Below are 72,089 nucleotides of genomic sequence, written 5' to 3'. Positions count from 1 at the left end.
GATACAATGGTCATCTGAGTTAAATTCACCCATTCTAGTCCATTTGAGTTCGCTGATTCCTAGAATGTCGACATTCACTCTTGCCATCTCTTGTTTGACCACTTCCAATTTGCCTTGATTCATGGACCTGACATTCCAGGTTCCTATGCAATATTTCTCTTTACAGCATTGGACCTTGCTTCTATCACCAGTCACATCCACAGCTGGGTATTGTTTTTGCTTTGGCTCCATCCCTTCATTCTTTCTGGAATTATTTCTCCACTGATCTCCAGTAACATATTGGGCACCTACTGACCTGGGGAGTTCCTCTTTCAGTATCCTATCATTTTGCCTTTTCACACTGTTCATGGGGTTCTCAAGGCAAGAATACTGAAGTGGCTTGCCATTCCCTTCTCCAGTGGACCACATTCTGTCAGATCTCTCCACCATGACATTGTACAGGAGGCACTAATCAAGACCATCCCCAAGAAAAAGAAATTCAAAAAGGCAAAATGATTGTCTGAGGAGGCATTACAGATAGCTGAGATGATTTGGGAGAATGGCATTGAAATATGTATAATATCATATATGAAACGAGTCACCAGTCCAGGTTTGATGCACGATACTGGATGCTTGGGGCTGGTGCACTGGGACGACCCAGAGGGATGGTATGGGGAGGGAGGAGGGAGGAGGGTTCAGGATGGGGAACACATGTATACCTGTGGCAGATTCATTTTGATATATGGCAAAACGAATACAATATTGTAAAGTTAAAATAAAAAAAATAAATGCAAAGGAGAAAAGGAAAGATATAAGCGTCTGAATGCAGAGTTCCAAAGAATAGCAAGGAGAGATAAGAAAGCCTTCCTCAGTGAACAGTGTGGAGAAGGCAATGGCAACCCACTCCAGCACTCTTGCCTGCAGAATCCCATGGACGGAGGGGCCTGGTAGGCTGCAGTCCATGGGGTCGTGAAGAGCTGGACACAACTGCGTGACTTCACTTTCATTTCTCACTTTCATGCATTGGAGAAGGAAATGGCAACCGACTCCAGTGTTCTTCCCTGGAGAATCCCAGGGATGGTGGAGCCTGGTGGGCTGCCATCTATGGGGTCGCACAGAGCTGGACAGGACTGAAGCGACTTAGCAGCAGCAGCAGCAGTGATCAGTGCAAAGAAATAGAGGAAAACAATAGAATGGGAAAGACTAGAGGTTTCTTCAAGAAAATAGAGATACCAAGGAAACATTTCATGCAAAGATGGGCACAATCAAGGACAGAAATAGTATGGACCTAACAGAAGCAGATGATATTAAGAAGAGGTGGCAAGAATACACAGAAGAACTATACAAAAAAGATCTTCATGACCCTGATAACCGCATAGGTATGATCACTCACCTAGAGCCAGACATCCTGGAATGCGAAGTCAACTAGGCCTTATGAAGCATCACTACAGACAAAGCTGGTGGAAGTGATGGAATTCCAGTTGAGCTATTTCAAATGTTAAAAGATGATGCTGTTAAAGTGCTGCACTCAATATGCCAGCAAATTTGGATAACTCAGCAGTGGCCACAGGACTGGAAAAGGTCAGTTTTCATTCCAATCCCAAAGAAAGGCAATACCAAAGAATGTTCAAAGTACCGCACAACTGCATTCATCTCACGCTAGCAAAGTAATGCTTAAAATACTCCAAGCCAGGCTTCAATAGCACATGAACCATGAACTTCCAGATGTTGAAGCTGGGTTTAGAAAAGGCAGAGGAACCAGAGATCAAATTGCGAACATCTGTGGATCATCATAAAAGCAAGAAAGTTCCAGGAAAGCATCTACTTCTGCTTCATGGACTATGCTAGAGTCCATGGTGACTCTGTAGATCACCACAAACTGTGGAAAATTCTGAAAGAGATGGGAATACCAGACCATCTACCTGCCTCCTGAGAAATCTGTATGCAGGTCAAGAAGCAACGGTTAGAACTAGACATGGAACAACAGACTGGTTCCAAATTGGAAAAGCAGTACATCAGGGCTTTGTATTGTCATTGTGCTTATTTCACTTATATGCAGAGTACATCATGGGAGGTTCTGGCAAATAAAGCACTAGCTGGAATCAAGATTCCTGGGAGTAATATCAATAACCTCAAGCTACACAGATGACACCACCCTTATGGCAGAGAGCGAAGAACTAAAGAGCTTCTTGATGAAAGTGAAAGAGGAGACTGATAAATTTGGCTTAAAACTAAACATTCAGAAAACTAAGATCATGGCATCCGGTCCCATCACTTCATGGCAAATAGATGGGGAAACAGTGGAAACAGTGATAGACTTTATTTTCTTGGGCTCCAAAATCACTGCAGGTGGTGACTGCAGCCATGAAATTAAAAGACTCTTGCTCCTTGGAAGAAAAGTTGTGACCAACCTTGATAGCATATTAAAAAGCAGAGACATTACTTTGCCAGCAAAGGTCTGTCTAGTCAAAGCTATGGTTTTTCCAGTAGTCATGTATGGATGTGAGAGCTGGGCTATAAAGAAAGCTGAGTGTCGAAATATTTTAGCTTTTGAACTGTGGTGTTGGAGAAGACTCTTGAGAGTCCCTTGGGCTGCAAGATCCAATCAGTCCATCCTAAAGTAAATAAGTGCTGAATATTCTTTGAAAGGACTGATGCTGAAGCTGAAACTCCAATATGTTGGCCACCTGATGTGAAGAACTGACTCATTGGAAAAGACCCTGATTTTGGAAAGATTGAAGGTGAGAGGAGAAGGGGACAACAGAGGATGAGATGGTTGGATGGCAATATTGACTTGATGGATAGGAGTTTGAGTAAGCTCCAGGGATGGACAGGGAATCTGGCATGCTGGAGTCCATGGGGTCTCAAAGAGTCAGACATGACTGAGCAACTGAACTGAACTGTACTGAACTTTCCCCATAAAGCAACTAGAGAAAGAAGAACAAACAAAACCTAAAGCTAATAGAAGAAAAAAAAATCATGAAGATCAGAGCAGAAGTAAATGAAATAGAGACAAAGAAAACAATAGCAAAGAACAATGAAACTAAAAGCTGTTTCTTTGAGAAGATAAACTGAAGTAAGTCTTTTGCCAAACTCATCAAGAAAAGAAAGAAGACTCAATAAAATTAGGGCTGAAAAAGGAGAAGTTGCAACTGACACCACAGAAATACAAAGGATCATAAGAGATTACTACAAGCAACCATATGGCAATAAAATGGACAACCTGGAAGAAATGGACAAATTCTTATAAAGGTAAAATCTCCCAAGACTAAACCAGGAAGAAATAGAAATATGAACAGACCAATCAGAAGTACTGAAATCAAAACTTGGTTAAAAAACTGCCAACAAACAAAAGTCCAGGACCAGATGGTTTCACAGGTAAATTCTATCAGACATTTAGAGAGGAAATAACACCTATCCTTCTGAAACTGTTCCAAAAGACTTGAGAGTAAGGAAAACTTCCAAATTTCATTGTATGAGGCCACCATCACCCTGATACCAAATCCAAAGGTACCACAAAAAATGAAAATTACAGGCTAAGATCATGGATGAGCATAGACACAAAAATTCTCAACAAAATACTAGCAATCCAAATCCAACAGTACATTAAAAGGATCATGTACCATGACCAAGTGGGATTTGCCCCAAGGATGCAAGGATTTTTTGATATCTGCAAATCAATCAGTGTGATACACCACATCAACAAACTGAAGAATAAATACCATATGATCATCTCAATAGATGCAGAAAAACTTTTGACAAAATTCATTACCAATTTATGGTAAAACTCTCCAGAAAGTGGGCATAGGGGGAACATATCTCAACATAGTAAATGCCATATACTATAAACCTATAGCTAACATCATACTTAATGGTGAAATGCTGAAACCATTTCCTCTAAGATCAGGAACAAACAAAGATGTCTACTCTCACCACTTTTATTCAACATAGTTTTGGAAGTCTTAGCTATAGCAGTCAGAGAAGAAAAAGAAATGAATCCAAATTGGAAAAGAAGAAGTAAAATTGTCACTGTTTGTAAATGATACTATACATAGAAAATCCTAAAGATGCTACCAGAAAACTACTACAGCTCATCAATGACTTTGGTAAAATTGCAGGTTACAAAATTAATACACAGAAATCTGTTGCATTTCTATACACTAACAATGAAAGATCAGAAAGAGAAATTCAAGAAACAATCCCTTTACCATCATATCAAAAGCAATAAAATACCTAGGAATAAACCTATATAAGGAAACAAAAGCCCTGTACTCCAAAAACTGTAAAACACTTATGAAAGAAACCAAAGATGACACAAACAGAAGGAAAAATATACCATGTTCTAGGATTAGAAGAATTAATATTGCCAAAATGACTATACTACTCAAGGCAATCTATAGATTCAGTGCAATCCCTATCAAATTACCAATGGCATTTTTCAGAGAACTAGAACAAAAAAAAAATCTTAAAAATTTATGGTGACAAAAAAGATCCTGAATAGCCAAAGTAATCTTGAGAAAAAAAAAATGGAGCTGGAAGAATCAGACTTTCTGACTTCAAACTACACTACAAAGCTGTTGTCATCAAAACACTGTGATCCTGGCACAAAAATAGAAATATATATACCAATGGAACAGAATAGAAAGCCCAGAAGTGAAGCCACACACCTATGGTCAATTAATCTACAACAAAGGCGGCAAGACTATATAATGGAGGGAAGACCATCTTTTCAAAAAATGGTTCTGAGAAAACTAGACAGATATGCAAAAAAATGAAATTAGAACATTAACACCATACACAAAAATAGTGGAGTAAGGACCTAAATATGAGACCAGACATGTAAAACTCTTAGAGGAAAACCTAGGCAGAACACTCTTTGACATGAATCTCAGCAGTATCTTTTTGATTTGTCTCCCAGAGTAACAGAAATAAAAAACCAAAAACAAATAGAAATTAATTAGACTCAAAACCTTTTGCATAACAAAGAAGACCATAAACAAAATGAAAAAACAACCCTCAGAATGGGAGAAAATACTTCCAAATGATGTGACTGATAAGGGATTAGTCTCCAAAATTTACAAACAGCTCATGTGGCTTAATATCATGAAAACAAGCAAACTTCTCAAAAAATGGGAAGAAGACCTAAATAGAAATTTCTCCAAAGAATACATACATAAGGCCAAGAGGCACATGAAAAGATGTGTTCACCATCACTAATTATTGGAGAAATGCAAATCAAAATTACACTGACACCAGTCAGCATGGCTATCATAAAATAATCCACAAACAATAAGTGCTGGCAAGGGTGTGGAGAGAAGCAGACTTTTCTTAAGTGGGACCTCAAAAATTGAAGACAGTAAGCAAAGTTTGGTTGATTTTCCTATATAATTATTAATATTGACTGAATAAATACATGTTAAATAACTGTGAACTTTTTGGAAAGAGAAATGAGTGGTAAAAAATTGAAACATTTAGAGAAGCCAACTTATTTTTAATGTCTTCCATATAAAGGAGAGCTTACAAATCTATAAGAAAGATATCATCAGGCAATTCATAAATTAAACTCATAAATTCATAAATTAAAAAAAGTTCAACTTTGCATGTAGTCAGAACATTATATGAAAATATGAAAAATGATGTAAGAAAGTGAGAATCCATATTTTTAGGTATCAAATTATAAAAGATTAGAAATTAATTAGGGTCATTTATTGCCAAAGATGTTGAAATGAGGGTAAATTGGATGAAATTTTCTTGAAAGCATTTTAGCAATGGTCGTTTTCTTAAATTAGAGATTTGCACAACTTTCAATCCAGTAATTCTGCCTTCAGGGATTCATCCCAAGGAAAGAACTATGGATATGGACTAAGGTTGTGTTACAAAGATATTGTTCATAAAAAGAGAAAATAAAGAACAACCTGCTTAACAATTTGGGACTGGTTATGTAAATTAATTTTGATATACTATAAAAACAAGTGATCTTGTAGAAGACTGTTCATTGGCATGGAAAAATAATTTTGTCATAAGAAATGAATCACAAAACTTTGTAATTCTTGTTTCCACTTCTGTATTTAAAATGCATATATCGCATAAAACAGTAGAGGGAAAGTTTACAATAAGATGTCTATAGTAAAATTTAGGTGATGACCTTAATGATAATGCCTTTTCCCTTTGCATAGATACATTTTCCAAAAGTTTTTACAATGCACAGTTATTAATTTTGCAACAAAAAAAGAAAACCTATGCAATTATTTTTTAAAAGTTCTCTTGTAAGAAACATCAAATTATGTAAAGAATGATTCAGGGTTAATAAACCTGATGTATCTGTAATAGCATTTCTGAGTCAAATCCAAAAGAAGACTGAAAATGCTTGACAGAAAGACTTGGCAGTTACTGAGAGAAAAGTCATTTGTTTCTGGAGCAAGTTGAAGTTGGGTATGCAGAAGTCAATTTCTCTGATCATCTCAGAGCTGAAACTTTGCTCTAGGCTTGGTACTTGGGAAAAGCTTTCTGTTTGCAGATACTGCTCTGGAAGAACACATCATGGCCTGAGCTTCAGCATAGGTGGAGTTTGTTCTACAATATTTAAAACATTGGACAGAATAACAGTAGCTTTTAAAGAGCTGTCATGTCAGAGTTGCAGACCATTTACCTCTTGCAAGAGGCTCTGGTTTGGATTCATATTTACAGCAGAATGTTCTTTCTTCTGGAAAAGCCAACGTGTGTGTGTACAAATATAATAGAATGTAATGAGAAAATAGAAATGCTTGGAAAATGGCAAAATAAACTGTTCAAAGGATTAAATTACTCTTTCAGTTCAGTTCAGTTCAGTCGCTCAGTTGTGTCTGACTCTTTGCGACCCCATGGACCACAGCACGCCAGGCCTCCCTGTCCATCACCAGCCCCCGGAGTCTAGTCAAACTCATGTCCATTGAGTCGGTGATGCCATCCAACCACCTCATGCTCTGTCGTCCCCTTCTCCTCCTGCCCTCAATCTTCCCCAGCATCAGGGTGTTTTCAAATGAGTCAGCTCTTTGTATCAGGTGGCCAAAGTATTGGAGTTTCAGTTTCAACATCAGTTCTTCCAATGAGTATTCAGGACTAATCTCCTTTAGGATGGACTGGTTGGATCTCTTTGCAGTCCAAGGGATTCTCAAGAGTCTTTTCCAACACCATAGTTCAAAAGCATCAATTCAGTGCTCAGCTTTCTTTAAAGTCCAACTCTCACATCCACACATGACTACTGGAAGAACCGTAGCCTTGACGAGATGGACCTTTGTTGGCAAAGTAATGTCTCTGCTTTTTGATATGCTGTCTAGGTTGGTCATAACTTTCCTTCCAAGGAGTAAGTGTCTTTTAATATGATGGCTGCAGTCACCATCTGCAGTGATTTTGGAGCCCAAGAAAATAAAATCAGCCACTGTTTCCACTGCTTCCCCATCTATTTGCCATGAAGTGATGGGACCAGATGCCATGATCTTAGTTTTCTGAATGATTGAGAATGTTGAGCTCTGAATGTTGAGCTTTAAACCAGCTTTTTCACTCTCCTCTTTCACTTTCATCAAGAGGCTCTTTAGTTCTTCTTCACTTTCTGCCATAAGGGTGGTGTCATTTGCGTATCTGAGGTTATTGATATTTCTCCCAGCAATCTTGATTCCAGCTTGTGAAACATTGTTTTTATATTGCAGGAAGAACTCTTGGTATTTTTTTTTTGAGAGATAATTCTTGTGTAAATGAAAATTCTAATTTGCAATGTGCCTTCACTGTGTGTGAACATGTGGGCAAATGTGGGTGTACATGTGTTTATTTTTATGTATTCATTTGTTTATTTGTATGCTTGATATTTGTACGTTTGATTATGTTTGAGCAGTATTTTAGAAATTTAGGCCAAAACTACTGCAGGGATGAATGCTGGCAGGGAAAGACCGTAAAACAGAACTAAACTAGTTTGTAGATGCTCAATCTGGTGAGACTGCCCATGGGGTCAAGGCTGGGTCCACTGCTATGCGTACCAAGCAGACTTTGTGTTGAAGGAGGTGGATTTTCCTATTACAAATTCTCTGGAATAGGAAATGAGGATGAGGAGGTAGTCTTCTGGATTGGTTACAGAAGGAGCTCCTTTTGTGACTGTTCTCTTGAATCTAGTCTAGATATTCTTGTAGACACTTCCAGTGGTGGTTGGAAATTTTCTTTGCCACAGGGAATCAGCCTAGTAGCTACACCTGGAGGTTCCCTGCAAAAGCCTCATGAGAATGATACAGGATGCCTGGATTCATATAAAGTAGCCAAAGTTAAGGTGATTTTTAAATTTTACATGTTGTAAATTCCCTTTACTTATTCCATAAAGCTCAGATGCAGAAACTGGCTTAGGTTCTGATAAAGATAATTAATCATACCTGTATCCATGTTTAGAAAGGATTTGAGATAGCAATCATTCTACTTGAATCTCTCTTCCAGAAAAAATCTGATTTAATTAGCCTGGAGCACCAGAATTTTTAAGAGTAGCCCAGCTGATTCTAATGTGCCAATTTGAGAACTGGCAAGGGAAGCCTGGTGCCTCAGATGGTAAAGAGTGTGACTGTAATGCAGGAGACCCAGGTTCGATCCCTGGGTCAAGAAGATCCCCTGGAGAAGGGAATCCCACGGACAGAGAGGAGACCGGCAGGCTACAGTCCATGGAGTCACAGAGAGTCAGACATGACTTAGCAACTGACACTTTCACTTCAATTTGAGAACTGCTCTCTTTTAGAGACTAGTGTGGAAGACGGAGCAGCCCCAGTGTTACCAAACCATGTGCGTTTGCCAACATGCAGCAAACCAAACGCTGAGATCCTGAGGCCTAGAAAGAGTTTACTCATATGGCAGCCAGTCAAGGATATGGGAGTACAATTATCAAATCTGCTTTCCTGAAGTTAGGGTGGTTGGGATGGGGTAAGCAAGATGGTCTTAGGCTTGGGGAAAGGTTCTTGGAGGCAGGGAAGAGGTGAAGTAATTGATATTTTGAGAAGGTGCTTCTGGACGACAAGTTTCTGTATATTCACAAAGCAGGTGAACTGAGGGCAGAGTTTTCCAGTCCTCTGATATCAACAGGCCATTCATCAGACATATGTGAGGCCCAGGTTTAGGGTTGGTGGTCCCAACTGGCTGTAGCTGGCTCACACTGGGCAGAAGTGAAAGTGTGAAAGTAGCTCACCAGGCTCCTCTGTCCATGGAATTCCAGGCAAGAATACTGGAGTGTGTTGCCATTTTCTTCTCCAGAGGATCTTCCTGATTTAGGGGTTGAATCTGGGTCTCCTGCATTGCAGGCAGATTCTTTACTGTCTGAGCCATCAGGGAAGCCCCCACACTGGACAGAAGCTGACTCCAAGTTCCTGTAAAACAACTGGTCTGTGTGAAACTGGGAAGGCAATTTACAAGCAAGGGAGTTTTAACAAGCTGTTCCCTTATCTCCTCACCTGTAAGACAAGTTCAAGAATGTCTGTTGCTTACTATCTCTTGTTAATTGTATGGAGTATAGTTTCAGCAGCAACTCAGAGATGATTTGGTTGTTACCTAATTGCTGGCAGCAGAGTCCTGAGTCCAGGGAGGCCATGGTTAGAAGGGTAATTGCAGTACAGAGTTATGCAAGAGCAAAAGTCAGGCATTGACAGGAGTCTGCAAATACTGTGCTTCCTAGTTATAGGGTATTTCAAGGAGAAGGAACCTGAGATCTTGCTACTATGCAAGTAAGGGCTATTATGATCTTAGCATTACAGGCTATGAAATAGAGAGGAACAAATCTGACTCCATATTGGATCTGTTTCTTTTACTTTAAGTTTTGTATTCTAACTGCTTTTACTACAAGTTAATCACTATAAAGAGATGTTGTCTATATAAGGTATACATAATGGTGCATCTCTGGGAACCCTACCTCCCATGCCTGATGTTAAGCTAAGATACCTTTGTTTAGCTCACAGGAACCATTCTGACTAGGTCCATCTGTGAATGGCTACAGGAAATAAGAAATTAACACATCCCTTCAGAAGTCTGGCTGGAACCAGGAAACTTGTACAACAACTTATTTCCTTTTTCACTTTATCTCCTCAGTTCCCTGTCTTTGCTCTATAAAAGAAACTAGCATCCAAAACCTGAGAAAGATGGTTCTTTAGGGCACCATATTCCACCATATTCTTGGTTTGCTGGCTTTCCAAATAAAGGTGCTGTATCCCATCCCAGCAACTCAGTTCTTAACTTATTGGACTGTCATACAGTGAGGTGTACAAGCTTGGACTTGATAAACACTTATATAACAATTCCTATGAAGAACAGTCTTTAGAAGAAAATATTTAAGTTCAAGGAATCTGAAGTCACGTGATGTTACAAACATTTACGCCTGTATTTGATAGGTATAAAAGATATTTCCCATATGTTTAATGTATGAATGAGTAAGAAAGATAAAGCCTGAGAACATTTCCAGATAAAAAGGAGTAAAGAGATGTGACATGAAGCATTTATATGAGATAGTGGGCTGAAAAGCAAAAATTGTGATACAGGCTATCATTGGGACAACTGATGAAATTTTAACACTCAAAGTGGATAAGATAATAGCTTTGTATTCCTGTTAAGTTTCTTGATTTTTGTTAATTACATTCTAGTTCTGAAAGAGAATGTCCTTATTTTTGGTAAAGGCACATAAAAGTATTTAGGAGTAGGGGGCATAATGTCTCCAACTTAAGCTCTTATGGTTGAAATAAATGCCAAGACCGTACAAAAATGTATAGGAAGAATAAAAAAGCAAATGGGGCAATTGAGGAATATGGACAATTAGTATACAAGTATTGATTTTTCTATTCTTGTAACTTTTCCATAAGTTTAAAATTATAAGAATCAACACAAGAAGAATCTAAGGGAATGTGAGGCAAAGAAAACACCCTTGAGATGGGAAGGAACTTAACATGTTGTAGGAACTAAGAGATACCTCCTATGGCTGAAGAGTGTTGGCAAGATCATAGGATGGCAAGTGATGAAGAAACTGATAAGGAAATAGAAGGTAGATCATGAAGTTCTCATAGGCCATGGTAAGGGATATGACTTTAATTATAATGGGAAATCACTATAAATTTCTGAGCAGGGATGGATGTAGCAAGGTGTACTTTACAGTTGATTCCAGGGAATGATTCTGCCTGGGGCTATTTAGGCTACACATCAGCTTCTAAATAACTCAAACAATGTATCTACAGAAAGGAGGGAAATGAATAAGTAGGCTTCCGTGGGCCTCTTGCCAGGTGAAGAAGGATGAGGAAAAATCCACTGGGACCCCATGGGTTAGCCAAAAACAATAGCTGACATTGTTTACACCTTGCCATGCCTGGACTGCCTAGCAAACCATAGGTACTGACTCCTACACCAAGACTTCATTCCACTTTCCCAGTTCTAGAAACATTCCAAATCACATTATAAATTTTCCCACATTTAAGACCAAGAACAATAGCAAAATCCCACACCTAAACCCTCTCTAAAAGGAGATGACCCAACCAATTTCTCTATTCTGTTCCAAGTCCAGCATCTTTGGGTAGTGTTTATTACACCAGGTCAAGTTTGAATGGGCTCTTCTTGACCCTGCAGTTGTGGCTAAATGACAAACTTAATATGTATTGGAAGAGAAATGGGAAGTTGTCCAGCAGCTTAGGTACAGAGGCTCGCTCCTTCTCTTCTGGAAGGAGTGGCTGTGTCTGGACCCACAGTAACAGAGGGCTTTTTCCAGCAGTCACAGCAGTTACTACTTCCAAGTAATAAAGTGATAGCAGCTGGCATTCTTAGACAATTCCCAACTGTGCTGGCATTTCTACTCAGACTCGTTGGTGCCTAAATCCTTTCAATTTATAATGCTTATCCCAACTTTATCATGATTGCATTTTAAGAGAGTCAAAAGTCAGGATCCTGCAATAGGAAAGAGTAAGTCTGACTCCGTATTACAGCTATTTCTTTTACTTTAACCTTTGTATTCTATTGCTTTTGCTTTAAGAATTGCCTGTAGCCTAAAATATACAGGGTAGCCCATTTCAAGCCTCTGATCTTTACGTTGTAACACTTCTCCTTTCAAATAGAAATAAAAAAATGCAAAATAGAGAATAACATTTGTCTTGTTTGAAGTTTACAGGAACATTGTGACATGACCTAGATGGAGAGCTTCAAGAACAAAGGATTCTGGCCCAAGAAGTGTGCACAGCCAAATACACCCCTTCTCTATTAAGTATAAAAGAAGTCTGAATTCTACTTTGATAAGATGATTCTCTAGGACATAGTCCACCATCTTCTCAGACTCCTGGCTTTCTGAATAAAGTTGTTATTCCTTGCCCCAACACCTCATCTCCTGATTGTGCATTGACCAGAATGAGTTGGACACAGTAGCAATCCCTCTCCTGCAGACAAGGACCTTGTGATGTCAAGGAGTATGATGTGCTTATTTTTTCAGACTCCTCTTTGTGATGATGAGAGAAAGCAGACTCTATGCCTCTGAATTCTAATTCTTGATATCTACGTTTTTCCAGTAAATCCAGCTCATTATATTTTTACACATGACACTAGAATTTGTCCTCACCCACCTTTAATTATAATAAAAATTCCTATTTCATAGAAGGAAATGAATGCAGTGAAGTTGCTGTACTGTTACACATATGACATTTGCTAGATAGATATCTAAAGGGTCTCCCTGCTCTGCTAGCAGACTGATTTCCTCCAGGTGACAGACTAATTTTTTTTTACAGGTTCTCCTTGCCAGGAGTATCTCCCTGGTCCACCATCATCAATGACTATCCTTGAGTCTGGTATAGATGAGTATTCCCCTTCTGAAGTGTAAAGACTCCTTCGGGTCTTTTATATTGTATCTTCTGGCATACAGTCCTCTTCTGATCACAGAACCTGACCTCTCTAAAGGAAATGAATGTATTTTGATTATAACTGCACACCTTGCAACCAAGCAGGACTCTATGGGGTTTTCTGGGACAGACATCCCCCACCTCCGTGTCCTCTACCTGCCTCTTGTTTGTAGAAAGCTTTAGTCTCCCAGGCCTCCCCTGAGTCACAAAAGGCTGGCTCAAGAATGAACAATTGAAAGAATGTGAATGTGTAATAACAAAGAAAACAGCAGTTGGGCCAAGATACTCAGTAACCATTTAAACAGTAAATCAGCCACATGGCAGTCACAGAATCTTTAATTCCTCAGTGAAGGATATAGATAATGGTGTTTGATGCACATCCCTGAATTGTTCTGCAGATACTAAAATGTCCACCAGATGGAAGCAGGTAACTTCATGATGACCATGAGCATGTAAACCCTAGACTGGCTAGAGTCTAACAATTGATGATGTTAACCCCTGTGAAAGCAGCCTGTTACCTCACCCTCAACCAATCAGAGAATTGTGCACAAGCTGATCATGCACCTTGCAACTGTCTCTGTCAGCTTGCCTTTAAAAACATTTTCCTGAAATCCATCAAGGAGTTAAGGGTCTTTTAAATATTTGCCACCTGTACTCCTTGCTTGGTTCCTGCAATAAAGCCTGTGGTTTGCTTCACCACAACCTGCGATCAGTAGATTGACTTTATTGTATATGGGAGAGTGTCCCCAAGTTTGGCTTGGTAACAATCTTAGCCTACCATACACCTATTCCTTTCTTCTCCCAGCTATAGAGATGGGCATATGCCCCCAAACCAGGGCTGTCAAGACTCCTTCTCAGAACCTCTTCAGGGGATTTGCAGATGTTCTCATACAATAGGAGCTGTCAGACTGGTACTTTGCCAGTCTTGGGGTGCTGGGGATGCTCATGCCTGCTCCATGAGGAGAGTTTGAGGGACACAGTATTTGTGCACTTCATCTAGCTGTGCCTCGAGGCAGTGTAACTTCTGGACTTTGTAGCTGACGTGGCCCCCAAGTACCTTTTTATTGCTTAAGTGAAATTCCGTCAGGTGTAGTCAATAGTCTGCCTAATTTCATTAGGGCTTTACTGCTTTAGCTGAATACTTTCCTGGCAAGTTTATAAAGACTGGGAATTGCTTTAGGAGTTGAGCCATCACAGGACCTTCTTGGTCAAGTTTGTGTTTTCCCTGGCAATTAAATTCCTTTAACATCCAGCAAGTGCCAGAAATCTTACTGAGTCACGATTCCAGAATCCAGATTCTGCCTCTGATGTTTCAGTCTCTTGGCAACAGCAGTTGCCTGTCCCTGAAGCGCTAGGTCACAGTTGAATACTTTTGTTTTTGCTGCTACCTGTGAAACAACAGGTATGAGGGAACATATAGGCTTTATTTATATGAGTATTATTATAATAATATTTTGTACTAAATATGAAAGGATAGGATTTTGGGGGGTATATTAAATAATATTTTTAGTATATATACATTGTTCTAGTTATTCTATGAAAATCAACATTTTAAAGTTGAAATGTTTTGAATTTTGAAAAGCCTGTATTCTGATTAAAATTCTCAAAATACAAATTAGAATTTCTTTACATTTAAAAACTATGATGTTATATTTTAATATAGCTTTTTTCCTTCGAGTTCTGCAGAGGCTTTAAAAATGTTTAAATATATATATGGATTATATGTAGAAGAGTAGATATTGTTGATAATATGATTTAATAATTACTTTTTAAAGTTTAAGTGGCATAAACTTCATTAGCAAGTAAGAAAAATGGGAGATATTTTGAATAATGAGATCTATCAGAAACTACTGAGGGGTAGACTAATTTATTCACAGATGGTTTCATATTAATTAATTTGTAACATATTTACTGAAATCATTTTTAGAATTGTTTTCTTTGCTAGTTGATTCTGACTAAGTTTCATAATAAAACTTAGCTCTTATGATTCGCACTTAGCAACCACATAGGTAAGACATAGCTTGCTTTAAGAAATGCCAAAATAGGAAATATTAACTTCTGATAGATGATGAAGATGAAGGAAAGTATCCTTGTGAAGAAAGGTTTTTTCCCGATGAATTAATCACATCTTAAATAGTTCTACTAGTGATTTATTTTCTAAAATGTACCTTTAGCAATTGTATTAGTTTTTTATCTCTGTAACAGATTACCATAAGCTCAGCAGAGGAAAGCAATCCCCGTTTAGCAATTCACAGTTCTGTGTGTAGAAAGTCTGGCATGGCATGGAGGTGGCCTGTGCTCTGGGTCTCACTGGTTGAAATCAGAGTTCTGGCCAGACTGGGTTACTTTTGGAGGACCTGGGGATGATCTCAGGTTGTTGGAAGACTTTGGTTCCTTGTGGTTATAGGACTTTTTTCCTGTTTTCTTACTGGCTGTCAGCTGAAGACTGCTCTCAGCTCCTAGAAACCACCTGCATTCCTTGCCATTTGGCTTCCCCCATCTTCAAAATGAGAAACAAAGAATTTCTGTTGCACCAAACCCCCACCCTACCCCATCTTTGAACCTCTTTCACCAGGAGGAGACAAATTCCTTTTACAGCCTCAACTAATTAGGTCAGGCCTACTGAAGGCCCATTGAAGATATTTACCTGTCTTAAGGTCAGCTGATTTGGGACTTTTATTATCCCTGTATACTTCTCAACCAGAGAAGGCAATGGCACCCCACTCCAGTATCCTTGCCTGGAAAGTCCCATGGACGGAGAAGCCTGGTGGGCTGCAGTCCATCAGGTCGCGAAGAGTCAGACAGGACTCAGCGACTTCCCTTTCACTTTTCACTTTCATGCATTGGAGTAGGAAATGGCAACCCACTCCAGTGTTCTTGCCTGGAGAATCCCAAGGACAGTGGAGCCTGGTGGGCTGCCATCAATGGGGTCGCACAGAGTCGGACACGACTGAAGCGACTTAGCAGCAGCAGCAGCAGCAGCAGCAGCATACTTCTCAACAGCAGCACCAGATGAGTGTCTGATTGAGTCACTGGGAGAAAGTTTGCATACAAGGAGAGGGATGGGAATATTTTGGGAACTATCCCGAATTCTACCTATTACAGCAGTGAAGTGCACCATGATTATATTTTAAAAATTGACTTAAAAATATGATTTCTAGTTCAAAATAAGAGGTTACTTGGAAGACTTAAAAGCATTGAGGGCATGAAGAACTCTGGATGTTTATGAAAAGTGAGCTTGGGAATCTATAAGCACATGCCTTAGCTTGGAGCAGGGTAGGGTGCTCACTTGAGTTTTTCTGACCTCACATTTGGATTTGTTCCCTTACAGGAAAATGCCATTCATAGGAGAGCAGCACCCATGTCAGCCTCTTCTCTTTCATCTTTGTTTCCTCCTTCTCAGAAGCAGAAATGCAGTCCCAAAAGCCTAACTGTACTCTGAATCAATTCACTTTATCTCTCCTGAGGCTATGCTGCAAAAACACTGCTCATATTCTTCCAGCCACTTAGTCTCTTTTTCTCATTTCAAACTTCAAAATATTCTTTTAACAAAGAATCATACCCAAACCTTCCCCAAAGCCAGATGGCATAAGCAGTTCTGCTTTCTGGAACCCAGTGCTCTAGTGAAGTTTCATGATGTTGTCCCCAATCATTACAGAAGTGTTAAATCACAATGTATATACTGTTGAAGAAGTAGGATAATATGTAAAACTGCCATATTTCTTGGAGAAGGAAATGGCAACCATTCCAGTACTTTGCCTGGAGAATCCCAGGGATGGAGGAGCCTGGTAGGTGGCGGTCCATGCGGTCTCCAAGAGTCAGACACGACTGAGCAACTTCACTTTCATGCATTGGAGAAGGAAATGCCAATCCACTCCAGTGTTCTTGCCTGGAGAATCCCAGGGACGGAGGAGCCTGGTGGGCTGCTGTCTATGGGGTCGCACAGAGTCGGACACGACTGAAGCGACTTAGCAGCAGCAGCAGCAGCCATATTTCTACTTAGCTGTCATCCCATACAGAATCACCTTGTGCCAAGAGATTCATTCATTTCAGAATCAAGTTCATTAGTTGTCACTGCTTTATTATGGATTTGCTGCCTTGGTGGTGAGTTAGGGACTGCTGCAGTTTAGAGGTTACTGTGATCCACCTTTGGTGCGTCAGCTCCAGGTATTTGTCCCTGAGTCACCAGATCTCAAGTCTATAAGTGTACCTTAACCAGCAAGGCTGTATGAGAAGTGATGTGTGAGGGTTCCAGTTCAAGTTGTTCTGGATTCAAATCCTAGTTCTTCTGCTTACTAACTAAAATCATTTAATGTTTCTGTGCTTTAGTTTTCTATCTTACTAGGTGGACTCTTAGTGTGACTGGTGAGTAATAAGTGCTTACTATGTTAGACTCTATGTTACATACCCCACCTCCTGCATGTGTGCTAGGTCCCTGCAGTCGTGTCTGACTCTTTGAGACCCTATGGACTATAGCCTGCCAGGCTCCTTTGTTCATGGGATTCTCCAGGCAAGAATACTGGAGTGCGTTACTGTGCTCTCTTCCAGGGAATCTTCCCCACCCAGGGATCGAACCCATGTCTCTTAACATCTCTTGCATTTGCAAGTGGGTTCTTTACAAACTAGCACCACCTGGAAAGTCCTGCATTGAGGTCAAAGTCTGTTGACATGCTTCTTGTCCTTTGGCTCAAGAACTGGCAGAGCTGGATCCATGTGATGAGGCATCTCTTTCTTTTAAAATATGCCCAGAATCTAACCACTTCTCCCCCCATCACCACCACCACCACCGTCATCAGCACCATCACCACCATCATCAGCACCATCACGACCATCACCACCATCACCACCACCACCACCACTATCACCATGCCCCCCACAACCCACCTGCCCGACATAATTGCAAAGACCTCCTAACTGGCCTCCTTGCTTTTATTCTTGCTCCCCTAAAATCAGTCCTTTATATAAAAGCCAGGATGATGATTATCCTTTAAAAATATGAGTTTGGTCATGATTGTTGCTCCTTTCAGAATCCTGCAATCATTTTCTGATTTATTCAGTGTAAAAAATGAAAACCCTTACAATGGCCAGAGGCCCTTCATTATCTGGTGCCCCATTAACTCTCTGACTTTTCTCCTGCTCACTGGGCTCCTGCCATGCTGGTCTCTTTGCTCTTCCTCAGTCATTCCTAGACCTGTTTTCACTCAAAGTTTTTACTGTTTGCTGTGTCTGAAATGCTCTTCTTCAGATATGCGCCATCTCCTTATATCTTTGACCATGCCTCCTTCTCAGAGAGGTTTACCATGACCCTCTCCTCTCATGCTCTTGATCTCCCTTACCTTGTGCTGCCCTTTCTTTTTCCATAGGCTGTGTTATAATTTCTACACATTATATATTTTGCTTATTTAGTGTGGCTACTAGTTTCTGTTCCCATATGCTAGCATATTAGCATGATGGCAGGGATACTATCTGTTGTGTTCTCTCATGTATCCCACATGCCTGACAGCTAGTAGGGGCTCAGTAAGTACAGGTGAGACTTGAACAACATGTGGGGGTTTGGGGGTTAGGAGTGCTGGTCCTCCATGCACTCAAAAATTCACATATAACTTACCTGTGTGTGTGCTAAGTCACTTTAGTCAGATCCAATTCTGTGATCCTATGGGCTGTAGCCCACCAGGCTCCTCTGTCCATGGGATTCTCCAGGCAGGAATACTGGAGTGGGTTGCCATACCCTCCCTCCAGGGGATCTTCCTGACCCAGGGACCGAACTCATATCTCTTACATCTCCCACATTGGTAGGCACATTCTTTACCACTGGAGCCACCTGGGAAGGCCACATGTAACTTTCAGTTGGCCCTTTATATCTGTGGTTCCTCAGTATCCATGGTTCTGCAACCCAGATTTAACCAACCCCATTTCATGAAGTACTGTAGTATTCACTGTTGGATAAAGTCCTTGTATAAGTGGACCCGCACAGTTCAAACCTGTATTGTTCAAGCTTCAATCATGTATTTTGAATTAAAGAATAAATGGATGCTGTGCTGGGAAGCCAAAGATAGAGGAAGATGGATGTGATGGCAGTTTAACAGCTGGTATATCATAAAGAGCAATGCAGAATTTTAAATAAGAAGAGCATGAATCAAAGAGGCAGATCGCTGCAAAATTTGATTACAGTAACCAAAGTACCATCTGAATCTGTTGGTTCTAAATTAGTCTTTTCAGCCATGTGTAGATATTTAAGAAGTAATCTAGTGCTCTACCGAGTGCCTGATCTTAGGTATTGAATAGACATTTTGATTGACTTGCTATCATCTCCATAATTATCAAAACTCAGGTGTGTCTATGAGGCAAACTACTGATCACAGTTCAGGCAGGTGGGGAAAGGGAAGACACTGGGACTGAAGCTTGATCAGTGATCTGAATTATAGTTTCTACTTAAGAAGTCATGGTAGACACATTACATTGGGACTTTGAATTCCTACAGATATGGGTTTGAGTTCCAACTCTGTCCTTTTGTAGTGGTATGGCCTTGATTAGGGCTTTTACACCTCAAGCCTTCAACTCCCTCTGCTACAAAGTAGGGAAAAGTAATATTATTCTAAAAATTAGAAATAGGTTTGTGAAAGTAAGCCTTTAATAAGTAGTAGACGCTGTTGCTTTGTTATTGTTGTTGATTGTACTTAGATAACTAGGCTTAATTTAGATTTAGATTAGTGTTTATATCTTCTACAGGCTGAATTATGCCCTGCTGCTCCCAATTCATATACTAAAGTCCTAATCCCCAATGTAACTGGGTTTGGGGAAAAGGCCTATGAGGAGGTAATTAAGGTTACCTTATGACTTACAAGGTCTTCCCTTGTTGCTCAGCTGGTAAAGAATCCGCTTACAATACTGGAGAACTGGGTTCAATCCCTGTGTTGGGAAGATCCTCTGGAGAAGGGAAAGGCTACCCACTCCAGTAATCTGGCCTGGAGAATTCCATGGGCTGTGTAAGTCCATGGGGTCACAAAGAGTCAGACATGACTGAGCAACTGAACTGAACTGATGACTTATACAATGAAGTCATAAGGATGGGGTAATGATCCAGAGGATCAGTGTCTTTGTTAGAGGAAACACCAAAGAGTCCGTTTTCACTCTTTCTCTCTTCCATGGAGGATGCACTGAGAAGGTGGCCGTCGACAAGTCAGGAAGAGAGCTCTTACCGGAAACCTAAAAGGTTATTACCCTCATCTTGAGCTTTCCAGCCTCCACTGTGCGACATACATTTTTGTTGTTCAAGGAATCCAGTCTGTGGCATTCTGCTATAGCAGCCCAAGCTGCCTAAAACAGTATCCAATGATGTTTCATGGAGTGAAGTTTTAGGTGAGCCTTCAGTGTGTAGATAGCATCCAAAAGAACACTCCTGGTGATCAAGTGTTCTCAAGGCCCGTGAATTGTAACGACTCCTGAAAGTGGGCTGGGGTTCCAGGAAAGACTCTTGTTTCTACAGAACATAGGGCTGCTACTCGGGATCTGAGGTGGACGATTGGCAATGGACTGGGCATGTGGCCAGTGAGGACAGAGCCTGATCTCCCACACCTGGACTCATGCCAGATTTCAGATGTTATTTCTTTCTCTGCTCATGTCTTCTTGCTGAATCAGACAGAAGTGAGCCTATGGATGAAGGGCACTAAGGCCCAGAGCTGACTAGGGCCGAGGAAAGTGAAGACAGGTAAGTTATCTGTGGCTATAAAGTATTCACCCTCATTAGACCTTACAGGGCATCCCAGGTGGCACTAGTGGTAAAGAATCCACCTGCCAATGCAGGAGACACAGATGTGGGTTCAATCCCTGGGTCAGGAAGTTGCCCTGGAGTAGGAAATGCCAACCCACTCCAGTATTCTTGCCTGGAAAAATTCCACAGACAGAGGAGCCTGGCAGACTACAGTCAACGGGCTCATGAGGAGTTGGACATTACTGAGCACACACACACGGCACACAAAGAGACTTTACAGAGCTTTTAAAGATAAAACCTAACACCACTAAACCTGAGGATGTGAGTTGTTTCATAATTATAGGTGCATGTTTGTTGTCATTTAAAAATATTTCATATATAATTAATAGGACTGAAAGTGGCTGTCTAGCTATGTCTAATGGACTAAATTCTCTAAGATATTACTGGGAGATTGGTACAAAATCTTTTATGATTACTTCCTGGGCAATCTTATCTAGCAATTGTCCTTTACTCGAGGTCTGGTTTGTGGTTCTCAGTGTGTCTTTATTTTTACTGTCAGTGTATTGATTGCTTAGCCTTGATAATATTTCCTGAAGCTCGAGAGACTTATCCTCCAAATTGGATATTGTCATTTCCCTTGCTTGTGTAGGCTGAATATCTGAATTTTCCCTAATTAGAATTGACTGTTCTGGATTGACAAAGAGCCCTGTCGGCTAAGGCATGATAGGCATAAGGAGTAAACTTCAGTATTCTCAAATCAATACTTTTCCATTTGGTTTATGACAATTCAGAAAGTTCCATAGTATCTTTTAAAGAAATAATTTGGAAAATTTTTCAAAATATAAAGCACACATGCAAAGCATATTTACTACAGTATGAGGATTCACTTAAACCCATTTTGGTCAATATCCTTTTATATAGGTTTAAACTCTCCAACTACATTCAGTAGAAATAGTTTAATAAAAATAAGCATAGTTTGAGATGGCCATGTACACACTGATATGTTTTAAACGGATAACTGACAAGGACCTACTGTATAGCACATGGAACTCTGCTCAATGTTGTGTGGTGGCCTGGATGGGAGGGAGTTAGGGGGAGAATGGATGCATGGATATGGATGGCTGAGTTCCACTGACGTTCACCTGGAACTGTCACAGCGTCGTTAACTGGCTATGCTGCTGCTGCTGCTAAGTCGCTTCAGTCGTGTCCGACTCTGTGCGACCCCTGAGACAGCAGCCCACCAGGCCTCCCCGTCCCTGGGATTCTCCAGGCAAGAACACTGGAGTGGGTTGCCATTTCCTTCTCCAAGGCATGAAAGTGAAAAGTGAAAGTGAAGTCACTCAGTCATGTCCAACTCTAGCAACCCCATGGACTGTAGCCTACCAGGCTTCTCCGTCCATGGGATTTTCCAGGCAAGAGTACTGGAGTGGGGTGCCATATACCCCAATACAAAATAAAAGCTTAAAAAAGTAAGTGTAAGTCATATTGCGAAGCACGGAAGAATATCAGGATGAAGAAAGCATAGTTCTTAGCTCTTAGTAGATGTTAGAGGCAAGCTGAATAGCAAACATAACCCAGTGTGAAATCTGGTAGGGAGTCAGAAACTCATGGGTTACTTTAGGGTCAAAGGGGAGTGCCACTGAACATAACCAGGTGGTGTCATGGCATTTTCTTAAATATGTGCCACTTACATTCATTGTTGAAAGATAAATGGAAACTATCCAGGTGGCTGGGGAAAGAAGAGTAAGACACTGCAGACGGAAGCAAGAGTGTGTTCAAAGGTCTAAAAAAGCAGGTATAGTTGAAAGAACTTTATGTATATTATAAAAGTATTGTAGGTGATGAAGCTGAGGCCAGACAATAAAAATCATATTTTAGGACATTTGGATGAAGAAATATGTGTTCATAGAAAGTGAAGTGTTATGATTATTTTTGTACTTCAGAGATTTCATTGGTGATTAGTGATATCTACTGATCTTTTTGCATTTATTCCTCATCACAATCTTGTGTCCAGATGAGTATTTGGAATATATTGGACTTTTTTAAAAAGTTAGTACTTTTGTGCTCTCCCCTTATTTATACTTCTTAATTTTATCTGTATTTAATTTTTAATTATTCACTGTGGCTAACAATGGCAGGATAGATGTTGTATTAACTTGAATAATGGTCCTTCTAATCCATTTTTAGCCTGGGAATTTTACTTGTTAAATGGGAACATGTTTAAAAGAAATTATGTGACTACTAAGAACTGCAATCAAATTTTTCTTGTCTCTGTACTGTATAATACTGGGATTAGATGTTGTTTCTTGTTCTTATGTTAATCAGTGCTGGGACCAGGTAAAAATAACTTGGTTATCTGCTTTAAGAAATGCCTGCTCATGAAAAAAAGAAAAGTCAAAAAGAAAAGTTAATCATCGAAACAGCTTAACAGGACTAATAGCTTGCCCATCAAGACACCCTACCTCAATGCGTCTTGGTAGAGGCATTTGGATGATAATAACAATAATGATAAAATTCTGACCAATTTCAACCAGTTTCCATTTGCAAGACCACCATAAAACTACTCAACCAAGATCTTGAAGCCCTACCAATACTCTGCCTTAATTTCTCATTTTGAGCCATTTTAAAGATTCTATCAAAGTTACTGGTCCACAGATTTTATTGGGAGGAATTGACAGTCAATACTATTCTTCTGTAAATTGTCTTTGGCAGCCTACTGTTAGAATATAATTTCCTCTATGGTATTCTGATAAAGTTTCTGCAGCAACATTGCTTATAGGATAGTACTTGAATACTTGATGAGAGATGCAGAATTAGATGAGAGCATAAATTAACTAAGTCATTTACTTTTTGCAAACACAATTCTATCAAATAAAATGGGGTAGCTGGTGGCAGAGAGAGAGATTTTGAGTGGTGGTGGGAGGGAAGTCTCATATATCTTGCCGAAGTACACAGTTCATTCTCTGAACTCTTAAGGACTCCTGTAGTTCTGAAAATGAACAGAAGAAATTGTTTATATAAGGTTGATCAATACTTCTGTATGTTCTATGATTTTCCTGGTGCTGCTGCTGCTGCTGCTAAGTCACTTCAGTCATGTCCGACTCTGTGCAACCCCACAGATGGCAGCCCACCAGGCTCCCCTGTCCCTGGGATTCTCCAGGCAAGAACACTGGAGTGGGTTGCCATTTCCTTCTCCAAGGCATGAAAGTGAAAAGTGAAAATGAAGTCGCTCAGTCATGTCAGACTCTTAGCAACCCCATGGACTGCAGCCTACCAGGCTCCTCTGTCCAATGAGATTCTCCAGGCAAAAGTACTAGAGTGGGGTGCCATTGCCTTCTCCATGATTTCCCTACTATATTATAATTAGAGTTAACCTGTCAGTCTCTCATCCACTCCACATAGAGGCTCCTTGAGAGAGAGGCTATATATTATATATTTCTATGTATTTTCCATCTAGCATACTGCCTAACAGATACTTAATAAGTTCTGTTGGAGTCTTCACTGGTGGTCCAGTGGTTAAGAGCTCACCTTCCAATGCAGAGGACGTGGGTTTGATCCCTGATTGGGGAACTAGGATCCCATGTTTCCCAGGGCATCTAAGCCCGTGCACCACAACTACTGAGCCTGTGTGCTCTGGAGTCCACATGGCTCAGCTAGAGACGCCTGTGCATCACACCAAGATGCAGCACGGCCTCCCCCCAAAAGTTATTAAAAAGCAAATACGTTGAATAGATGAATGAACACTTGCTCTGCTGCCTTCACTCACCTCCTGCAATTCTACCTTCTGTCAATCACCAGTCTTTCCACTGAGTGGGTCTCAAGCCCATTTCCTCTTGGACACTATGCCTGACCCGAAACTTTTCAAAGATAATTTCACATGCTGATGTTGCTGTAGTGAAGAACAGAATTTTTTTCTTCCCTTCATTGATTTTATGTACCAGAGGGATGCTTGAATTCTGTTGGTCATAAGTCTTGAACTTGGAGCTAAATAGCAGATTTTAAAGTTGCAGACATTGCTATCTATTGATTTCATGTGTCTCCCCCACCCCCCAACCATTTAACTTTTATTCCCTTGTTACAACACATTTCACTTTTACATACAGGAATCTCCTGAATATGCAAGCTTCGCTTTTCCTTCCGTGGAACTTCATCCCATGAACCTTGCTTCGTGACATCAGCAGTAGTTCCTTTGCTCTCCCATCTTGCGCTCCCTGCCCCTCCTCCCTCACCTTTCTCCCTTTCATCCAAGGAGTTACTTTCCATTGAATTATTGTGATGGCCTGAATTTCTCCAAGCCATCAGTGCCACTGAGGCATGTTGCTCTGTGTCTCTAGAATATCAGTAAGCCCATGTTAAAGCCTAAAACGAGGCTCTGAAGGAAGGTGAACAGATCTGATACTATGGGGGCAGGATCAGTACCTAAGCTGCCAATCATCTTGTGATGCCTGCATGTAGTCGGTGCCACCCTGATGAAGAAGTACGCAAATGTGAGGTTTGAGGGGGACCAAGAAGTTCCCTCACCCCCAAATATCTTATTTACCAGCTGTTTGAATTCCTAATGATCAAAGTTCAAAGGCCATCATTTAGTTTAAAAAAATCTTTCAAAAAATGTAAAAGTCACAGAAAAAGATAACATAACTTCACATTTATGATGCCCACTGTAACTTTAGTGGAGTTACCTTTATAAAGGTGAAAGAGTCTAGGTGTCACATCCAGCTTTGAGGAACTGAAAGTGAAAGTGAAGTCACTCAGTCATGTCCGACTCTTTGCGACCCCATAGACTGTAGCCTTCCAGGCTCCTCTGTCCATGGGATTTTCCAGGCAATAGTACTGGAGTGGATTGCCATTTCCTTCTCCAGGGGATCTTCCCAATCCAGGGCTCAAACTGGGTCTCCCACATTGTAGACAGATGCTTTACTGTCTGAGCCACCAGGGAAGTTTGAGGAACTGAACCATAGACCAAAAGTTTGGAGAGGAGACAGGTATTCAAAGTAGAATTTCAGATGCTTTGAGGCAAGTGCACTGCAGTTTATAATGACTGTCAGTCCCATTCCCCATCAGGACCTCAGACCTCTCTTAGAGATTCCCTTCTTTCCTCTAGTGTCTGTAGGAAATTATCTAGAAATTTCTGTATCAATTCTTTTTCTATCCGTTCTGTCATTTCTTTGTCTCCTTAGTTGCCTGGCTTTGGAATCCTCATCTCCACTCTGTCCAAGGCTACAGCTGATATGCCTGCGGATTGCTTCTTGCAGTCCTGGGAACTCTGACTTCTGTCATATTTATGCTCTCAGCACTGCACGAGACTGTGGTGCAGCACAGTGTAGGCAAGGGCTTAACTTTTGATGAGGCTTTAGAACAGCTGTGGGATAAAGAAGGAAATGGCAACTCATGGAGCAACTTGCTGTTGTTTAGTCGCTTAGTTGGGTCTGACCCTTTGTGACACCATGGACTGTATCCCACTAGTTTCCTCTGTTCATGGGATTCTCCAGGCATAAGAATACCTGAGTGGGTTGCCAGGTATTCTTCTTCTCCAGGGGATCTTCCCAACCCAGGGATTGAACTCACGTCTTTTACATCTCCACCAGTGAGCCACCAGGGAAGCCCATAGGGAGCAACTTATAGTTGCTAAAACGTGACTATTCTTTGAAAACCCAGGTCAGCTCTATCCTTCCCAGTTCCTGTGTCAAAGATTGCTACTGTCTATCGTATATGGTTCTCCTCTCATTTTGGGTTCTCAGGATATACTTTTATCCCCCTTGCAGTTGGGTAAGGCCACAAGATTAGTTCTGATCAATGGTTGTGAATGGAAGCAGGATCAACTCAGGGTGTGGGGTGATCCTGGGCAAAAATTATTTTCAAGACTCCTGCCTATATAAACAATTCAATGTAAATATATATTACACAGTCATGGGGTCATGTAAGTATAGTTATTTATCAATGAAGAGTGAGACTAGTGGTTATAGAAGAAATAACTATATATTTGATTATTGTTCAATCAGGGAAAATAAAGATTTTTGTAGTGTCCAGGCACCATCTCTTTCCATTCAAGATCAAGAACCATCTTTTGGACTTCTTTATTATCAAATGCACCATTTCTGGCTAATTTCATATCTCCCACTGGGGGTAAAAGATGGCACCACCATTATTACAAGGCTGTGGCTATTTGGAAACTTTTTTGTCTTGAAATAATATAGGTCTTTCTGCTTCTGTGCTTCTCTAATTCCCTGTGTTTCATTCTGATTACACCATCTTTTCTGACACTGCATTACCTATTCTGCTGCTTCTGAATACTGGCTTCTAATGATTCTGTCAAAGGTTGTTGCTAGGCTTTTCTGTTGATGACCACACATGTAAGTGTGGATCCTGTATGAAAGAAAATGTGAATGATAATTCAATTTTGGTCATGTTAAGTGTACTGTTTAAAATTTTACAGTGGAAGTAAATTGCATCACACCTACCAGCCATGTCTTCTTTTCAGCCTTCAAGGATGCACTCCTTGCATTTCTAGAATGTGATCTCTTTCAAAATATTTGCTGACAGCATCCCTGAATTCCACACACTGACACCAGCAGGGAGGATAGGCCCCTGGGCAGAGGAGAGGAGTGGTCTCATTCACACAGGGAATGTCTGGTTCCTTGTCTGGCACTGCTTCAGACAGACTCAGAAGAATATGGTATTGCTGCCATAATTGGAAGCAAAAGAAAACCTCAGTTGAAAAAGTCCATTGAGATCAAGGAGTAGTGATCTAAAATTTTACCCTTGAAAAAGACATATATCCCTTCCTCCTGACTCTCTGTCACGTGACACAGAGCCTTCAAAAGGGGTGGTATCTGTGCTGCAGGTCAGAGTGGGAGGTACAGAGTAAGAATGCCTGCTGTCACGCTTGGGTCCTATACACTGGAGATGGCATTGTGAACTGAACACAGAGCTGACATAAAGGCTCAAGTATGTTTAAGCCCAAGGGATGGCGGGGGGAACAGATGGTAGCTCAGAACACATTTTTGTCCAATGTGAGTGAGAATCACCACAAATGAACGTGCCATCACCATTTCGGCAGCCTGATCTGGTATAAGATCCTGCTGGCCAGCAGGAGTAGTGTCTGCTGCACCAGACTGGCCTCCCGGAACCAGAGCCAGACTCATGGTACCAGGATGCTTCCATGGGCACAGGTCTCAGGGTTCCTTGGGACATCTGGTTGATTCTGTGTATGGGATACAGGGTCAGAAAGTTCCCAGAGGAGCATTGAGGGCTAGGGCCCTTGCAGGTCCTGGTCTGGGTTGAGAACCTCCTGGACCACACTGCCAGTCCTAGCCAAGTCCCAGGCACTGACGTGGCACTCCAAATTTCAGAGATTCCTAAGGTGTGGCCCACGTCAAATAAGCAGCAGTGCTGAGTAAACAGGACATGGTCACTCCTGGCCCGAAGCACAGAAAGCCCCATATGTACTTCCCCCCTTGCTGCTGCAGCAATAAGGAAGCTGCATGTTTCAAATTGTGCAGCTAATGGTAGGTGTGGGGAGCAGAGTTTCCTGCTGATCCCAAGGGACACATAATGTGAGTGAGAAATAAACTGGTTTTGTGTTAAGCCTATGAGGGTTTAAATCACAAGAAAACCGATCCTACCCTGACTAATACAGATCCTGTACATGGCGCTGGCTCTCCAGCCAGAGGGCAGCCTCCGCATGTAATCGTTCCTACTTTATAAGGTTGAATTGAAGTAAACATATATCCAGTTAGAAAGATGAATGTTAGTTATTATTTTTATTACTACTGGCTATTTGTTCTTGTGTTAGGGACTAACATAACAGTTAGCTGGGGACTTCCTCAGTGGTTAAGAACCACTGTTGAGTGGTTAAGACTGTGCTCGCAAGGCAGGGAGTGCAAGTTCTGTCCCTGGTTGGGAATTAAGATCCCACATGCAGTGTGACATGGTCAAAAAGAGAGAGAGAGAGAGAGAGCGAGAGAGAGAGAGAGAGAGAGAGAGAGCGAGCGAGCTTAAAAAAATATTGTTAAACAGTGAGCTATCCATTGTGACTGAATATTTCTTCAGTTGACTAGATCAAGACCTGCCCTTTGCGTTTTCTTTTCTTGTCCTGTAACTACTTTTTTAAACAATGACAGATGGGGAAAAATTTTATTCCTACTAATGAAAAAGTTCCATCCTTCACTCTCAAGGGGATAGCCTCTCTGCACAATAATTTAATGTACAAAACATTTATGAAACCCAATTAAGCTCAGTTGTGGGGTGCAGAGTGAGCTTCACACACTACAATATTTGTAAACTCTGGTTGAGTACCTACAGTTTGCCAGGCAAAACTCTAAGTGTTTTACGTATAGTAACTTATGTAATTGTCCTTATACAGCCCTGTGTCATGTGCACTATCATTTTTACTCTGCCTATTATGAAGGGGAGAGGTGCAGAGAGGCTTTGTTCAAAGTCATGGAGCTACTAAGTGTTTGATTTAGTTTTAGCATGAGCAGTCTGGTTTCAGAGTCTATGATCTTTTTTTAAAATATAATTTTAATTTTTTTTTGTTACCAGATCAATCTGCTTCACCCTCCCTTGCCTTTCCTTCCGTCCTCCCTCCCTCCCTTCCTCCACCTTTCCTTTCTTTTTTCTTCCTTCCTTTCTTCTTTCTCTTCTTCCTTTCTTTCTCTCCTTCCTTTTTTTCTTCCTTCCTTCCTCCTTTCTTTCTTTCCTTCTTCCCTCCTTTCTTTCTTTCTGACTGTTCCTACAAGGAACTGAAGATCAGAGATCTTGAACCATCATCATGTAGTCTTCTGGATCTTACCTTCAGAATTCTCAAGAACATGTAGACACAAATTTCCTCAAAAACTATATATGGGTGAATATAGTTATTTGAGGCTTAATGAACCCTTACTACAAGGCAGCGTTTGAGTCTTCATTCACTTATTCAGGAGATATTGACTGAGTGCCTACCATGTGCCAAGCAGCATGACAGGCACGAGTGGACAAGGTGGGCTCTGCCCTGAAAAAAAATCTCAGATGCACTTTACAGCCTCCTAACAAGTTTTGACAGCCCCTTCCATCCAGGTTTAGGGTACCCTGCCACAGTTAGTAATTGTCTTGAATAATCCATATTCTTGAGTCTGCAACCTCATGGACTGCAGCATGGCAGGCAACTCTGTGGAAATCTCCAGGCAACAATGCTGGAGTGGATTACCATTTCCTTTTCCAAGGGATCGTCCTGAGCCCAGGATCAAACCTGCATCTCCTGCCTCTCCTGTATTGCTGGTGGATTCTTTATTGCTAAATAAAGAAGCCTATATTCTGGGGAAGCCCAAATTCTTCCCATGCCTACTTATTTATAGTAAATTGTCCACTGTAAAATATGCATTGCAAATAAAATTCTGCCTATGGAACCAGTAAGGGGAGATGTATGACCCAAAGGATGAGAAGAGGGATCTCTGGGTAGAAGAGTTTTGTGGAAAGTACTTCATGTGGTCTTTGCCAGCCTCTGTATAGGTGGCACTCATGGTAAATAACCCATCTGCCAGTGCAGGAGATATAAGATATGTGGGTTCGATCCCAGGATCAGGAAGATCCCCTGGAGGAGGGCATGGCAACCCACTCCAGTACTGTTCCCTGGAGAATCCCAAAGACAGAGGAGGCTGGTGGGCTACAGTCCATAGAGTCACAGAGGCAGACAAGACTGAAGTGACTTAGGACACACACCCAAATGAAGTAAAGGAAGGGGGAAGGAGCGCTCTCTCTGGTTTGGCAGGGTGCCAGGGCAGGGGAGTAGGAAACAAATAACAAATAAACACAATCCCAAAGCAGCAGCTGAGAGTTTTACTCGTTGGAAAGTTGTCATCTCAGCCAGTGAATCTCAGAGCCTGACATCAAATTTATTGTTGACAAGACTGGTATAGAAACTTTTGGAAACAGTCCTGGCAACCCCTTTCACTTCAGCATTGGTAGGCAGGGACCTTTGTCCCCTGAGGGGGAGATTCTCTTGAAGTTTATTTGATGCTGTCTCAGTGGGTGGATTGGAGAAGGAAATGGTAACCCATTTAGTGTTCTTGCCTGGAGAATCCCAGGGACGGGGGAGCCTGGTGGGCTGCCATCTATGGGGTCGCACAGAGTTGGACACTACTGAAGCGACTTAGCAGCGGCAGCAGCAGCAGCAGCAGTGGGTGGAGGAGAAGTGCTTACAGAGGACACAGGACTAGCCACTGTTTCTGTGCAGCATTTCCCCCTTCAAACCACAGACATGCACTAAGTGCTGCTTATTGGGCACTGTGCCAGGCATGGCTTGGAAAGCAATGAATAAGATGTAGGCTCTGCACTCCTGGAACACTCAGTCTACAGGGGTGGACACTTCCCAGCTGGCACTAGTGGTAAAGAACTGCCTGTCATTGCAGGAGATACAGGAGACATGGGTTCGATGGCTGGGTTGGTAAGATTCCCTGGGGAAGGGAATGGAAACCACTCCAATATTAATATTCTCGCCTGAGAAATCCCACAGAAGAACCTGGGGGGCTACAGTCCTTGGGGTCACAGAGTCGGACACGACTAAAAACCGAGCATGTGTACACACACACACACACACACACACACACTTCCATAAATGACAACAGTGATACGATGAGGTTTATGTACTGGGGTAAAGAAGCCTGGTAGGCTGCAGTCCATGGGGTCGCTAAGAGTCAGGAACGACTGAGCGATTTCACTTTCACTTTTCACTTTCCTGCATTGGAGAAGGAAATGGCAACCCACTCCAGTGTTCTTGCCTGGAGAATCCCAGGGACGGGGGAGCGTGGTGGGCTGCCGTCTCTGGGATCGCACAGAGTCGGACACGACTGAAACAACTTAGCAGCAGCAGCAGCAACAGAGTTATTAAGGATGTCAGAGGAAGAGCACTTCTCCTTAAGAAAGAAGTTGGGGGTGCAGATGAAGAATAGAAAGAACTCCTGCAAATCTTCAGATGAGGCTAAATTACATTTTAACATTTCATTTTCCAGATTATGCCTCCTAGCTGATGTGGCCTTGAGAGCAGCATCTGTCAAATATGATTGTATAGCCTCTTGATTTTCTATCTCTAAAGAAACAGGGTGCATATCTTTCGACTTTCTTTGTAATTGCACTCAGCGTCATACTCCCTCTGCTTGCCACTGATAATAACGAGCAAGCTTCTGATTTAAGCACAGAGGTGCTATTGACCTCACCGGACCTCTTCACTGAAAATAGATCTTTGGTGAAAAGAAGGCAATACAATATAAAACAGGGCCTCATTTTGATCCTTATCTAGTGGTAGAACTGCTGTCTATTTATTTTCAAGTGTTTTGCATCACCAGCATATTTTAAGGACTGACTCTTAACTATTTTTCAAGGAAAGTAAAACTGCATGATGAAAAAGAAAAAAATCAGAGAAGTTTAAAAAGATGGATAAGTTTGTAAAGGGCAAAGGTTGAGTGACTACATAGAATTCAAATGATTCTCCTTGCTGAATAAGGGAAGGTCTTTCTTTGCTAAAAGGAGAGTGACTGCGGAAGGTGGGACAAGTATTTATTTGTTAGCAATTAGCCTTTCAGTTGAAGAATAGAGGAGAGGCTTAATCCTAGCAAGCAGAGACTGGGTGACTATGGGCAGAAGAGATGGCAGGGGAGGTTCTTGAAATGGAGAAAAAAGGCTACAGCTGTTCATGCTTTGTGAAAACAATATGGATTCAAGTGGAGCTAACTGGTGACGAAGATGAAGATTCTAGAGTTAGAAACTTTATGAAATCCCTGGTTCTGTTTTCTACCTCACCAATCTGTGCCAACTTACTTGACTAATTTAAGATTAGTTATTTAAAGATAAATAAATACTTGATAATATTTTTGAAGTCAGATAACATTTTTATTGCATTAAGTTGTGTGATGATTCAAGCTGATGATGAACCAAGCCTGGCACAAAGTATATGCTTAATAAAGAGAAGTTATTTACTCTTTAAAATGTTGATGGTCATCTCATTATTATGTGACCACAGACTTCTTAGCGCTTGGGTTATGATAACAGTGTGAAGTATTCTTCATAATCAGGCCAGGAGGATGAGCCAAAGGAAGAAGCATAGGTCTTCTTACCCATGGATGACAGGAGGTAGGAACTCTTTCTTGCTAGACAGATCTTGAAAAAATGTGAGGTGAGAGCTACAGTAGCCATCTTGTAGCCATGAGGAAAAAGCCTGGAATATCTATGAATATCTCTGAGAAGCAGGAGAGGAAAGGCAATACTGTAAAAGAAAAATCAAAAGAGAGTTTCAAATGTGTTCCTTTTTATGGCTGAGTAGTATTCCATTGTGTATATGTACCACAACTTCTTTATCCATTCCTCTGTTGATGGACCTCTAGGTTGCTTCCATGTTCTAGCTATTGTAAACAGTGCTGCAATGAACAATGGGATACATGTATCTCTTTCAATTTTGGTTTCCTCCGGGTATATGCTTAGGAGTGGGATTGCTGGGTCATATGGTGGTTTTATTCCTAGTTTTTTAAGGAATCTCCATACCGTCAGTTCTAATGAGGTGGATGAACCCAGAACCTATTAGACAGAGTGCAGTGAGTCTGAAAGAGAAAGATAAATATCATATTCTAACACATATATACAGAATCTAGAAAAATGGCACTGAAGAATTTATTTACAGGGCAGCAATGGAGAAACAGACATGGAGAATAGACTTATGGACATGGGGAGAGGGGAGGAGAGGGTGAGATGTATGGAAAGAGTAACATGGAAACTTACATTACCATATGTAAAATAGATAGCCAATGGGAATTTGCTGTATGGCTCAGGAAACTCAAACAGGGGCTCTGTGTCAACCTAGAGGGGTGGTAAGGGGAGGGAGATGGGAGGGAGGTTCAAAAGGGTGGGGATATATGTATACCTATGGCTGATTCATGTTGAGATTTGACAGAAAACAACAAATTCTGTAAAGCAATTATCCTTCAATAAAAAATAAATAGATTAAAAAAGAGAGGGAGACTCACTCCAGATAACATCATTTGATCGGTGAATCTGGTCAGCCTGAAATTGGCATTATCCCTGAATTTTCTCATTCTTAAACCAGTGCTTTTTGGGTTTAACCTTCTTTGAGTTTTCTGATACTTGACATAATAGAGTCCAGGTAAAAAACAATAAGTCACATCTTTTAGTTTTTGATAGAAAGAGCATTTTCTTCCATCTTTTTCTCTCTTGGATGTAGACCTGAAGCTTGGAGCTGTATTGGCTGATTATCAACCATGAGGCAAAAAAACTCGAAGAAAATGCTAAAAGCAGCTTTGGAAGCCCTGTCCTGACCTTATAGAACCAGAAATACGCCAAGTTCACCTCTTGCATCAGTTTGCTAAGGCTGCCATAAAAGTAGCACAGAGTGGGAGGCTTCCACAATAGAAATTTATCTCCTCACAATTCTGGAGGTTAAGTCTGAGATCAATGTTTCAGCAAGACTGACTTCTTCCAAGGCTTCCTGCCTTGGCTTATAGATGGCCATCCTCTCCACGTTTCTTCACGTGGTCTTTTGTGTGTTACTGCGTTGAAATCTCCTCTTTTTATAAGGACACCAGCCATGCGGTATTGGAATCCATCTTAGTGACCTTCTTTCAACTCAAAGATCTCATCTCCGAATACAGTCACATTCTGATGAACTGGGGAGAAGTTTAGGACTTCAACATAGGAATTCTGGGGAGAAACCTGTGACATTTTTATGGCAGAAAAGTGACATCTACAATAGTAATCATATTTCAGATTATGTTATTCATACTTTACCACTATGAAATAGTTAAAAACTAATGGCAGTTGTATATTCATGGATATATGTGGAATCTAGAAAGATGGTGCAAGTGAACCCATTTGTAAAGCAGAAATAGAGATACAAATGTAGAGAACAAATGCATGGCCACCAAAGAAGGAAGCGGGGGTGGAGGATGAATCAAGAGATTGGGACTGACATATGCACATTACTATGTATAAAATGGATGGCTAATGAGAATCTACTGTAAAGCACAGGGAACTCTACTCGATGCTATATGGTGAGCCAAATGCAAAGGAAATCCCCCAAAGAGGGGATATGTGTATACATATGGCTGATTCAGTTTGCTCTATAGCAGAAACCAACACAACATTGTAAAGCGACTAAACTCAACAAAACAGCTGATGGAGGAAGTTCATTATACTTTCCATTTCTACTAGCTTATGATCTCATATTTTGGTACAACTCATAATACTCAAGAGAAAGGTATTTGCAGACAAAAGATGTTTTGCTTCTGAGTTCAGGGAACACAGATTCTGTTTCTTTAATTTTCTTTTTAAAGATTGATTTTTCTGGAATTCCAGGAAATAAGTTTAGGTCTTTCAGAGCTTAGAAAGACTAGGAGAAGGAGAAATTTTTAAAAAAATAATACAGACTAGGCTTTATAAGGGCAAGATCCCATTCCGACAGAAGTCTAACCAATGGGATTAATGAATTGCCCCTGCCAATACCAGAGCATTTTTTTTGACTACAGAATGTCAAAAAAAAAAAAAAAATAGCACCCCCCGCTTCACTCCAAGACCATATTGCTAACTTTCAACTCTAAAACTTGAGCTGGTAACTGTAAATGTTGATGTTTTCAGCTGTACAGTGGACACACTGCCTTGGTACCTTAGAGAGCCCTCGAACAGACCAGCCCCAGCACTTGAACAGAGCATTCCTCTTCAGGGGACGAAAACCATGTAAGTTAGATTCTAGCTCTGTTAGTGGAAAGAAGAAATACACGTCTAAGTGCTGAAAAGTCAGCTTTTAGAATACTGACCATGACTTTTTTATTTCTGAAAAGAATATAGTTCACTCTATATTTACACTATTAAGTCGATACAAAGTATTAAGAATCTGACCATCATTTGTTTTCTAATAGTTTCTAATTTCTCAAGAGGCAGTCATATTTGAAATGAGATTTGAGTAATGAAGAAAAGTCCAGTGTTTGAACATTATTCGTGTAGATACAGTAAAGCCTTAATGACTTTTTCTTCCAGGATTTTAATATAAGGCCCTATCCCATATCTCTATATGAGTTGAATGCTTATATCTTTTTTTTTTTTTTTAATTAATGGAGTTTTAGCTCGAATAGAAACTCAGCAGGGGACAGCTGAACCACAACTGAACAGAAGCGGCTTTTTCACCAACTATTTGTTTTGTCCAGCAGAGGGCACCCGGAGCTCACACATAAATGGCGGCAGCAGCAGCATTTAAAATATCTGTTTCATTGCCTCGGTGATTCTTAATTAACACAAAGCATCAGGGTTTCATTGACACCAATAAAATGAGGTGACTGCGACCTTGATTAATAAAATGTGTAATCATCTTGGAAATATCGGGAGTTAGAAACTTGTTAGATATTTCTTCTTGGTGATTACATTGGCCGGTAATCAATAAAAACAAAATCTAAATTGCAGATTGCTCCAGTTCAATCTCCGGGTTATTAAAAACTTTATTTCTTCTTAAAAATAAAATTGAATATACATTTGTGACAGCTTAAGGATTAGAGAGTAAGATTAAATAGCATCTTTTATTACTATGTGAGGAGTATTGAGTTGTCTGATACTTCTCAATATCAAATAAACAAGTTTCAGGCACAGGGGAAAGGAACGTTAGAATGTTACTGATATGTTTCTAAAATTCTACTTTTTCAATTTCAGGGTCCAGATCAAGAAGCATAAACGAGGAAATTGAAAATCCCGCATTGTTCTATTTCCGAGTGAAAAGCTTTGACTCACCACTAGAGGGCACTATTCACCCTCTCATCTTTCTGAAGGTTTCAGCCCAGCAGGGCTCGTTTTCAAATGAAAATAACTGCATTTACTAAGGTTTGTGATTTGTTTAGAAATAAAAAGAAGCACCCCCATGATTCTGGGCAGATTTACCCCCCCTAAAGCTCCCGTTGATTGTGATGCAAAGTCTTTAACTGCATCAAATGTAAACTGGAAAAATTTAGCAAATTAGGATTGCCTGTGCAACTATACATAAAATACACTTCATCACTAATTTTTTAGGTTTACAAAATAGACAAATTAAGTACAAAATTAAGAAACTTTATGCTTCTCCTTTCATGTTTTATAGAAACATGTTATATTGATCACTATGGTACCATATCTTTGTGGTGTTGCACACACAAAGCCAAGTAATTCATTGGTTTCTTTTCCTTATTTTTCAGAATTATGAGTATATAATTGATCTCATAAAGATCCTGCTCATTGCACTAATTTTCTGGGGTTGGTCTTGTATATCCACAAATCTGAGGTTTTACAACTCTGTTTATCAGTAATGTATGTGGTAGATGGTATTGTTATTTGAACATTTTACTTCACCTTCTTCCTGGGAGAAAATACTTCCCCATTCCATCATGCTGAACTCGGTCAACGGAATGTGAGAAGTAACTATGCTGCTGCTGCTGCTGCTAAGTCGCTTCAGTCATGTCCGACTCTGTGCGACCCCATAGACGGCAGCCCACCAGGCTTCCCCATTCCTGGGATTCTCCAGGCAAGAACACTGGAGCAGGTTGCCATTTCCTTCTCCGATGCATGAAAGTGAAAAGTGAAAGGGAAGTCGCTCAGTCGTGCTGGACTCTTAGCGAGCCGATGGACTGCAGCCTACCAGGCTCCTCCGTCCATGGGATTTTCCAGGCAAGAGTACTGGAGTGGGGTGCCATTGCCTTCTCCGGTAACTATGCTACTTTCAAGCAAAAGCTTTAAATGTGATTTAATACCTCTTGCTATTCCTTTCTGTCTCAAGAATGCATACTTTATGCATAGTGGCTGCCCCTTCAGCCTGGGTCCCTGGATGTGAAGATAGTACATGAAACAGAACCAAAGTATTCACAACTGAGAGCTTCCCTGTTGGCTCAGATGGTAAAGAATCTGCCTGCAATGCAAAATACCTGGGTCCCTGGGTCGGGAAGAACCCACTGCAGTATTGTTGCCTGGAGAATTCCATGGACAGAAGAGCCTGGCGAGCTACAGTTCATGGGTTTACAAAAAGTTGGACATGATTGAGCGACTAACACTTTACTTTTTTTTCAGAGTTGAGTGGCACCTACTGACACATGAAGTCAGCAAGAATTGTGTTGTTGCTAGCCACTGGAGTTTGGGGGTTGTTTTTTGTGCAGCAAGCTGAGTAATATAAAAATGGGTATGAGGAGTGGGGTACTTTTGCAGGAAAATAAAAATAGGTGGCAACTGCTAGATAAAGCTGTAGGTGGTGTAAAAAAACTATTGTTGGAAACTAAAAAGAGTGATCAGATCAATGTAATAGAATTTTTTTCTTCTGCAGCAGCAATAACTTGGGAGGCAGATAGCCTATGTGATGAACTTATTATAGCTTTAGGTGGAAAGGTGTTTAAACAGAACTGTCCTTGTGTGAGTTAGTTGTTATTTGCTGCATTTGACAGGCTATTTAACAAATGAAATGAATCCAGAAAATAACTGGTCTACTTGCAAGATGGAACTAAAGAGAAAATAGGCTCAAATTCTGGGATTTTAGGGTAGAAAAACGGGACTGTTTTTAATCTTCAACTGGTCAAAGGTCAAATGGAGAAATACTTTGAGCCAAAAACACTAATTAAGACACCGGCTGAGATGAAATTACAGGAGTGGCTACAATTCCTAGAGACAGGATTCTGGAAGAGCTGATCAAGCCTGTAGCACCGTTTATTAAGGCTAGAGAAAACCTTACATCCATCAAAGAAGTGTGGTGGAGATAGCTGCAGATGGAAATGGAGTCCAAGAGAGGAAAATTTGTTAAGATCATTGAAAGAGTTGTAGTGCCAAAAGCACTGTCCTACACCATTAAAAGAGACTGTGATATTTCGAGACTATTTGGGCAAGAAGCAGGCTGAGAAATCTGGGGTGGTAGAGTATCTAACGTCCTTCACGCATGCGTGCTAAGTTGCTTCAGTCGTGTCCAACTCTTTGTGATCCTATAGACCTGCCAAGCTTCTCTGGAGATTCTTCAGGCAAGAATGCTGGAGAGGGTTGCTATGCCCTCCTCCAGGGGATCTTCCCCACCCAGGGATCGAACCCAAGCCTCTTATGTCTCCTGCACTGGCAGGTGGGTTCTTTACCACTAGCCCCACCTGGGAAGCCCAGAATGCCCTCCATAGATTCATCCAATAGCATTAATGGAAGGTGTCCTGGAGGATGGGGTCCAGAGTCACAGAGAATGAGGGACCAGGGTGCTGCCCATGGGTAGCAGGACCCACAGAACATTCCCTCCCCTAAGGTGGGACTCATGATGTTTGCCCAGCAGACTCTCAAAGTTGCTGCATACCAGTGATGGCTAAATATTTCTCATCTTTCCTCTTTTTGAGTGGTGGTTTTTAATGCAGCTATTCTGTTCCCTTCCACCACTGTCTGTGGGTACGTATGGGTTGTTTCAAGCCTGGTTTAGAGACTACCATGAGATCTTCAACCTAGTACCTAAAGCCATTATGGGATGCAACTTTTTGGGTGTATTGCTTGCAAGCAGGTGAGTAATTTTGTGTAAGAAGGGAAAGAAAGTAAATATTCATGAAAGGTCCGTGATAGATTGTATTATTGTCTTCAAATATTTCTTCCCTTGTCCTGGACAGAGAGTATTTTCCTGTTTTATTGATGTTGGGCTAGACCATGCGACTTTTCTGGGGACTAATGGACTATGAGCCAATGACACATATGCTATATTTGAACAGAAGCTTCCAATGTGACTGCCTCTTGTTCTTCGCCTCTGCCCTAAAAATGAGCATTTCCCGGATAGGGCTGTGCCTTTATCTGAGGTGCTTGAAAAGAAGGACACAGGGAATGGGACTGCAGTCCTAGTCCATTCACAGGTGCAGACATGGGATGGGAAATAAATGCTGTCGCAAGCTACTGAGACTTGGGTTGTTTGTTTCTCAGTGAATTGCCTAATGCAGGGCTTGAGACCTTGTCCGAAACCCCCTTTGCAGTTTTGTTCAAAGGAGAGAGAGACATCCAAATAGGATTTTGCCTTTTCAAAAGGAATAATTTTAATGATAGCATTCCAAGAAATCTTAGCTTATATGCAACATAAAATAAAATGTATTTTCCTTATTAAAACGAAGCAAACATGTACTGATATTGAAAACTTCAACACAATATATTTCCAATTGGAGGACAATTCCACAGTAGAATAAAAGATGATTGGTTTATTTAATAAAGACTCTCCAAATTATTTGTTGTGAAATAGTGAGTCAGATCAAGCCATTTGGAATGCCTTTCCTTAAGAGTGAACTGGACACTTTTGAACACTACATATGAATTATTGACATAAGATGCACCACTGAGAAATGTCTGTTTATGTCTCTCAGCTCAAAGCTGAACAAGTGATCCTCCAGCTTGGTAGCATGTCAACACTAGAGTGGAGGATGATTTAGGAGTACAGCCCACATGACGTGATCCTAGTCGTGAATTCAAACATTTGCTGACAGTTGCCTTCTTTTACAAATCAGAGTGAATGCAAGATTTGTTGTTGTTCATTCATTAAGCCATGTCTGACTCTTTGCCAATGCAGGAGATACAAGAGACAGGGATATGATCTCTGGGTAAGGAGGATCCCTTGGAGAAGGGAATGGCACCCACTCCAGTGTTCTTGCCTGGACAATACCATGGACAGAGGAATCTGGCTGGCTACAGTCCAGGGAGTCACAAAAAGTCGGACACAACTTAGCAACTTAACAACAACAAGTATGAAGAACTAAAGGTGGAGTTACAGGTACCACCCCAATAAGCTCACAAAACCTTGGATGAATTTTGTCTGTGCTCCAGGCCGCAATGTAAGTTGCATTTAGAACCATGCTCCACATTTGAACCTTGTCTGTTGTGTGGAGGGGTAGCAGAGATGAGGCAGAAATCTCCTGAACTCCTGCAAGAAGTGATGTGACTTTCAACGGCGATAACAATAGCATCAGCAGCAAATCAAAGATCAGAGTTAGAGTGTCAGTAAGCAGGGGACCTGTGCTCCTCTGGCTCGGAAATAGGGTAAGTGGGGGAAATGGGGAGAGGAAACTAAGAAAGGCTAAAGGCAGTGAAAAAGAGTCTTCTGCCCCAAATAATTTCACACTCCAGTTTTTCTATTTGGGTCAATACAAGTCATCTTCTAAAATGAAAAAAATCCACTAGGAAAAGTAGATTTTTAACTTCTCTAAGACCATAGGGAATAATTCCCTGAGAGTTTGGCGAGCCCAGGGAGGGAGATGTCTCTGGAGCTGGAGTGTTAAGGGGTATGGAAGCCTGGGTAAGGTGACAAAGCTGTGCCCAGCCACATCCTCGGGCTCTAAGCCACCCTGGGCCTGTGCGGGCACTTGGTTCAGAGGGGAGTGAAGCAGGTCATGTCTGTGAGTGCCAGGGAACCCCTGAAGTATGCCTTCTCCTGGGCTAAATCCCACTTGGAACATAGTCATTCCCCCAAGTATATCCCCCATAAGGACTTCTGTCTGGATTGCTTAAAAAAATTTTTTTTTATTGGTGCATAGTTGATTTACACTGTTGGGTTAGTTTTTCTATAGCAAATTGATTCAGTTTTACATAAACATACATCTATTTTTTTAAAAAAAATTATTTATTTATTCATTTATTTTCTTTCCCTATAGGCCATTATAGAGTACTGGGTAGAGTTCCCAGTGCTATGCAGTAGGTTCTTATTAATTATCTATTTTACATATAGTAATATATATATCGGAGAAGGCAATGGCAACCCACTCCAGTACTCTTGCCTGGAAAATCCCATGGACGGAGGAGCCTGTAGTCCATGGGGTCGTGAAGAGTCAGACACGACTGAGCGACTTCACTTTGACTTTTCACTTTCACGCATTGGAGAAGGAAATGGCAACCCACTCCAGTGTTCTTGCCTAGAGAATCCCAGGGACGGGGGAGCCTGGTGGGCTGCCGTCTATGGGGCCACACAGAGTCGGACACGACTGAAGTGACTTAGCAGTAGCAGCAGTATATATATGTTTGTCCCAAACTCCTAATTTATCCCCTCCCTTATGCCCTGGAAACCATGCTTATTTTCTACATCTGTGACCCTATTTCTATTTTGTATCTATATTCCTTTGTACCCTTATTTTTTAAAAGATTGCACACATAAGCAATGTGTGTGTGTTTGTTTGTCTGCTCAGTCATGTCTGACTCTCTGCAACCCCATGGGCTGTAGCCCACCAGGCTCCTCTGTCCATGGGATTCTGCAGGCAAGGACACTGGGGTGGGTTTCCTGACCCAGGAATCAAACCGCATTTTGTGCAGCTCCTGCCCTGGCAGGTGGATTCGTTACCACTGTGCCACCTGAGCATGTGATATTTGTCTTTCTCAGCTTCCCAGGTGATGCACGCATGCACTTTCTGACTGTTTTCATTCAGTATGACAAGCTCTGTTTCCATCCATGTTGCTGCAAATGGCATTATTTCAATATTTTTTAATGGCTGAATAATATTCAATTTTGTGTGTGTGTGTGTATGTGTGTATACCACATCTTCTTTATCTATTCATCTGTGGATGGGCATTTAGATGGCTTGGCTGTTATAAATACAGCTGCACTGAACATCAGGATATATGTGGCTTGTTGAATTATGGTTTTGAGGTACAGGCCCAGGAATGGGATTGCTAGATTGCTTTTTCCATTCTGTCAGCCACAAATACTTGTTGACCCTTTAATGTCCATTTCCAACATGGTTGATTTCCTTGGCAGATTAAGCTCCAAGCTTCCTACCTGATTCTCACTCTCCTGGGTCCTTCTCACATCACACCGTCTCACTATCTGTTTGGGTACCAGATACACTGAAGACAACGTCCAAGATTTATTCACCTTTGCAGCCCTCATCCCTGTATCTGAGCATCTTAACACATAATGGATATTGAAGAAACACTAACTCTTGGGGTGGAGAAAGAGGAGAGGGAATCAGAAAAATTACAAAGATGCAAAAAAATAGCAGCAGGTGGTTTTCCAAATAAGCTTCACCATTGTGAAATTCTCCCTAGAGTTACAGTGAGCCCAAGTGCTTCTGAGAATCATGAGGCTTGCAGGTTTTTGGTACATGGTGAGAGTCCTAGACTGATCTTAGTGCTGCATCTCTCTCACACTAGAAGATGTTTGGTTGTGGTGGGCGGTGCGTGTGTGGTGCTTTGTCCACGATGCCCATCTTGTCTTTGACTTATAGTGGTTAGGTGAGGACCTGTGGCTTCCTGGAGTCCTGCCTCTTTACCCACAAAGGAGGTTGATTATTTTGGATCCAAAAACCTCTCTTTTTCTCACTTTTGCATGCCAGATTGGCTGCAGAAGTGTTATGGACATTTCCAGCTTTTTTTTTTTTTTTTTTTCTGCTGAAAGCTGTGCTTTCTCTTTTATGGTACATTTCCTTTGCTTTGATCTGTTTGTGGTCACCCCCACTTTGGCTTATAAAATAGCAGGCTGTCGTGACTCCTCTTTGTACAACCTGCCTGGTGATGCTAGTGGCAGAAGGCTTTGCTTTTTTTGCCAGCTACACTAGTTTTCCTGTTGTGCTGTAAGGGTGCCACTATTTATTTCTTTACTGGAGAGGGTATGGTGTATGTGAAGAGGGAGAAAGAAAGAGCAAGGCGGAAAGATGGAAGGAAAGAATAGACGGAGAGGGGAAAGAGACAGGGATGGGGGAGTATTCCTTGCTGTACAGTGTTGAGAATATCATTTTATTTAAGCTTAGGTTAAGCTCTGAAGTCAGTGGATGGAATGCCCCTCTGTCTTATTTGGGACTTTTTTGCTTCTAGCTGCTGCTTCCACATTTCCGTCCTGTATGCTGTTTCTTGGTTTTCCACAATCTCATACCTCACTGGATAGTGCCAGGATTATGGAAAATTCCTGCCATTTATTGAATGCCCACTTGGCCAAATACTGTGGGTATCTTGTGTCTGATTGTCACTCAAGTATCACAGTATAGGACCAGAGCAGTTTCAGCACTCTATCCTCAGGCTGGGAAGAAAAAGGTAAATCAAAAGCTCTAATCTGAGAGACTATGGTCTTAATGTATGTGCTGACTCTTCAGATGGCATAACAGCTTCATCCAGTCAAATGATTTTTTTCCCATTAAGATTCTGAAGGAGAGACATTTTGGGGGAATTCAGCAGGCACTTCTGGTGCCTCCCCTGGTGGCTCAGATGGTAAAGAGTCTGCTCATGATGTGGAAGATGTGGGTTTGATCCTTGGGTCAGGAAGATCCTCTGGAGAAGGAAATGGCAACCCACTCCAGTATTTTTGCCTGGAGAATCCCATGGTCAGAGGAGCCTGGTGGACTACAGTCCATGGGGTCGCAAAGCATCAGACATGACTTAGTGACTAACGCTTTCACTTTCAGCAGGCCCAGGTACCCTAAGGGGAATAGTTGTATTCAGAGGACCTTTTCAGCATAAGTCTCCACCTGTCTGAATGCTTCTTAATAGTGCCCCAGAGCCAGATGGGATTCTATGCAGGTGAGGTTCTCAGTTCTCACTTATTTCTGCTCAGGCTTGACACGATAGTAAACTCCCACTCAAGTCTACTTAGCTATAAAGAATCAAGGACTCTTGGGTTTGAAGGAAACTTAAAAAACATTAAATCTAATCCAATGATTTCTAATCTGGGACATACATCAAAATAATTTTTCAAGCTGTAAAATGGCATATTCTCAGGTCCAATACTATGAGGTCTTTGTTTTGTAGGTCTTAGGTGGTATCTGGGTTCAACAAGTGACTCTGAAGTGCAACCAGGTGGAAAACCATAAATCTAATTTACTTCTCATGATGTCCAAATACTTTCTTGCTTGATTTGATTTTCTATTTCTTCATTACTGCATCTCTGGGAAATATGCAGAAAGCAGAACATGAGGATTGTTTTCTGTTCAGTTCCACAAAGAAAATTGGTGACTAGGGCATTGCGTTAGGAATGACTAACTCTTCAAACGTATTGGAATAGCCCACTGTATTAATTATTCAATATATTTCCTTTCAAAAGAGCTATTTCACCACTTCCTGTGTCTCTTTCTAGGTAGTAATAATGAGGACATAGATACTCCTGGATAATTGGGTCAAGTGTTTCATAAACGTCCTTTCAATGTGGAATACATTTCAGGGGAGAGGGAAGCAGAGAAACTAAGATCTTGATTCTAGCTCTGCTGATGAAAGCTGTAGGTTTGAGTATGTCAGCTTATGTCTCTGCAATGCACTCTTTTGTAGTTTGACTAATGGACTGCAAGAACACTTTCAGTTCTAGAACCTCAAACTCTCACAGAACTTTCCAATCTCCTAATTGCCATCTTGAACATGAAAAGAACTCTAGCCTCTGTTGTTACATTGTCTTTCTTTGGATTCCTGCTACATTCAGAGGCCTCTGTAGTAGAAGAATAGCTATACCCTGCCATACCATTCCCTGTGTCATGGAATTTGTCTTTGAAAAGATTCCAAGGCCGAATGATGCTAAAGCTGAAACTCCAGTACTTTGGCCACCTCATGCGAAGAGTTGACTTATTAGAAAAGATTCTGATGCTGGGAGGGATTGGGGGCAGGAGGAGAAGGGGATGACAGAGGATGAGATGGCTGGATGGTATCACTGACTAGATGGATGTGAGTCTGAGTGAACTCTGGGAGTAGGTGATGGACAGGGAGGCCTGGCGTGCTGTGATTCATGGGGTCCCAAAGAGTCGGACATGACTGAGCGACTGAACTGAACTGAACTGATGTGAGATGTAGTATCATTTCATTCATCTTTCCCCTATCCTGCTGTTGAAATTGTAGTGTCGAACATATTTAAGAAGAAAATAAATACAAAGAATCATGGACTTTTGCAGTTGGAAACCACTTTAGAGATCATTGATTCTGTCCATTTAAATATACATGTGAAGAAGTGGCAGCCAAGAGCTGATAACTGCTCATGCAGGGAGCCAGTGACAGAATGAGGACTGTAACTAGCTTTGTTGACTTTCTGGGCAAGTATATTTTCTCTGCCACACACTTTTGGTGGTTTGAGTAGAAGACAATGGATTAGCAACATTAATACCAACAAAATAGACCATATCTTAATGATTGATTATAGATTTCTCCTGTTTACAGAATGGAATAACTTCATCCTTTCATATGATATATTATTTTACATTACACACTATTTTTTGTTTTTATCAATGAACAACTCAAAATATCATAGAATATCTAGATGGTCTTCAGACTGGCTTATATGATCATTATTAAGAAGAAAAGACATATGCTATTTTTAAAAGATTGGAGGAGAATTTAGATAAGAAAAAATAAAGGTCATAAAAGTCTATTGTATTGTTACAGTAGGAAAATCAGCTTTATCTTCTGGATTCAGCAGCACACATTTGTTAAGAGACTAGATTATGTTTTTAAAAATGAAGAAATGATGTGATTAACATTTTTCTTGCTTAAAGTTAAAAATAGAAAGTGTTGACTTCAGTCATCAACTGTTGGGTACTGAGGAAAGGGGACATGAATTCAGTGAGGCAAGCTCAGCTTGTTTTCAATCAAATATCACTAGGTAAGCACCATTCTCTGCCCCCTATGTTCTGGGTTTTCCCTTAACTGCTGGACTAGTACACTCTCAGATAATTTTAACCTTGGATTTTTTTTAAAGTTATTAGCCTTGCTCTATAAATAGATTTCTGAGAATCCCAAGTTCTAATAATAACCATTTTTTTTCCTCCTGAGAAATTAAACCATTTTATGGCCACTATTAAAATCACTAAAATTAATTACAGTTTTTGAAATTTGACCTCATATTCTATAAGGAAGTGGTGCTGCCCTTTTAACTCATATATGCTTCTGATACTACTTTATGCCAGTGGTTCCCAACCAGGGATTAGTTTGCTTCCCTAGAGACATTTGGCAATGTCTGGAGATATTTTTGGTTGTCACAACTGGTAAGGCGGGACTGTGTATACTACAGGCATCTTGTGGGTAGATGTCAGAGATACTGCAAAAAATCCTGTAATGCTCATGACAGTCTCTTACAACAAGGAATTATTTGGCCCCAAATGTCAATAGCATTAAGGTTGAGTAACCTTGCTTTGTAATACAGATTTACGTAGAGAGATTGCCTTATCCATGTAGGTAAGAATCATTAATAATTTAAATTGACTTGCAACAATCTACACCAAATAATCAGTGTCTGATACTCTGTTAATCTTGCTTGTCACAGTCCGTTCATTTGTCAAGGTTATAAGCTGATGTTTTGCTCTCGAAAGAGTATGGGCACACCTATTTCTCCTCGAAGATAAAATGAATATGAAGGAATTTTTCAGCATTCCCAATTCTTTGGGCCATTTTTGGTTAAGATTTTCAGCATTTAGGTCCTGGTAAAAAGGACTTTTACAAATTAGTCATCATCAAAGCTCAGTAAGTGGTCTCCTAGTCCTTGATCTTGGAAACAGGCTTGGAATAACGTGCCAATTTACTCATTTAGTCATTGCTCCTGCAAGACTTCAATGCTAATTCCATTTTTAGTTACTGTTTGTAGCAACTATTAATGGTGAGATGAAAGAGAAAGACTCTTTTTTTAACAGCTAAAATCTCATCAGTGTCTCTGTGGTTGCAATTCCTAGTGCACTGGGATTCTGCCTTTAAATGTAATTTCAAAACAGCTGTAATGGCAAATTAGTTTCTTTCTATTAGTTGAGTGATTATACACCAATCAGGACCAAATACATACACTGTCAAATTTATAATTTTATTTGAGAATTTCACAGTCCACTTCATCTTCTTTAGCTCTTTTTAAGTGCTCCCTGACTCTCACATTTCATCTGGAAGGGAGTATTTTATCAAATGTTTAAACATGGTTAACTTGGTTGAGATTATTTAATCAGGTTCAAAGGTGAATCAAACAGATGATAAGTTCCCAAGGTCTTAATGACTCAGAACCCGGTTAGAATCTAGTTTAACAGTGAGTGAAATTTACTGTTGATAACAATTTTCTGGTGAAGGTGCAGTGGTTTGGTTTTCTCTCTCCATTTCATTTTTAAAAACTTTTATTTTATTTTTGAGTTATCCATCTTCTTTTACTTTTTAATTAATTTTTTTATTGAAGGATTTCAATAACCTCAGATATGCAGATGACACTACCCTTATGGTAAAAAGTGAAGAAGATCTAAAGAGCCTCTTGATGAAAGTGAAAGAGCAGAATGAAAATGTTGGCTTAAAGCTCAACATTCAGAAAAACGAAGATCATGGAATCTGGTCCCATCACTTCATGGGAAATAGATGGGGAAACAGTGGAAACAGTGACAGACTTTATTTTTTTTCGGTTCCAAAATCACTGCAGATGGTGATTGTGGCCATGAAATTAAAAGACGCTTGCTCCTTGGAAGAAAAGCTATGACCAATCTAGACAGCATATTAAAAAGCAGAGATATTACTTTGCCAGCAAAGGTCCATCTAGTCAAGGCTATGTTTTTTCCAGTGGTCATGTATGGATTTGAGAGTTGGACTATAAAGAAAGCTGAGTGCTGAAGAATTGATGCTTTTGAACTGTGGTGTTGGAGAAGACTCTTGAGAGTCCCTTGGACTGCAAGGAGATCCAACCAGTCCATTCTGAAGGAGATCAGTCCTGGGTGTTCATTGGAAGGACTGGTGTTAAAGCTGAAACTCCAATACTTTGGCTACCTGATGCAAAAAGCTGACTCATTTGAAAAGACCTAAACGCTGGAACTGAACTGAATATTCCATTGTGTATATGTATCACAACTTCTTTATCATTCATCTGTCAATGGACATTTTGCTTGCTTCCATGTTCTAGCTTTTGTAAATAGTGCTGCAATGAACAATGGGATACATGTGTCTTTTTCAATTTTGATTTCCTCAGGGTATATTGCCTAGGAGTGGGATTGCTGGGTCATATGGTGGTTTTTTTCCTAGTTTTTTTTTTTTTTTTTAAGGAATCTCCATACCATCTTCCATAGTGGTTGTATCAATTTACATTCCCATCAGCAGTGCAAGAACATGCCCTTTTCTCCACACTCTCTCCAGCATTTATTGTTCGTAGACTTTTTGATGAGGACCATTCTGACTGGTGTGAGGTGATATCTCTTTGTGGTTTTGATTTGCATTTTTCTAATAATGAGTGATGTTGAGCATCTTTTCATGTGTTTGTTAGCCATCTGTATGTCTTCTCTGGAGAAATGTCTGTTTAGGTCATTTTCCCACTTTTTGATTGGGTTGTTCATTTTTCTGGCATTGAGTTGTAGGAGCTGCTTGTGTATGTTGGAAATTAATCCTTTGTCAGTTGTTTCATTTGCTATTATTTTCTCCCATTCTGAGGGTTGTCTTTTGTTCTTGCTTATAGTTTCCTTTGCTGTGCAAAAGCTTTTAAGTTTAATACGTTCTCACTTGTTTACATTTGCTTTTATTTCTGTTACTCTAGGAAGTGGGTCATAGAGGATCTTGCTTTGATTTATGTCATCGAGTGTTCTGCCTATGTTTTCCTCTAAGAGTTTTACATTTTCTGGTCTTACATTTAGGTCTTTAATCTGTTTTGAGTTTATCTTTGTGTATGGTGTTAGGAAGTGTTCTAATTTCATTCTTTTACATGTAGCTGTCCACTTTTCCCAGCACTATTTATTGAAGAGGCTGTTTCTGCCCCATTGTATATGCTTGCCTCCTTTGTCAAAAATAAGGTACCGACAGGTGCGTGGGCTTATGTCTGGGTTTTCTATCTTCTTTCTTTGGTCTATATTTCTGGTTTTGTGCCAATACCATACTGTCTTGATGACTGTAGCTTTGCAGTCTGTAGTTTTGTAGTATAATCTGAAGTGAGGAAGGTTGGTTTTTCCAGCTCCATCCTTCTTTCTCAAGACTGCTTTGGCTATTTAGGGTCTTTTGTGTTTCCATATGAATTGTGAGTTTTTGTTCTAGTTTTTGGAAAAATGCCACTGACAATTTGATAGGGATCATATTGAATCTGTAGATTGCATGTGGTAGTATAGTCATTTTCACAATTTTGATTCTTCCTACCCAGGAACATGGACTATCTCTCCATCTGTTTATGTTGTCTTTGATTTCTTTCATCAGTATCTTAAAATTTTGTGTGTAAAGTTCTTTTGTCTCCTTAGGTAAGTTTATTCCTAGATATTTAATTCTTTTTGTTGCAATGGTGAATGGGATTGATTCCTTAATTTCTCATTGTGATTTTGCATTGTTAGTATATAGAAATGCAAGTGATTTCTGTGTATTGATTTTGTATCCTGCAACTTTGCTAAACTCACTGATTAGCTCTAGTAATTTTCTGATACTATCTTTAGGGTTTTCCATGTACAGTATCATGTCGTCTGCAAACAGTGAGAACTTTACTTCTTCTTTTCCAATCTGGATTCCTTTTGTTTCTTTTCCTTCTCTGATTGTTGTAGCTGGGACTTCCAGAACTATGTGGAATAATAGTGGTGAAAGTTGACACCCTTGTCTTGTTCCTGATCTTGGGGGAATGCTTTCAGCTTTTCACCATTGAGAATAATGTTTGCTGTAGGCTTACCACATATGGCCTTTACTATGTTGAGGTAGTTTCCTTCTCTGCCCATTTTTTGAAGAGTTTTCATCATAAACCAGTGCTGAATTTTGTCAAAGGTTTTTCTGCATTTATTGAGATTATCATATGGTTTTTATCTTTCAATGTGTAATATGGTGTATCACATGGATTGATTTGTTTATATTGAAGAACCCTTGCATTCCAGGAATAAACCCCACTTGTCATGGTGTATGAGTTTTTTGATTTGTTGCTGAATTCTGTTTTCTAAAATTTTGTTGAGGATTTTTGCGTCTATGTTCATCTGTGATATTGGCCTGTAGTTTTCTTCTTCTGTGTTGTCTTTGTCTGGTTTTGGTTTCAGGGTGATGGTGGCCTCGTAAAATGAGTTTGGAAGTGTTCCTTCCTCTGCAATATTTGGAAAGAGTTTTAGAAGGATAGGAATTGGCTCTTCTCTAAATGTTTGACAGAATTCTCCTGTGAAGCCATCTGGTCCTAGGCTTTTGTTTTTTGGGAAATTGTTGATTTCAATTTCAGTGCTTGTAATTGGGTTGTTCAAACTTTCTATTTCTTCCTGTTTCAGTCTTGTAAGATTGAACTTTTAGGAATCTGTCCATTTCTTTGAGGTTATCCATTTTATTGCCATATAGTTGTTCATAATACTCTCTTGTAATCCTTTGTATTTCTGCATTGTCTGTTTTAACTTCTCCTTTTTCATTTCTAATTTTGTTGATTTGATTCTTCTGTCTTTTTTTCTTGATGAGTCTGGCTAAAGCCTTGTCAATTTTGTTTATCTTCCCAAAGAGCCAACTTTTAGTTTTATTAATCAGTAGTATTGTTTCTTTTATTTCTTTTTCATTTACTTCTGCTTAAGTCTTTATGATACTTTCCTTCTACTAATTTTGTTGTTGTTGCTGTTCTTCTTCTTTTTCCAGTTATTTTAGGTGTAAAGTTAGGTTGTCTATTCTATGTTTTTCTTAATTCTTGAGGTAAGATAGTATTGTATAAACTTCCCTCTTAGAACTGCTTTTGCTGTAGCCAATAGGTTTTGCATTGTGTTTTCACTGTCATTTGTTTCTGGAAATTTTTTGAATCTTTTTTGATTTCTTCAGTAAACTTTTGGTGACTTAGAAACGTGTTGTTTAGTCTCCATGTGTTTGTGTTTCTTACCCCTTTTTTCCTGTAATTGATATCTAGTTTCATTGTGTTGTGATCAGAGAACATGCTTGATATGATTTCAATCTTCTTACATTTACTGAGGTTTCATTTGTGACCCAAGATGTGGTCTATCCTGGAGAATGTTCCATGTGCACTTGAGATGAAGGTGTATTCTTCTGCATTTGGATGGAATGTCCTGAAGACATCAATGAAATCCATCTCATCTAATGTATCATTTAAGACTTGTGTTTCCTTATTAATTTTCTGTTTTGAAGATCTGTCCATTGTTGTGAGTGGGGTGTTAAAGTCTCCTACTACTATTGTGTTACTGTCAATTTCTCCTTTTATGTCTGTTAGTGTTTGTCTTATGTACTGAGGTGCTCCTATGTTGGGTGCATCAGTCCAGTTAGTCAGTTCAGTCACTCAGTCATGTCCAACTCTTTGCGACCCCATGAATCGCAGCACGCCAGGCCTCCCTGTCCATCACCAACTCCTGGAGTTCACTCAAACTCATGTCCATTGAGTTGGTGACGCCATCCAGCCATCTCATCCTCTGTCGTCCCCTTCTCCTCCTGCCCCCAATCCCTCCCAGCATCAGAGTCTTTTCCAATGAGTCAACTCTTCACATGAGGTGGCCAAAGTATTGGAGCTTCAGCTTTAGCATCAGTCCTTCCAAAGAACACCCAGGACTGATCTCCTTTAGAATGGACTGGTTGGATTTCCTTGCAGTCCAAGGGACTCTCAAGAGTCTTCTCCAGCACCACAGTTCAAAAACATCAATTCTTCGGCACTCAGCTTTCTTCACAGTCCAACTTTCACATCCATACATGACCACTGGAAAAAACATAACCTTGACTAGACAGACCTTTGTTGGCAAAGTAATGACTCTGCTTTTTAATATGCTGTCTAGGTTGGTCATAACTTTCCTTCCAAGGAGCAAGCATCTTTTAATTTCATGGCTGCAGTCACCATCTGCAGTGATTTTGGAGCCCAGAAAAATAAAGTCTAACCTGTTTCCACTGTTTCCCCATCTATTTCCCATGAAGTGATGGGACCAGATGCCATGATCTTCGTTTTCTGAACATTGGGCTTTAAGCCAACTTTTTCGCTCTTCTCTTTCACTTTCATCAAGAGGCTTTTTAGTTCCTCTTCACTTTCTGCCATAGGGGTGGTGTCATCTGCATATCTGAGGTTATTGATATTTCTCCCGGCAATCTTGATTCCAGCTTGTGTTTCTTCCAGTCCAGCATTTCTCATGATGTACTTTGCATATAAGTTAAATAAGCAGGGTGACAATATATAGCCTTGACATACTCCTTTTCCTATTTGGAACCAGTCTGTTTTTCCATGTCTAGTTCTAACTGTTTCTTCCCGACCTGCATTTATGTTTCTCAAGAGGCAGGTCAAGTGGTCTGGTATTCCCATCTCTTACAGAATTTTCCACAGTTTATTGTGATCCACACAGTCAAAGGCTTTGGCATAGTCAATAAAACAGAAATAGATATTTTTCTGGAACTCTCTTGCTTTTTCCATGATCCAGCGGATGTTGGCAATTTGATCTCTGGTTCCTCTGCCTTTCCTAAAACCAGCTTGAACATCTGGAAGTTCATGGTTCATGTACTGCTGAAGCCTGGCTTGGAGAATTTTGAGCATTACTTTACTAGCATGTGAGATGAGTGCAATTGTGCAGTAGTTTGAGCATTCTTTGGCATTGCCTTTCTTTGGGATTGGAATGAAAACTGACCTTTTCCAGTCCTGTGGCCACTGCTGAGTTTTCCAAATTTGCTGACATATTGAATGTAGCACTTTCACAGAATCATCTTCCAGGATTTGAAATAGTTCAACTGGAGAAGGCAATGGCACCCCACTCCAGTACTCTTGTCTGGAAAATCTCATAGAGGGAGAAGCCTGGAAGGCTGCAGTCTATGGGGTCGCTGAGGGTCAGAGACAGCTGAGCGACTTCACTTTCACTTTTCACTTTCATGCATTGGAGAAGGAAATGTCAACCCACTCTAGTGTTTAGTCTTTGTTAGTTTGATTAGTATGTGTCTTGGTATGTTTATTCTTGGGTTTATCTGTATGGGACTCTTTGTGCCTCTTGGACTTGATTGACTATTTCCTTTTCCATGTTGGGAAATTTTCAACTATAATCTCTTCAAAATTTTCTCACATCCTTTCTTTTTCTCTTCTTCTTCTGGGACCCCTATAATTTGAATGTTGGTGCATTTGATATTGTCCCAGAAGTCTCTGAGACTATGCTCAGTTCTTATCATTCCTTTTACTTTATTCTGCTCTTTAGAAGTTATTTCCACCATTTTATCTTCCAGCTCACTGATTCATTCTTCTGCTTCAGAGATTCTGCTATTAATTGCTTCTAGAATATTTTTAATTTCAGTAATTGTGTTGTTTCTCTCTGTATGTTTATTCTTTAATTCTTCTAGGTATTTGTTAATTGATTCTTGTATTTTCTCCATTTTGTTTTCAAGGTTTTGGATCATCTTTCTATCATTATTCTGAATTCTTTTTCAGGTATCAGTATCAGTATCAGTTCAGTTACTCAGTTGTGTCTGACTCTTTGCAACCCCATGAACCACAGCACACCAGGCTTCCCTGTCCATCACCAACTCCTGCTGTCCACCCAAATCCATGTCCATTGAGTCGGTGATGCCATCCAACCATCTCATCTTCTGTCGTCCCTTTCTCCTCCTCCTCTGAATCTTTCCCAGCATCAGGGTCTTTTCAAACGAGTCAGCTCTCCACATCAGGTGGCCAAAGTATTGGAGTTTCAGTGTCAACATCAGTCCCTCCAATGAACACCCAGGACTGATCTCCTTTAGGATGGACTGTTTGGATCTCCTTGCAGTCCAAGGGACTCTCAAGAGTCTTCTGCAACACCACAGTTCAAAAGCATCAATTCTTCAGTGCTCAACTTTCTTTATAGTCCAGCTGTCACATCCGTACATGACTACTGGAAAAACCATAGCCTTGACTAGATGAACCTTTGTTAGCAAAGCAATGTCTCTACTTTTTAATATGCTGTCTAGGATGGTCATAATTTTCCTTCCAAGGAGCAAGCATCTTTTAATTTCATGGCTGCAATCACCATCTGCATTGATTTTGGAGCCCAGAAAAATAAAGTCTGACACTGTTTCCCCATATATTTGCCATGAAATGATGGGACCAGATGCCATGATCTTAGTTTTCTGAATGCTGAGCTTTAAGCCAACTTTTTCACTCTCTTCTTTCATTTTCATCAAGAGGCTCTTTAGTTCTTCTTCCCTTTCTGCCATAAGGGTGGTGTCATCTGCATATCTAAGGTTATTGATATTTCTCCCAGCAATCTTGATTCCAGCTTGTGCTTCTTCCAGCCCAGCATTTCTCAGGATGTACTCTGCATATAAGTGAAATAAGCAGGGTGACAATATGTAGACTTGACGTACTCCTTTTCCTATTTGGAACCAGTCTGTTGTTCCATGTCCAGTTCTAACTGTTGCTTCCTGACCTGCATACAAGTTTCTCAAGAGAGAGGTCAGGTGGTCTGGTATTCCCATCTCTTTCAGGTAGTTTGCCTAATTCCTCTTCATTTATTTGGACTTCTGTGTTTCTTCATTTGTGTAGTATTTCTCTGCCTCTTCATTATTTTTTTTTTTTTAACTTATTGTGTTTGAGGTCTCCTTTTCCCAGGCTTTAAGGTTGAATACTTTTTTTCTTTTGGTTTCTGCCCTCCTAAGGTTTGTCCAGTGGTTTGTGTAGGTTGAGAATTGTGCCGAATTTTTCTGTGTTTGTTCATTTATTTTTCCTCTGCTGGGCAAGGCTGAGTAAGGTGATAATCCTGTCTGCTGATGATTGAGTTTATATTTTAGTTTTATTTGTTGTTTAGATGAGGCGTCCTGCACAGGGTACTAATGGTGGTTGGGTGATGCTTGATCTTGTATTCAAGGGGTTTCCTCTGTGTGAGTTCTCACTATTTGACACTGCCTAGGGTTAGTTCTCTGGTAGTCTAGGGTCTTAGAGTCAGTGCTGCCACTCCAAAGGCTCAGGGCTTGATCTCTGGTCAGGAACAAAGATTCCACAAGTGGTTTGCTATGCTATTAAGTGAGATTTAAACAAATATCCAAAAATGAGAAAGTAAAGATGAACCCCAGACAAGTAACAGTTACAAATCAGGCAAATAATAACTAAAATAATGGAATATACATGTATACATATATACCCGTGAGTAAAGTCAAACTGCTAAGTCACATCAGTTGTGTCTGACTCTGTGTAATCCCATAGATGGCAGCCCACCAGGCTCCCCCATCCCTGGGATTCTCCAGGCAAGAACACTGGAGTGGGCTGCCATTTCCTTCTCCAATGCATGAAAGTGAAAAGTGAGAGTGAAGTTGCTCAGTCGTGTCTGACTCTTAGCAACCCCATGGACTGCTGCCCACCAGGCTCCTCCGTCCATGAGAGTTTCCAGGCAAGAGTACTGGAGTTGTTCGCCAATGCCTACTCCAAGAGTAAAGTCAAAACAGTCCATCAAAAATAAAGTACAATAGTTTGACCCAGTGAACTAAGGAAATAAAAAAATTATGTTTACACGGGTATACACATGTTGTAAAGTAAAAAAAAGAAGAAAAAAAAAAGATAAATGGTTAAAAAAAAAGTAAAAAAAAAAATTATGTTTACCAGAAAAGAACAAAACTAACTAAAGCACAAAGTGGAAAACAAAACTAAAGCAAGGTGCCAAGTGGGGAATCAAGCAATGAAAAAATTAACAGATAGTTTGAGAGGAAGAGAAAGAAAGAATAGAAAGAAAGAATAGATATGCAAAGTTAAATACATTTAGATGAAGATTTATATACACTAAGGTTAACTGCAAGGGGAAAGAACAGTAGGAAAGGCAAACAAAGGAATAAATGTAGACAAAATATAGTATATTAAAAAAATAAAAGTTAAAATTATAAAAAGAGAAAAAATAAAGGAAGAAGAAAAAAAGGAAAAAAAAGGAAAACAACAGAAGTGCAAAAGCCCAACATAGAGGCAGAGGTCTATAACAATAATAAAAAATGTGACTGAGAAAAAAAAAGAAAAAAAAAGCTCAAAAGATTAATTAGATTTCATAATGCCAACAAAATCAACAACTAAAACAGAGGAGGGAAAAAAGGAAAAAAAGAAAAGAAAAAAAATCCAAAAGAATCTACAGAACAAGTCAAAACATGAGAATAATAGATATTTTTCCTGAGTCACTGCTGTCAGAGTCCTTTCCCTCGCTGAGAGTCACAGTCCACCTTGCCTCCCTAGGAAGCCCTCCAACACTGTGCTGGTCTCTGGACCTGCTGTGGGGGCAGCTCAGATTCTAATCTGGTCCTACTCCTGTGTATTGTTGCCTCTAATGTCAACAGCTGTCAGAACTAGTGCATTTTCTTTTGTGGGAGCTCTCAATGTCCTTTTATATATACCATAGACACAGAGTCCGCCTTGATCATGTGGATTTAATCTGCAGCTTGTACAGCTGGTGGGAAGGTTTTGGGTCTTCCTTAGCTGCACTGCCCCTGTGTTTCAATTGTGGTTTTATTTCCACCTCTGCATGTGGGTCGTCCACTGGGGTTTGCTCCTGAGGCTGCCCTGGAGGACTTGGGTTTGCCCCTGTGAGGGCCAGGTGTGGAGGTGGTGCGGCTGCTTGGGTCACAGGGGTTCTGGCAGCACTAGGTACTCAGGGGAGTTGGCAGCTAGGGCAGGAGGAAATATAGTGCTCTAGAAGGGTATGGCAACCAGTATTGGCTAATATGCTCCAGTATTCTTGCCTGGAGAACCCCCTCCCTGACAGAGAAGCCCGGAAGGCCACAGTCTACAAGGTCACAAAGGGTCAGACATAATCGAAGTGACCCTGCATGCATAGATGCAAGACTTTTTTGCCTGTGGCAGCTCTGCCCCAGTGAGAGTTGAGCATGAAGGTGGCACAGCTGCTTGGTTTGCGGGGACCCTGGTGGTACCAAGTGTGCAGGGACATGGACTGCCTCTGCTGCAGGAGTTATGGCCCTATCAGAGTTTTTTTTCAAGCCTCTTGTAGCTGATGATCAGAAGGCCTCTTTGGCCAGTCTTCTCCTTAGCTTCGCCCATTCGGGCACCTAGAGGGCTCTCTTGCCTGGGGTCCTTCTCTGTTGTTCTGTGTGTCAGGCACAGAGAGGGGCCCCCCTGGCTGGAGTCCTACTCTGTAGTTCAGTGTCAGGCATTTGATGGGCCAGGCTCTCTATTGTTCAGCTGCTGATGCTGGTGTGTGGGGAGAGAGGTGCTATGGTGATGGCTCCACCCACTATGTGTGACTCAGCAGTATTGCCTTGCTTCTGTGGCTGCCTGGCTTTCCTCCACAGGCATTTCCCACCACGGTCTCCTCCCTCACACCCCCTCGATCCGTCTCTCCACAGTCAACAGCAGCCCTTGCCCTGGGATTGCTCCACAATCCCTAAACTCTAGCTCCCAGCTGCTGTCCCTTCCAGGGGACCTGCATCCCTGTCCCGGGTATGTATGACTGTGGCAAGGACTGTCTGATTCTCATTCTATTCAGGCTGCCACAGATCAGCTGTTTCACTCTCAGCCTTAAATGTTTCCCCTCTGACTCAGACGACTGCCCTGTTGTGGGGATCGGACCCCTGCTTCAGTTCCCCACCGTGGAGGGTAGGTCCAGTCCTACTAACACTCATGTTTTCCCCCCTAGTTCCTTCATCCTACCGAGTTTTGTGTGGGTCTATATGTTCTTTTCTGCTGATCAGGTACTCCTGTCCACTCTCAGCTAGTGTTCTGAATGTACTTCTGTGTCTGAAGGTGTATTCTTGATGTATCCATGGAGAGAGATGTACTTCACATCCACCTACTCCTCAGCCATCTTGTTCTCTCCTATTTTATTTTTTATTGGAGGATAAAAACAGCCAGTGGGAATTTGCTGTATGCCACAGGGAGCCCAAAGATGTGCTCTCTGACAATCTATCCATTTCTTAGTAAACAAGGCTTTGAATTTCTGCCACATCTTTGTCACAACAAAGGCCACACATTTAAATAGGTTAACCATGATGCAGTGGCCAGATTTAGAGAAAATCCTTGCAAATTTACACAGATAGATAGAAAGGATTTGAATTCTGCTACCTTTTCTGGGAACCACATTGCAGCAAAGCAATATTTATTTCTTTAGATAGATTTGTTTGTCTTCATGGAACTTGAATTCTATATCACATTGTAATTATTTTATGATGCAGCTTGCTTGCTATTGCATCAACTCAGTTGTATTTATTCAACAGATATTTACTAGGAGTCTGCAATTTTATTCAAGTTGTAGCAGTTCCATAGAGTAACAGCTTGAGAAGGAGCATGGTGAGTGTGTGAGAAGGTTTCTGGATGTCAGCAAGTAGTCAGTGTGGCACAAGGGAACAGTGTCAAGACCCTGGAGTTGGACAGACCCCCTGTTCAGAGCCAAACTCGAGGCTGGACCTGCACGAAACCTTGGAATATTGCTTAACTTCTCTTTGTATGGGTTTCCTTATGTATTTAATGGTGAGCTCCCTAGTCTTGTCAACAGCAGAGATGCTAAAATCAGACTGTGTACTTTTAACTTCAGGCATACGTCAGAGATATTGCGGATTCACTTCAAGATGGCTGCAATAAAGTGAATATCACAAAAAAGTGAGTTGCAGGAATGTTTTGGTTTCCCTGTGTATGTAAAAGTTATATTTATACTATACTATATTCTTTTAAGTGTGCAATAGCATTATGTTGAAAAAGTACATACTTGCATGTACATATTCGTGTCTGACTTTTGCAACCCCATGGACTGTAGCCTGGCTAATCTGCCAGGCTCCTCTGTCCATGGGATTTCACAGGCAAGAATACTGGAGTGGGTTGCCATTTCCTGCTCCAGGGAATCTTCCTGACCCAGGGATCAAACCTGCATCACTTGTGTCTCCAGTATTAGCAGGCCAATTCTGTAACTGAGCCACCAGGAAAGTCTCCTTAATCCCCCCAAAAGTACACACCTTATTTTAAAAGTACTTTATTTAAAAAGAACCTCTTTGAATTGAAAAATACTTTATTGCTAAAGAATGCCAAAACAATTACAATAATAGCATCAAAGATCACTTATCAGAAAACATCATCATAAATATAATAATAAAATGTTTTAAATATTGAGAGAATTACTAGAATGTGACACAGAGACATGAAGTGAGCAAATGCTGTCAGAAACATGGCACCAACAGACTTGATCAACAAAGGGTTGCACAAACCTTCAATTTGTATATATAAAAAAAGACAGTATCTAGGAAACACAATAAAGCACAATAAAATGAGATATACCTGACTTGTGCAATATTAGTCAGGTGCCTTAACCATGCCAGGCTTCCAATTTGTCCACTAAAAATATGATTGAGTGTTATCATATATTTTAAGAAGTCTTAGCATAATTTGTAGCCCACAGTAGGTGGTCAGTGAATGATAGGAGTCATCATCATCACCATCATCATCAGATAGCTAATATGCCATTACTAAAAGTATTTAATCAGTGGCTAACTGGCTACTTTTAGGTGATATCTAGAATATCCATTAAGACAGTATTAGTTTGATTTAGATTACCTCTTTTGTGGTGCTGTGAATAATATTCCAATAGTAAAACTATGTTTAATGGGCAGAAGATATTTTTAGGCAAGAGCACCTTCACACCATGTGGGCAATTGCCACTTCTGTGTATATGTACATAAAGTAGACACCTGAGAATCCCAGTTAACTTTCTGTTCCCAAGATTAAACTATTTAAATAATTAATTTGGCTTGTCCTGGGGATTTCCACATGGCTTGCAAGATCTTAGTTCTCTGACCAGGGACTGAACCTGGGCCACCACAGTGAAAAAGTAGAGTCTTAACTACTGGACCATCAGGGAATTCTAAACAGTTGTTGAAAAATTTTTTTTTTAAATTGTAGCTGCTCTCTTTTGAATCATTTCCAAATTCTATACATCTACCTTGAATTAATTTAGTGCAAAAAATACAGAAATAACATGAATTCCTCATGTTATTGCTTCTTTTATTTATGAATCTCAAAGAATAAAGTTCACTTTTCCCCACTAATAACAGAACCACTCCTGAAACCTGTTTAGCTTGAGGTCAGCAATGTCTGTGACTCTCTCTTTGTAGCTCCATAATGTCAGCTGTTGCTCATCCTGAATTTTTGCACTTTGTTTTTCATTTCAAAATGCTCCTTCACATTAGTTCAAAGTTATGATTTTTATTTCTGACTCCTCCTGTTGCCAGGGTCATTTGGAAATCTGATTTTATCTTCTCAGGGTGAATTACTCAACTTTCTCTTCCACACTGGTGGCCATGTATCTGTGGATGTAATGAAGAGCACTTTCTCCCCAAGATGAAGGATGGAAGAAAATGTTAAATAGCTTCAGATCTAGGATGATCTTCTGCATGAATTTCAGTTAAAAATTTCAGGGTCATCTGCAATAAAATTTACTTAAATCAAGTAAAACAAACAAAATACTCTTATAAGCTATGTGAACATGAAAGTGCAGTTGTTCAGTCATGTCTGAATCTTTGCAACCCCGTGGGCTATGGACTGTAGCCCGCCAGGCTCCTCTGTCCATGGGATTATCCAGGCAAGAATACTGGAGAGGGCTGCTATTCCCTTCTCCAGGTGATCTCCCAACCTGGAGATCAAACCTGGATTTCCTGCATTGCAGGCACATTCTTTACTGTCTGAGCCACCAAGGGAGCTCTGGGGATTACTTAAATGTCTAGAATAAGGAAATTTATTCATACCAGTTGAGAATTGAACATTTCATTTTTGGACTGGTCTTTTGACAAGGAGTAAGCTTTTTTAACTTATGTGCAGAGCACATCATGTGAAATGCCATGCTGGATGAAGCACAAGCTGGAATCTAGATTGCCAGGAGAAATATCAATAAACTCAGATATGCAGATGACACCACCCTTATGGCAGAAAGTGAAGAGTAACTAAAGAGCCTCTTGATGAAAGTGAAAGAGGAGAATGAAAAAGCTGGCTTAAAACTGAATATTCAAAAAACTAAGATCATGGCATCTGGTCCCATCACTTCATGTTCATAGATGGGGAAACAATGGAAACAGTGGCAGACTCTATTTTCTTGGGCTCCAAAATCACTGCAGATGGTGACTGCAGCCATGAAATTAAGATGCTGGCTCCTTGGAAGAAAAGTAATGACAAACCCGGACAGCATATTAAAATGCAGAGACATTACTTAGCTGACCAAGGTCCATATAGTCAAAGCTATAGTTTTTCCAGTAGCCATGTATGGATGTGAGAATTGGACCATAAAAAGGCTAAGCAGCAAAGAATTGATGTTTTTGAATTATGGTGTTGGAGAAGACTCCTGAGTGTCCCTTGGAGAGCAAGGAGATCAAACCAGTCAATCCTAAAGGGAATCAACCCTGAATATTCATTGGAAGGACAGATGCTGAAGCTGAAGCTCCAATACTTTGCCCATCTGATGTGAAAAACTGACTCATTGGAAATGACCCTGATGCTGGGAAAGACTGAAGGCAGGAGGAGAAGGGGATGACAGAGAATGAGATGGTTGGATGGCATCACTGACTCAATAGACATGAGTTAAAGCAAGTTCTGTGGGATGGTGAAGAATGGGGAAGCCTGGCATGCTGCAGTCCATGGGGTCTCAAAGAGAAACAACTGAGTGACTGAACAACAAGGGTATTTTTAATGACATACTCTATCAGTTAAAATGCCTTCCCTAACCAGGAGCTTCTACCACCTGAAATACAGCAGAGACTAGAAAGTCAGCCTCAGAAATTCCTGAACAGATGGTATTACAGACCAAACCTCAAGTACCTCTTGGGACTTGAAAACAGCTGCAGTGACCCAAACTCAGGCTCAATTTCCTTTTCCTTTTCGCATACTCTGTTAAGCATGTCTTTTATTTTCTTCATTCTGATGCTTTGATGTCTGGGGCCTTGCTGGCACTGGAGGACTTGCCCCATCTGGGTTTTGGCAGTTCCTTGAGATAATAAGGCACTTCCTTGTGGGTGTGCTTTTCAGATTCAAACCAACCAATGCAAAGCATGCACCTGCAGCCACCTTCTGAATGTAGCTCTCACTATCCACCTGCTCTGGATCACCACAGGATCAGCTACTAGACACTAGGAGCAACCTGCTGACATTAGTCAGGTAGCCAAGCCTCAGCTGGCTTACCCTGTCTTGCTTGTTTCTTCTTGTGGAAACCACAATAAATGCTCTTTCCCACAGTTCCTTCCTCTCCTCTTTTGACTGACCCATGTTGCCCTGCATGGGGTACCATGCCCTCTCTTCTTGGCAACCATGAGTAATAAACTGTCTTTCCAGTGATAATCATCTCCTGATCTGTTGCCCTTGCCACACCAAAGTAATAATAAAACCTATGAAAAAACATATTAGGCTTTCTAGTTTCTTAAATTACAGCAAGTATAGGAATCACAAGTAGAAACAAGAGGAAGGTTATAGTCTCCTGTGTTGTTCAGTCACTCAGTCATGTCTGACTCTGCAGCTCCATGGACTGCAGCATGCCGGGCTTCCCTGTCCTTTATCATCTCCCAGAGCTTGCTCAAACTCATGTCTATTGAGTCGGTGATACCATACAACCATCTCATCCTCTGTCGTCTCCTTCTTTTCCTGCCTTCAATCTTTCCCAGTATCAGGGTCTTTTCTAATGAGTCAGCTGTTCGCATCAGGTGACCAAAGTATTGGAGCTTCAGCTTCAACATCAGTCTGTGTTGGGGGTACTATAAAATGCCATCTCTTATTTGTTGAATAAATGTATTCTTGCCCAGTCATATAAAACGGGACAACCCCTGGGCCATGGAACGTGTACCAGTCTGTGGCCTATTAGGAACTGGGCCACACGGCAGGAGGTGAGCAGTGGGCAAGAGAGTGAAACTTCATCTGTATTTATTTATTTATTTATTTATTTATTTACTTTACAATATTGTATTGGTTTTGCCATACATCAACATTTGAAACAGTTCTAATGAGGTGGATGAAACTGGAGCCTATTATACAGAGTGAAGTAAGCCAGAAAGAAAAACACCAATACAGTATACTAACGCATATATATGGAATTTAGAAAGATGGTAATGATAACCCTGTTTGTGAGACAGCAAAAGAGACACGGATGTATAGAAACTTCATCTGTATTTAAAGCTGCTCCCCATTGCTTGCATTACCATCTGAACTCAGGAAAACAAGTTCAAGGGCCCCACTGATTATGCATTATGGTGAACTGTGTCCATTATATATCACAACATAATAATAATAGAAGTAAAGTACACAACAAATGCAATGTGTTTGAATCGTCCCCAAACAAATCCCCCCACCTCAGCCATGGAAAAATTGTCTTCCACAAAACTGCTCCCTCGTGCCAAAATTTTGGGGGACTGCTGATGCAAAGGATGTATGTGTGCCTGCTAAGTCACTTCAGTCATGTCCAACTCTTTACTCTACCATATGTACTGTAGCCTGTCAGGCTCCTTTGTCCATGGAATTCTCCAGTCAAGAATACTGGAGTGGGTTTCCATGCCCTCCTCCAGGGAATCTTTCCAACCCAGGATTTGAACCCACATCTCTTACGTCTCCTGCATTGGTGGTGGTTGGGGTGGGAGGTCTTTACCACTGGTGCCACCTGGGAAGGCCCACAGAATATATAAGCAGAACCAAACTTCAACTGAATTGAGAACAAAATAAGATGTGCTTCTGCCTGGTTTATCTTTTTTTTTTTTTTTTTTTGCACTTTTATCCCTTATATGCTGCCTCCAACCTCACATTTTGAACCTTTTGTATGTTCTGACCTTGGTTAAACAGAAGCTCGTTCCCATTTTGGTATCACTAAATGACAATAATGATATCAACAACAACACAATGGCAATACAAAAAAATAATAAACAAACACTATAAGATGAACTTTACTAAGTGCTTTATGTTTGTTATTTTGAACCTTTCAACAAACACTGAAATATTGGCTTTTTGTTAGCTCCTTGTTACAGGTGAATACACACATTTATGGAGGTCACATAACTTCTGCCAAATCACAAAACCAGAAACTAACAGAACCTGGATTCAGATGTGCACTGTATAAATCATTCTTTTATCTTTCTTATACTCTTTGCTGCAGCCTTTATATGAATATAATCTTTTAGTAGTAAAGAGGACAAGGATGTAGCTAGTGTCTGGTGCCATATACTCAATTTTGTGCCATAAACTCAATGATTTTCCCCCATGGAGAATTCACTAATTACTACTTCTCACTTCAAAACCACAGAGCTTATATTTCATATTATACTTACAACAGTCACAATTGTCTTAGAGATAGGTGTATATGATTATCAGTTCAACTATATGTGAACTGTATGGAAGTAGTAGCTATTCCTTATCTTTGTAGTCATCACAGCACTTAGCCCAGGGCATTGAGATTAAAGTGTACAATAAATATTTGTTGAATGTTTTGAATTGAGAATCGAATGAGTTAATGCCTGTTAAATCTGTTTGTAAGGTGCTACCCATATGAAAGATAATCTGATTATTTGAATTATACACTTTTTATAGAAGAAAAAGGGATAGAGTGGTGGTATGGGGGGCCCATTCCAGAGACTTTCAAGTCTTTTTTTAAAGTAAAGTCATCAAAAGATGAATAGTGGAATTTCAATTTAAAGTGGAATTTTGTTAGTCACCCCTAGTGCTGACTTTATTTCCACTAAAAAATTTAAGAAGTTAAAGAAAAAAGATAAAATTCTCTAGCAATATGGAAAGCAAAGACATAGGGAAAAAAAGAAAAAACTGCCAAAACCTGGGGAAAAGTTATTCTAAAGAGGATAACTGTGCTTCTATAAGTTAGTTGGATTCAGTTCAATTACAAATAAGAGAGTCACAGTGTGTGAAACATAAGGGCATTTATTGTTTAAGAAATAGCCTTAAGTCAGGTATTCTCTGCATGCTTCCATTGCCCAACATCAACATCAAGAAGTCAGGATCTTTCATTTATTCCTAGTGCTATCCTCAGCGTGTTGGTATTTTGTCCTCAGGTTTTCATCTCATTGTACCAGGATAGCTGCCACAGCGCCAGATATTTCATCCCAAAACAACATTATCTCAAGCAGGAAGGAAGGGGAAAGGGGCCAACAAAACAAAACAAAACGAAAACAAACTATTTCCTTGCAGGCCACTCTTTTATTATGAAAGGAAAACCTCCCCCTCCCCCTCCACCCCAAGTCTTCAGTAGACTTTACATCATTGCCTGGAACTGGGTCACATGACCACCCCCTCAGTTCAGTCGTGTCTGACTCTTTGTGACCCCATGGACTGCAGCACGCCAGGTTTCCCTGTCCATCACCAACTCCCAGAGTTACTCAAATGCATGTTCATCAAGTCGGTGATGCCATCCAACCATCTCATCCTCTGTCGCCCCCTTTTTCTCCTGCCTTCAACCTTTTCCAGCATCAGGGTCTTTTCCAGTGAGTCAATTCTTCACATCAGGTGGCCAAAGCATTGGAGTTTCAGCTTCAGCATCAGTGCTTCCAATGAATATTCAGGGTTGATTTCCTTTAGGATTGACTGGTTTGATCTCCTTGCAGTCTAAGGGACTCTCAAGAGTCTTCTCCAACACCACAGTTCAAAAGCATGAATTCTTTTGATCACCCTCTAGCTTACTCACTTTCAAAGGTAATACATTCAGTTCAGTTCAGTTCAGTCACTCAGTCATGTCTGACTCTTGGCGACCCCATGAATCGCAGCACGCCAGGTGGTGACCAATAATTGGTCTAGGTATAAGCACATTGTCACACACATAAGCACCCAATCAAGGTTCTTTTAGCAAGGAAGAATGGGAAAATGTCTATTGTACCAGCAACCAACAGTGTCAGTCATAAAACTGGATTGAGAAAAAATTGTACCTGTTATGTGCTTTGCCTCATAGAACATAGAAGCCCTACCTAGCTGGATGAGTGTTAGAAGATACTTCTTTCTCACCTGGATATCTGGGCTGAGATCCTGGATTAGTGCCCACCAGAAAACTAAGCAGTAATCCTTATATTCTCACATCTCTTCTTAAGATTGTTGGTTCTGTGATTCATTGATACTTTTGAATTCCTATGCACAATTTTCTACTTAAAAAAGACTACAGCTTTAAGAACATGAAGCATGAAGTAGGAGAAACTTACAACAATCTCTTATATTCTTGCAAGTATAGTGTCCATAGATAAAAGATCAGATTTGGGAATATGAATTGATTGGAAGTAGAACATTCTGGAGATTATAACTTTTCATGAGCTGTATTGCTTCAGAGTGTTAGAGCATCAAACTGTGGGGATTATCAGAAATTCTTCCTTCTGTTTATTAAAACAGGCACTATGGATGAGGCATGTTCCATCCTGGAAATTGAATACATTTGGAACGTATAATATGTCCAGTATTAATATTTGAGAAGGTAGTTTAAACAAAGAAAACATAAATTAACAGTGAACCAATGTGGCATCTACATATCTTTTCTATAGTTAATGATTTCTTACTTGAGTAAGACAAGAGAAAAAGAAATAACATGCAGGGCTTACATGTAAATATCACAAAGCGAAGACAAAATCATACTGAAATTTGATTTCATACTGAGTATATCTTTTAAATGATCTACTTTGGGTAGCAAATTATTAATTTTAAAATGCTCTCCAGTATATAGTATTTGACATATAGTAGCACAAGATGAGAACAGTTGAGATGATAAAGTGAGATATAAATAAAAACGGATGATCTAAGGAAGCTTTGCAAGCAAACGTTTTAACATCATCTCTGTGGGCAAAACTTGGCCCTCCTGGGTTTTGCTTCGTCACATTTCCTAACATTAGGAAGCATATTTCTTGTGCTATACCTGTTGCTACAAAGTTTAGATGATGTTTCTTCACTTGTTTGATCATAATACTGTTATAAACAACATTTGTTTAAGCAGCTAAATTTTTAAAAATGGGATACTTTCAGAGGAGAATTTAAGTAAAAATCATTAGTAAATAAATGTTAATTTATGCTTACTGTCATAAAATATCTAGTGGCATTAAAAAAATCTCATACAATTTTTAGTGGCTTAAAATGAAAAAGTTTTATTTCTTACTCATGGCACAGTTTCCATCTTGGAAGAGGGGGCTTTTCTGTGTATAATCTGCATTCCAGGTTCTAGGTTGTCAGAACAGTCATTATTTGGGTCACTGCCAATCATCATGGAAGAGGAAAAAAATGACCTATGCACGGTCATGCCCTTGGCTGTTAAAAATTCTGGATCATAAGTGATTTGTGTTACTTTTATTCACAACTCAATTTCCAGATCAAATAAACTCAACCATCCAGAAAGAAGCCAAGAAGGAGTAAAATCCTACTTTGGAAGAGGTGGGGCTGGAAATTATAGTGACCATCACTGAAAACAATCACATTCTACCTATATGGTCACAAATATTTAGCTCATTCTTTCCTATAGGCAACATATACTGTCTTTCTCCCATGGGACAAAATTTAAAAAATTTAATTCAGAGCTCCACTCCTGCTGCTTGGAATGGAGCCTGGTCCCTGCGGAGCCAGAACTCCTGGTTCAGCGTCTCTTTCTCTGCAGTCCCTGAGTCCTAGGGGAGGACCCTGCCCACCATGGGCACTTGCCAGGTCATCTATAGACATGGTGCTCCTAATGTAACCTTCTCACGGAGTCTCTTAATACATGTGGACTCCTATAAAGCTAGTTAGCATCACAACTTTGGTTGAACTGGGTCTGAGATTTGCCATCACTTTGGCTTCCAGACAATGCCCGAGTGAGTGGACATAGATGGGATGTGGGTCTCCTCAGGACATACTGGAACTTCAGCTTCTGGACAACACTGAAGCCTCGTCTGTGTAGACTGAGGTCCAGTATCTTCAGGACCTGCTGGGAGGCACCACTGTGGGAGTGAAAGGTGAAGGAAAAGTGAGGAGAAATGTCCTATATATGACTGACTGCTGAGGGGGTCCATTTTCAGATGAGGCTTCAGAGAAAAGGCTTGATGTGGAAAACTGGATTTTAGGTAGCTTTGTGCATGGTGTAGACAGTTTCCAGTGTCTTTCTTTGGTGTGTGGTATCTCATTTCCTTGGCATCATTTATTGGGGGTCCTTCCCTTGGTATATGTCCTGGGCAGCTTGTCATAAAATATCTGATCACACAGACGTGGAATTATTTCTGCATTTTCTGGTCTGTTTGTCTTGTTCATGTGTCTGTTTTTGTACCAGTTCTATACCTTTTTGGTTCCTGTAACTTAGATATATAGTTTGAGGTCAGAGAGAGAGTTGACTCTAGCTGTGCTCTCCTTTTTTAGGGTTGCTTTGGCTCTTTGGGGTCCTTTTTGGTTCCACACAAATGATAGGATTCTTTGTTCTTTTTCTTGAAAAATGCCACTTTAATTGTGTTGGAGATTGAACTGAATGTATACACTGCTTAGGCTGGATGGACGTTTAACAATATTCTTCCAAGGCATGATCACAAAATATTTTTTTTATTTACAGTTTTCTTCTTCAGCTTTTTTATTAGTGTCTTGCAGTTTTCATTGTGTAGGTCATTGGTTCAATTTATACCTAGGTGTAGGGAGAGAAAAAATTAGCTAAGATGGGGTGTTCAGGCTCTCTGGCCCCACATTTTATAAATAATGACCACCTAACAGCTGAGATCATTTATAGCACTGCACAGGCACATCACGAGGTACTTACTTGGTTACGGGCTACTTTGTGCAGTACACCTGTGTGAGCTCCATCTAAGAAAAGCGCCAGCCAGGAGAGAATACTGTTATGACCACTGTGCCAGCCAGGAGAGGGGTTGTGTTATGTTAGGTTATGCTATGGCTGCTGCTATGGCTGCAGCGTCAACCAGGAGAGAATAAATGTGTCTGCAGTTCCTGTGGCTCCTTGAGTCTCTTTCTAGCCTCTTGGCTTGTGCCTTGCCTACCCTGGGTTCAGCGAACAGTGAGGACAGTGAGATACAGCAGACAACTGGCGCCAGGAATAGGATGAAGTGCAATACAACTGGCGTGGTTGGCAGATATCCAGTGGATAGAGCAGCCTGAGGCGCCACTGGATGGAGGAAGCCAGTGACCACTAGGTGGCATGTGGTACCACGTGGCCATGATCCTCTTGGTGTGGGCTGTGGTGGAAGACTGGGAAGTGGTAGGTGGGTTATCAGATAGCCTTGAAAAGGCATTACAAGCGGTGAGTTCTCATTTGCCAAACAAGGTGGTAAAGTCGCTCAGTCATGTACGACTCTTTGCAACCCCATGGATTTGCCTACCAGGCTCCTCTGTCCATGGGATTTTCCAGGCAATAGTACTGGAGTGGATTGCCATTTCCTTCTCCAGGGCATCTTCCCGACCCAGGGATAGAACCCCGGTCTCCCACATTGTAGACAGATGCTTTACCGTCTGAGCCACACTATAGAGCCTAGAGCAAGAACCCTGCAGCCCTGAAGAACCCAGCACCTCTGACAGTGAGGTGGTAAGTGACAGTGATGATGAATATTGTGAGACTAAGGATGTTGATGATGAACGCTGTGAGACTGCAGGTCCCTGCTTGACAGTGAGGCCACTGTGAAGCAGAAAGTGAAGCATGAGCAGCCTATAGCCTAGAGGGGGGCATTCTCAAGGGGCCCCTGATGTGACTGAGTTCACGACGTATTGAACATGTAGTCAGGTGGAGCTGGTTGACTTGGGTAAGCAGTTTCGGCAAATGTAAGGGGAAACCTTGGCAGCTTGGCTTTTGTGACTCTGGGACATAGGGTGGGCCTGGCACCTGTGATGGAGATTTGTGGGTCCTTACTGAGAGAAATAGAGGGACAGCATGTGAGATGCCATTTTGAACATGTGAGGATCCCAAAGGGAGCCTAAGCCGGCAGGGGCCCATCCAGGTTATGTGGATGCAGATGTGGGCTGATTTGTGTGGAGGTGTACTGTAAGGGCTCTGTCCTGTGATGTAGATTTAGGTTGTGTCTGTAGATTTAGTGGAACAGTGAACTGTGAAGGCTGTGTCCTGTGATGTGCTACTAACCTCTGATTCTCTTGCAGATTTATAACAATGTGAAAGCATTTGCAATCTTGTGGGTGGACTGTGAATGCCACAAAAATCTCTTTGAAGGGGTGGCCCCGCACCTGTGGGGGGTTTTGCAGGTCCTTAAAAACCCTGCAGGAGTGGAGTTGCCTCTGTGGAGGATTTCCTGCAATCTCACAAGGGCAGACAATGGACTGGACTTGGCCATGGAAGATAAAGGCACTCCACGTGCAGTGGGTGGCTATTCTAGCCCCCCAAGGGCAAGGACTGCAACATGAGTTTCAGGTGACACCTGATGTTGGGTTTTTGCTACGTATTGGGGCTGTAACTGTTTGTGTTTGTAGCTACTGCTATTGTGAGATGCAAATCCAAGGGTTATTGTTACTTGCCAAGGGACTGTTGTACAAGGTGGACTGCACATAGAACATGAGCTGAGAGACCCTGAAGGGGCGGAGTGTGGGGAGAGAGAAAATTAGCCAAGATGGGGGTGTTCAGGCTCTCTGGCCCCACGTTTTGTAGATAATGACAATGTAACATCTGACATCATTTATAGCATTGCGCAAGCACATCACGAGGTACTCACTTTGTCACAGGCTACTTTGTGTGGTACACCTGTGTGAGCTCCACCTAAGAAATGTGCCAGCCAGGAGAGACTACTGTTATGACCACTGTGCCAGTCAGGAGAGGGGTTGTGTTATGTTAGGTTATGCTATGGCTGCTGCTATGGCTGCAGCATCAACCAGGAGAGAATGAACGTGTCTGCAGTTCCTGTGGCTCCTTGAGTCTCCTTCCAGCCTCTTAGCTCGTGCCTTACCTACCCTGGGTTCAGCAAACAGTGAGGACAGTGAGATACAGTGAGACAAGTGGCGACATGAACAAGATGAAGAGCAATGCATTAGGTATTTTATTCCTTTTGATGCGATTGTAAACGGAATTGCTTCCTAAATTTTTCTTTCTGATGCTTCTACTTCTTTATTACCGTATAGCAACTCAACTGCTTTCTGTGTATTGCTTTTGTATTATGCAGCTTTACTAAATTCGTGTATTACTTGTAGTGTTTGGTGATTTGATATGGAAAATTGTAATTCAAAAATCCCTTTGCTTCTACCATATCTCAAGTCATTCACAACACAGATGACATAGTGACTACTAATATAATCTTCCCATATTACTTCTTAATAATATATAGATTCCTACAAGAGCAATCAGCTTAGCCATTTTGAGTTAACTGAATCTGAGTAAGGTTTGGCCCCTGTAATGAAGCTTGACATCTTATTTTACTTTTCTGGCAGGGTATTGACATGTTTGTTTTGAAAAGTTATTTACTTTCTAAACGTACAGAAAACTTGCAGTAGCAGTACAATGTACTCTTATGTGTAAGTTCAGTGTCCTCAGTACTCCTTGATTTATGATACATGCCAATTTAAAGGACAACTTCCATTATGTTTTACCTGCAAAAGGAACACTCTCCCGGGGAACACCCACTTAACTCACAAATGAGAAATCATTGTGATTTTCACCTTCTATAATAAATTCCACAGCCCACTTCCACTTTCACCACTTGCCCTAGAGCATGAACATATCTTTTCCCATTCTCGTCCAGTTTTGTTTTTCTTGAAGTGTTCTTGTGACTTTCCCTCATTTTCACAACCTTGATGGAATTAAAACACATAAGATGAGTCTAATCTGGGTGAACTTTTCTGTATGACTTCTTTCACTTAGGATGTTTTCAACATTCATGTATGACACGTGTCAGTACTTCATTCATGTGTTTCATGATGAGTAAATCTATTGTGCATGCTTGTGTGCTCAGTG

At 40.7% G+C, this 72,089-nt stretch overlaps 1 long non-coding RNA gene across 4 annotated transcripts; it reads left to right on the top strand.

Moving 5' to 3' along the window:
• Nucleotides 1–14,095: 14,095 nt before the first annotated feature.
• Nucleotides 14,096–60,703, top strand: LOC147357333 (uncharacterized). Of its 4 annotated transcripts, XR_015141770.1 has the most exons (6): nt 14,096–14,235; nt 20,320–20,541; nt 35,158–35,256; nt 36,220–36,387; nt 58,788–58,852; nt 60,504–60,703. It is a non-coding gene; the product is annotated as an uncharacterized LOC147357333 (long non-coding RNA). The 4 variants fall into 4 exon arrangements; XR_015141768.1 differs by lacking the exon at nt 20,320–20,541; XR_015141771.1 differs by lacking the exons at nt 58,788–58,852; nt 60,504–60,703 and adding an exon at nt 40,339–40,551.
• The last annotated feature ends 11,386 nt before the right edge of the window (nt 60,704–72,089 follow it).

This window comes from Bos grunniens, chromosome 15, assembly GCF_055505025.1.
Source record: "Bos grunniens cultivar Pamir isolate PY7600 chromosome 15, Bosgru_T2T1.0, whole genome shotgun sequence".
In the NCBI taxonomy this organism is placed as follows: Eukaryota; Metazoa; Chordata; class Mammalia; order Artiodactyla; family Bovidae; genus Bos; species Bos grunniens.
The sequence above is the reverse complement of the archived record's forward strand: the minus strand, read 5'-3'. Positions and strand labels throughout refer to the sequence as shown.